The 72,089-nt window shown below is 36.1% G+C and overlaps 4 protein-coding genes and 3 long non-coding RNA genes across 16 annotated transcripts; 2 read left to right on the top strand and 5 right to left on the bottom strand.

Annotated features, from left to right (window-relative positions):
* Positions 1-2,389: 2,389 nt before the first annotated feature.
* On the bottom strand, positions 2,390-8,846 carry LOC142608297 (exosome complex component RRP41-like). The gene is made up of 7 exons (XM_075780044.1): positions 8,627-8,846; positions 6,293-6,371; positions 5,928-6,030; positions 5,721-5,841; positions 4,785-4,873; positions 3,127-3,276; positions 2,390-2,755 (listed from the first exon to the last, which is right to left on the bottom strand). Exons 1-7 carry the CDS (start codon positions 8,766-8,768, stop codon positions 2,666-2,668), a joined length of 774 nt encoding a protein of 257 aa, XP_075636159.1. The 5' UTR covers positions 8,769-8,846; the 3' UTR covers positions 2,390-2,665.
* A 539-nt stretch (positions 8,847-9,385) lies between these two features.
* On the top strand, positions 9,386-11,496 carry LOC142607015 (uncharacterized). The gene is made up of 2 exons (XR_012839217.1): positions 9,386-9,619; positions 11,041-11,496. It is a non-coding gene; the product is annotated as an uncharacterized LOC142607015 (long non-coding RNA).
* A 495-nt stretch (positions 11,497-11,991) lies between these two features.
* Positions 11,992-14,250, bottom strand: LOC142607044 (uncharacterized). Its single transcript, XR_012839220.1, has 2 exons — positions 13,844-14,250; positions 11,992-12,372 (listed from the first exon to the last, which is right to left on the bottom strand). It is a non-coding gene; the product is annotated as an uncharacterized LOC142607044 (long non-coding RNA).
* A 19,434-nt stretch (positions 14,251-33,684) lies between these two features.
* Positions 33,685-34,405, bottom strand: LOC142608043 (uncharacterized). Its single transcript, XR_012839413.1, has 2 exons — positions 34,101-34,405; positions 33,685-33,975 (listed from the first exon to the last, which is right to left on the bottom strand). It is a non-coding gene; the product is annotated as an uncharacterized LOC142608043 (long non-coding RNA).
* Positions 34,406-35,058: 653 nt separating this feature from the next.
* LOC142605571 (receptor-like serine/threonine-protein kinase NCRK) lies at positions 35,059-44,329 on the bottom strand. Of its 10 annotated transcripts, none has more exons than XM_075776975.1 (12): positions 44,238-44,329; positions 42,412-42,483; positions 41,626-41,683; positions 41,134-41,214; positions 40,668-40,787; positions 39,689-39,802; positions 38,984-39,256; positions 38,539-38,780; positions 38,105-38,401; positions 37,592-37,828; positions 36,734-36,961; positions 35,059-35,746 (listed from the first exon to the last, which is right to left on the bottom strand). In XM_075776975.1, exons 4-12 carry the CDS (start codon positions 41,201-41,203, stop codon positions 35,366-35,368), a joined length of 1,962 nt encoding a protein of 653 aa, XP_075633090.1. In that variant the 5' UTR covers positions 41,204-41,214; positions 41,626-41,683; positions 42,412-42,483; positions 44,238-44,329; the 3' UTR covers positions 35,059-35,365. The 10 variants fall into 10 exon arrangements, with proteins under 10 accessions (XP_075633090.1, XP_075633094.1, XP_075633092.1 ...); XM_075776979.1 differs by having other exon boundaries at positions 41,626-41,692; XM_075776977.1 differs by lacking the exon at positions 44,238-44,329 and adding an exon at positions 42,951-42,967.
* Positions 44,330-47,450: 3,121 nt separating this feature from the next.
* LOC142607324 (E3 ubiquitin-protein ligase WAV3) lies at positions 47,451-52,923 on the bottom strand. Its single transcript, XM_075778770.1, has 2 exons — positions 52,344-52,923; positions 47,451-49,844 (listed from the first exon to the last, which is right to left on the bottom strand). Exons 1-2 carry the CDS (start codon positions 52,557-52,559, stop codon positions 47,904-47,906), a joined length of 2,157 nt encoding a protein of 718 aa, XP_075634885.1. The 5' UTR covers positions 52,560-52,923; the 3' UTR covers positions 47,451-47,903.
* A 5,243-nt stretch (positions 52,924-58,166) lies between these two features.
* On the top strand, positions 58,167-58,589 carry LOC142606255 (uncharacterized). Its single transcript, XM_075777639.1, has one exon. It carries the CDS (start codon positions 58,167-58,169, stop codon positions 58,587-58,589), a length of 423 nt encoding a protein of 140 aa, XP_075633754.1.
* The last annotated feature ends 13,500 nt before the right edge of the window (positions 58,590-72,089 follow it).

A 72,089-nucleotide genomic window follows, 5' to 3' on the forward strand; every position in this document is an offset into this window, starting at 1 on the left:
GGTAAAGTCTCTAATGGTTAAATAAGAGATCTAAGATTCAATTTTCGCCTATACCAAAAACTGATCGGTGTCTTGGTCTGATGATAAAATAATAATCATAAAAAACGAACGTCATAGATTGAAACTTCCTAAAAAAAAAGACCTCTTATTTATATATATATATATATATATATATATATATATATAATATAATAAAAAAAACCGACACTTTCTAATATAAACAAATGATTTTAGAATACAAAATGAAATATTCAAGTAATCCCCCAAGCTGGAGAGATATATTAAAAAAAAAAAAAAAGCAAAAGCAAGGTTTCTAAGGTCTTTGGTTGAATGGGTCTTCTTTTCTTTAGTAGTTTTTTAAGGGCTAAATTAGATTATCTTACAAACTTCAAAAGATTTATGATTGATAGTTTTCAAACTCTAAGGAGTGAATTGACAAATACGCTAAACGCTAAGAAGTAAAATAATTGTTTGCCCAATAAATTAATCTATAAATATTACTCAAATGAATTATAAGAATTTATTGGCAAAGAACCAGTGAAGGTAAGTTAGATATAGTCCAACTGTAGGAGCATCGTAGATTCTTAATTGTATTGAATGACACTTTATGATCTTATGGAATCATTTGGGGCAGGTAAGCTTTGCTTGAATTCTTGAATTCATTCATGATGCTACATATGTTACAAATTTTATGATATAATTTTCAGAAATTAATGTATTATCAATGATATAAACCAAATTGACGTAGTAAAATTTGTAATATATTTAGTATTTTTTTTCTTTGAAACATATCGCACTTTTTAAATCATTTGACATTGTCATAGATTAAAGTTTTTTTTTCCCAGAGAATCGTAGATTAAAGCCATTGATTGTGCTGAGTCCCGGCATCAATGCTAAGCTGTCATAAACTGGCTACCACATTACTATTGTTTATGAATGTATTCCTTGCAAAACCTAGGAATAGGATTGAGTCATTGACAGGACTTCCTTTTATCATATTGTGGAAGAGTTCATGTATGACCTGGATTGAATTCTTATCCTTTTTTCTTTCTTTCTCCGACCCAATGCAAACTGTACCTGAAATTTCTCTTTAGAACATTGAATCTTTACTATAATTTTATTGGTCAAAAAGGGGAAAAAAAATCATAAAATGCACCACATGCAAAAGCACATTGTGAACCTCGGATTGAGCCTTAAGGACAAATGATTAAAGAAATCCCCTTGGATTTAGTGGTTCCTTGATTTTTAAAAGCATCTTAATCCTTCTTCAACCAAAGGCAAATTGCACCTGAAATTTCTCTTAAGAAATCAAAATCTGTATATTTTATTGGTCAGAGGGAAAAGAATACATACATACATACATACATACATATATATATATATATATATATATATATATATATATATATATATAACATGCAAAATAAATTAATGGGGTGTGACAATACAGTACTGAAAGTTTAAGTTCTGTTCGTGCTACAAATGATTGGGAGCCACTTATGGAGAAAAAGAAAAAGGAAAAAAAAAAAAAAAAAAAAAAAGAGCAAAGGTTAGGCCATAAGACCATTAATTAATTAATCAGTGTCTCCTTAGTGATAAACAGTAAGGTCGTGCTTTTGACCTCTTCTTCTTCAAATGCCCAAAAGTCACACTTATTATGAAATCCTCGTAATACAAAGGGTATGTACCTCTTTACCTCAGCCACTTTGCTATAATCATAATTCATGGCCTCCTTATAGTAAATGTGACCATCATATCTGAGAGTGCTTTATATTCTTGAGTTTTTTTTTTGGTGTAATCAAAAATTGATCTCTAAATCTCTTATTCAACTATTAAAAACTTTTTCAATTGAACTAACTAAAACCCACGTTACTTCCCTAAGTTTCAACCCTTCATCTTTAAGACCTTTTTTTTTTTTGGATGAGCTTCATCTTCTGTACTTTTTTTGGATGAGCTTCATCTTCTAGACTTTTCTGCAGTCAGGCCCAATTATTATTATTATTTTTTTTTTCAATTCCTGCCATTGGATGGATAATTTTTGCACCTAAATATATTGAATTTTTCAATGTTTTGCTAGGTATGGAACGGAAGCGGGTCAGAAAATGTGATAAGTTTAATGATTTAATCGGCCCAAAGATACAAATTAGTTGTGATATTCGTCAGGCCCAACTCCAGCTGGTTTGACGCTCACCCCAATTGTCAAGTTTTTTTTTTTTTTTGCATGTGAAAAAAATATGGGTTGTTAACCTAACTCTGAAAAAGATTGGGAAAGAGGCATATGTTTTGAAAACCGTTTAAGAAGATATGTTTCTGACTTGAACCCAATCCATTTGTCACCACATACACTAAATCCCATAAACACATTGAGAAATATTTCTACAACTTGGGATGGCCTACTTAAAATTCCTCTTCAAAGTTCAAATGCACACTGCATTGTGAACTGAAAATTTAAATAGAATAAATATGCTGCAGATTCAAAGAAATCAGGTTTAAGTAATGTGCAACCACCAAAAATAGGCCAAACTAAACCAGTAATCAATCTATAAAGTTTATTTTCTTTTTACTTCCTCTTTTTTTTTGGGTGGGGAGGGGGGAGCAAAGGGAAAAAGAAAAAGAAGAAGCTGAATCTGCAACCTGTATATAAAAATTAGGAGAAAAAATTTCCCTATTCTTGTGAAGTGGAAGTGGCTTCTTTCAAACATGACCTCATGATCTTTGCAAGCTTTGAGCAAGCGTCTAAGCATAGCTGCATCCCCTGCTTACAAAAAGCAATATTAGTACACTCAGCCCCTATCCAAACTATTGATGCTATCATATAAAACAAATGAGAAATTTTTGGATTGGCCCATTAAAGAACTACCCTATAGATCCATGAATAAATGTACAGTTACAAGTACAAGCACTGATCAAAACTGCTTGGTGGTACAGGTTCAATTTCACTTTGCCTAGGTGACTTTAATGAAAGGATTTTATTGATCCAGAGAGCATGCAAGTTCCACCACACAATCCTCGATGTATAGGACCTTGCATTTAGACAAAATCATGGAGCTCATTCCATTCTCTTATACAGCACAACTGTTCTAGATGAGGATAAAAATAAGAGAGTATTCCAGTTGAAAGATTTACCTCATTAATTTTTGGGGTTGACCATTCCCCTGTGACAGTAAGCTGAGTGACCTCATAACGAGAAGGCATACATGTAATCAACAAGCCTCCATCTTGGTAGCTTTCCTCTTCCAAAATAGGATCAATGACAAGGTTCTTACCAAGACAAGACTAGGCACCAAAGAATTAAACACAAGACGTGATTATTTGATAAGCAAAAGAGATCTATAAAAACATACTTTTTTTTGCTTTTTTTTTTTTTAATAGGCTGCTTCATGCATAAAGATCACAAAGAAGCATAAAGAATTACAAGTAAAGATTATTTACAAAATGACAAATATATCTATAAAAGATGGTATGGAATCACTATTGGTAAAGCTCCATACACAACCACTCATGTAAGGAACTAGTAAAGGTTGCTAGCAGTTGAGAACTTGTACCATCCACATCTTCAAAAGAGCATTGATTACATTCCCTCCATATAGTCCACATCAAACATGATGAAACCACATTCCATATATCCAACGAATGCCTACCAACCCAGTTCCTCCATTCACACAAAAGGACAATAACTGTTTCAATAAAACCCAATGAATCACAAGGGTTCTAAATACAAAGCTCCACAAATCAGACACAACACTGCAATGAAGCAATAGTTGGTCAACCATCTCCCATTATATTGGCATAAGAAACACCAACTTACTAGAGTATATCCCCTCTTGATAAGGTTCTCACAATTATCTTTCCCCATGCCTCTGTCCAAACAAAAAAGGCCACCAAATAACTTTCCAAGGGAAGAGATCATTTGATTCCTTCGAATAAAATAGTAAGAACAAACAGTGAATTCCCCAGATAATTTTAGAGCCAATAAGAGGATTTTTCCCCAAATATTGTGATTAGCAATAATTATTTTATTTTATTGTTTTTGATGTGTGTGTTTAGCAATAAAATAAAGGTGGATACATATTCAGAGTTGAGATGAGAATTTTAGAGAAGTGATAAAATGGATATACCAATACACCAAATGCCTCACTACTCACTACAAACCAAATACGTAAATTAAAAAAGAAAATAAGAAAACAAAATTATAGGTATAATAAAATTTAAATTGGAAAAAAAATTTATTAGATTCTATGGAATGATGTTATGATCCTAATGTCTCATATAGATTAAGTATAAGCTTAACCATGTGTTTATAAGTTCTTGGGCACTCTCCCCTTGCAAACCGGTTTTTAATGGTGAGTTCTACTCATGGGTTTGTAACATTTGGTATTAGAGCTAACTACCACCCTAAGTAATCGGATGTAACTCATTGAGTATGAGATCAAATGAATTGTGGCTTTGTGGTCGGATCCCAGAGGCGGTGACCTAGAGGATAGATTAAAATAACTGATAAGCGAGTGGAGCCACCAAAAGAGAAAGGGCTACCATCGGGTCAATGTTGCTAGAGTAAGCTGTCGTGGACGTCGGCTGCATAGCATGGTGGTATGTTATGATTCTAGTGTTCCACATAGATTAAATATAAGTTTAACTATGTGTTGTTAAGTTCTTGGGCACCCTTCTCTTGCAAACCGGTTTTTAAGGGTGAGTTCTACCCATGGGTTTGTAAAAAATGATTTTTACATCATGCTTAACTATCCACTGAAAAATGTACGGAAGTGTCTGGATGAGATGCATACCAAAGAAACTGAGGCTACAAGGTCGTGCATCAAAATCCCAGCATCTGCTAGGGCAAGACTTGCACATGATATCACGACAGGAAGATCACCTGCAGTGAACATGTATAAAGCTCATCAACAAACTCAAAAGCGATATCATTGCCTACAACTCAAATATATTGTCAGAAACTGTCACCCAAACAAAAACAGGTCTCTAACATAAAAAAAAACTATTGTTGTCTCATTTCTATATATGTACACACACACACACACAAACATGTGCTAGAAACCGTTGTTATATATTTCTAAAAGTTACTTCGTTGTTCTTCATAGTTGAAGTTAAACCACTACAGCTTTTTTCTCAATAATTACACCCTATTAAAGAAATTTCTATCTAATATGTCCATCATAAGTCCAAAATATGTTGGCCAAGTGCGTCCAAAATATGTTGGCCAAGTGCAACCAAATTATCTAAAAATAATAATTTTATCCCAATAACATGGCCATAACGTAGCAAACATGCTTCAAAGGAGTATCAAAAAAGAGTCATAACAATGGAGCTACCATATATATCCTGCAGCTAATCTGGGACACCCAATACACTTTTTTGAAGTTTGTTACACCAGAAGTGAGAATTTTCCACTCTAAATTGGTGAGATATGATGAGTGGAAGCTTTGGTTGACAATTACAGATGCTTGCATTATATATATTCACTATTAAGAAACAATATCATTTTAGACACAATTGACCACAATTATTTTCTGTTGAAATTAAATTTCTACTTGTTGAAAATCACAATTACTATTATTATTATCATTAGAAATTGGATCTAAGACCTCCCCAACCCCAACCTTCAGTCATTCACTGCCTGAAGCTAAGTCATTCATGAATAGACTTCTCTATTAATTCTTTTTATAAGACTACTATATTAATTCTAATTGAAACTTCATACTTACTGCCACCAGATTCCAGCACCAATGCGAAAACATCTACAGTTGTCTTGGGGAAAGTTTCCAAGATTATTGCACCCTCCAAAGATTTATGAAGCATTGAGGAAAAATCTTTGTGCTCTGATCCCTAATGGAAGGGAATTCGAAAATTACTGCAATTGTTAAAGATGGCAAATAGCAGACATTAAGTTCACAGTGAAAGATCCTTCATACCTGTCCTCGGACGGGGGTAGCAAAAGTTGTATAGCTGACACTACAATTTAGCCGCCCAATATCGCTGTACATCATTGCCTTCTTACTTTCTCTTGGCCCAAATCTAAACCAACCAAAACTCAGATCAAACATTAAATAAGTTTCCTTGAATCTAAATATGAATCGAACTGCCTATTGTATATCTTGCTAGAATATTTGTTACAGAAAATTAAAAAATTAATAATAATCTTGCAGAAAATTTTTTGTTCTTTTTTTTTTGGAAAGGCAGCAGGGGATAACTAAAGTATGGATGTATTTAATAATTCCATTCTAAAGAAAGCAGGGTATCAAGGAACCACAATATGTGGGGTAAAAGATATACTCACACAGACACAATAACCTTGGTATTTCCAAACTCTGCATAAGCAGATCCTGAAGCAGCATTCACGGCACCAGTCCTAAAAACTGCAAGCCACCAACAACTTGTTATTCCTTCTATACCAGTCATAAAATGAAGCATGTACTTTAGCAAAAGTTTACAATGAAAATAAGAGTCCAAAACACAAGCTTCAATATTTTCTACAATCTTCAATCTTCTAAACTTTTATGTGGTTAAAAGCTCCAAAACAATTTATGTCAGAGGTGATAAAGTTGGCTTCCGCTTAATAGAAGAACAGCATTTGAATGATGTAGCAACATTCCTTATCTATGGTTCAACACCCATGACAACTTAACAAGTAGCAAAGCCTGAGACTCACATCTATCCTCAACATACTCACTCCAAGCGGTTTAGACTAACTTGCCAACAGAAAGTAGTTGCAAAGACTAAATGTATATTGCTGCATTATGAAAAGCTTGTGTAATTTGACCACCTCCATGTAGTCATGCACAAGAGACTTTTAGGCACTTCAACTCTTCAATAATGATGCCATCTAAGCAATGGAATTTGGCATATCCATGAAGCAAACAATAGGAATAGCAATAGGGACCTATTTAATCACTTTACAGGACAAAAAACCACCAGTGCCAAGCCAGATTGGAAACAAGAGCCTTAAAAAAAATTTGAAAGTGATAGTAGGTCTAGATTATATTCATCCCCAAAAGAAAAGTAGAACCAGGGAAGAGAAGATAGCACAACCAAAGCCATTGGTGGAAATGACATCTAGACTAAATATAAACCTTCTTTTAATATGAATATCATTGCTCAAAGAAAATGTACTTGAACAGTTTCAAGTGATGCGATGCTGAGCTGCCTAATTTTTTGCTTCATATGCTGTAGCCACCTCAACGTGCATGTGTCTGATACATAAGCCTTATGGTTAATAGTAAAGTGTTAATAGAACATATCAGTTGTTTCAAGGCTGTGATTATAGCATTGGGATCATGTCTATTTCCCAGCATGAGCAAACACCAAATTAAGGGGAAAAAAATCAAGACAGAGAAAGATTTGAAGCAATGATAAATATTGGGATTTCCATAAAGAGGTAATCCACAGAGTCCTGCAAAGGAGTTTTCATCTAATGATATCAAATGCTTTAATTTCTTTAAGCAGGTCATTACACAAACTGTCATGCTAAGGTGAAAAAGATCCATCTTCCACATTGGATGCCACCCAAGTGCATATTATCACTACATCTTATTTTGATGTGAATCAAAATGGTAAATTTGTAATAGAGAGATCCTTAAAAATGTAATTTAGACTTATAATGTACAGTATAAAGATATCATAAGATATGCTCCATGACCTGAGATATAGACTAAGGTAGGGTGTGAAGAAGATCAACCAAAGTATATAGACAAAACTTTTTTTTTAAGTATACAGTTAAAACTTCTGGATGAAAACAATAACCAAGAATAAATAAAATTTATAATATAGATAATCACCAAATGGATGAAGACAAAGCATGCTTCACAAAGCCACAATTGTAATGTTAAACATGCAGAGTCCTCCAAATTCATGCATTAACAGACAACAGATCGTTGAACCCCAACAAACAATGACATCATACTCTTATTAACAAAGCAAGGAATCAAATGATACCAAGTACACAATAGACTCAGACAACAACATCAAACTCCTAACTCCCATATCATCAGAAACAACAGGAAACTCACAATGTGGTTATGCAATTATTTCAACCAAACACAATAATGCACAATCCATGCAATGGAAACAACGAGGCAATAAGATACTCATAACCCAGTTAATGAAAAGCATAGCAGGATAGAAGAATGGAATAAACAAAACAAAACATATAAGAACAGAAAAAGAAAGACAGACAATTTGAAACTAGAATTCAAACCAAAGAAAGAGCTTTGACAACGTTAAAACCAGAGTGAATCAAACCAAAACAATCCAATGCATGTGACTATCACTCCCATTAACCTCATAAGACACCTACAACCAGCACAAGAGCACAGTCCTTTTCATACACAACCATGAAAATCTTCAAAACCCAGATGCTAATTTTGTTTCTTTCGAAAAACCCACATGAAATAAACTGATAAACCAAATCAAGTCTCATCAAAATTAACTTTTTTTGAAAAAAAAAAACAAAAACAAAAAATCAACCACACTGATCATATTGAAAAGCACCCACAAGCAATACCAACCCAAAGTTCCAGAAACTATCATTGGTAAACGCAAAAGAAAAGTTTGAAGAAACAAAGACAAAAAGAAATATGAATCCAAAATATGAAAGGAAAGAAAAAGAAAGTACATGCGGGTCGGCACTGGTGGAAGCCACGGCCATCGGGTCGGACCCAATCGACGTCGTCTTTATTGAAAATGGGTTTTCGGGTTTTCTGGGTGGTTGGAGACGGTGAGTAAGTCGTCGGAGTCGTTCCAGGTTGACCGGCCATTCTCGGCGGCTCGTTCTTCTTCTTCTTCTTTGATTCCCAAAGCTGTGTTTTAGTACAGAGTGAGCTGTGTGTTTTTTTTCTTCGCTACTTGAAACGTTGCGTTTTGATTTGTTAATTTTTTGTGGGACCAGTTAAAAAAGATGGGTCAACCTAAACCCGATCCGATGGATCTGATCTAATGGGTCGAACCTTTCACTAGTCCAAAGAGGTCTTAAAAGGCTGTGCATGCTTGGAATTAAAGTTGGTTAATTTTGAAAGACTAATTAAAGTAAACTAAAACCTTTTTTAAAAAAAAAAAACTTAAATCCTATTAGTCACAAACTCTCAATGAAATAAATAAAAATTGGTGGATATACAAGTCTAAGATAATCCGAGAGGATAGTTTGGAATTTTTAATATTTAAAAATCAATTGTTTGTGTTCTCATGAATTTAAAAAAAAAAAAATGAGAAAATGTTAGGTCCGGAGCTGGCGTAAAACCAGTGTTTTACGCCAGCCAATGAAACCACGCCACGTCAGAGTTCACTTAAGTCATAAATATAACCTCAGAAAAAAAAAAAAAAAAACATTTCACGCTCACAGCTTTCTTTGCTTCCTTCACGCCATTCCTCTCTTCTCATCTGTTCCTTCATGCCAAACCTCCACCACCGCCACACAGATCGCCGGAGCAGAACGATTTCGAAGAAGAAAGAGTTCTCGCCGTGCCCTCTGCTTCGTCCTCTGGGGTTGCACCGTCCTTGCTTGCCCGAACCTCCACCACACCACACAACGAATCACACCGCCACATAGGTCGCCGGAGTTGTGCGTGGAGCTTGTAAACATACCGGAGCGGCCGTGAGCTACGATCCAACGGTTTGTTTTTCATGATTTGTCATTTTTACCAATTTGGATTTTGAATTATTTTGATGGGTTTTTCTGGGTTTATGGGTTTTGATTAGATTCCTAAGTGTTAGGGCTAAATGAATCTGATTGTTTTTTGAAACTTACTTTTTTTTATGCAAATCATTATATCTTGATGGTTTTTTATTAGATTCCTAAGTATGAAGGTTGTCTTTTGCTTTTTTTTTTGTTATTTTCGTTTGTGTGTGTGTGTGTGTTTTTTTTTTTTTTTCCTGTATAGGTTACTTTTGTATGCTTTTGAAATTGTAAAAATTAGTGATTTTTCACAAAGCTCAATGATAAAAATTAAAGCTAGATGTGAAAAACTAGAAGCCTAAAAGAGGTCTTTCTTCCTCTTTCCACGGTCATGTTACATTTGTGTGAACAGATCTTCAATGATCAAGATGATTTCAATTCATTGTCAATTTTATTTTCAACTAGATAGACTTTGTCTTAAATTGCGGTAATCCTACATTTGCACACAGATCCTCAGATTCAGCATGTTTGAGTGATTGATGTAGCTTAAAAGAGAAAAAAAAAAAAAAATTCTAGTAAAAAGTTGGTGGACATTCATCAAAATCACATTGCAATAGTCAGATGTTCTTGTCTTGAAATTGATCAACCTTGCATCATTTTAACCTTTTTATTTTTTACATTGGGCAGTATCTTGAATACCTTTCCCTGCCCCATCATATATTATCTTCATTGTGCAGGATGATACTTTCTGCAATGTCATCATCTTCTATTTTGTTAAAAGTGGGGGTTGTATATGTATTGCATTTGTACGCGATTCTATCATATAAGAAGTGAAAATTTGTTTGTTCGTTGCCATTTATGAGTTATGGATTTCTGCTGTGAACATCCTGGTTGGTTTTATTTTGATATTTATCCTAGCATTACCAAGTAGCTCTAGCTCATGAACTTCTAGTTCCTCTATATTCTCTTTCCTTTTCAACTTTATCCTCTTTTACAATCTTTTTTTGCAGGTTTTGTTCTCAAATGTAAAAACTAGTTTATGAGATTGGAAAATAGGGATATATGGCATAATTATGTTTTTTCTTTTACCAATAGAGAAAAAAGCTACCAGTAATCTGCTTTTGTTAGAAATTCCCACAAGATAATATGTCTTGTATCTCTTGTCCTGCACTTTATTATTCATTAAAACCTATATATTACTCAGTTCTTAAATTGAATTCTAATTATTTTGCTTCATCCTCTTCGATTAGATTGTATATAGATAGTTAGTCTTTGTAATCTGTACTCACAACTTGTAATCTCTCTTTCATTCAATAAAATCTGAGTTTTATTTAGAGAGTCTTCAAGTTTTTACAATTATGCTTCCATGACTTTACAGTTTAATATTTCTTATGTGTATTTCCTTATAATGGTGTTAGGGAGCAGAGCAACAAACATTTGTAAGTTCTGAAGGCATAAACCAAGCATTGTGAAGTTCTGAAGACATAAACCAAGCATGGTTCAGAGATGTCGGCTGTGGTTGTCTATAAAAGAATAAGGTGAAAAATGATTATTCTGGAGCAGATTACAAGGCTTGAAGAGATGGATTTTTAAATTTGTTCTTTTGGAAGGAATTTTACAAGCAAGAAGTTGTAATTATAATGTCTTCTAAATAAATCTTCACACATTTATTTGGTGCATCTCAAAAGCAATTATGTACTGTTTACTTGAATTTTTTTTTTCAAGGATCGTTTTGGTTCTTCTCTAACTCCAGAGTTCAATAAATAAAGCAATAGCAAAATAGTTTTGTTATACTATGTAAAAAGATTCTTACTGTTGATGGAAAAGTGTGAGGTGACAAACTGAAACACATAAATTATATAATGTTCTTGATATGGAGTAACTTCAATGGCTGTTTTGACTGCATTCTTGTCACTAGAGTTCAAGCTTATCAGACATTTCTCAGCATCTTGAATTTACTCCAGCTTCAATTTGTTATCATAAGCATACATGTACCATCAATACGTATGCCATTTGGCATTAGCAGTTCACGGAATGAGAAAATTATTGAAGCTTAATTTAATAGAGAAGCCATCATGATTAGTTAGTCACCAACACAGACAATATGGAAACAAATAAAAATCTCACTAAAAGTCATGTATACGGACTTATAGTCACTCTGAAAGTCATGTATACGTATTGTGACATCAGCTTTTAGAAGGTTTTGATGAAGCCACTACATATTTGATGGACACCAGTTCACATTTCATGTTAATTACATTCCCACTGATAAAATTATATAAGCATTATTGAGTAGTAAATATCTAGCTGAAGGTTAACAGACAAGTTTTCAAGACCAAGAAATCATGGTGAACAAGATACTAGCCAACTGCATAAAGGTTTCCAATAAACATCATATTATATTCCACCTTTCAACATGTTTAAATTTCCTTGAACTGTTTCAAACAATAACAAAAAATATCTAAGCATTCAATCCATTTCAAATACACAATTATCTCCACAAGTGCCTTCACTTCTGCACATTTATCTACAAAAAATTTCGTTCACTTCTGCACTTGTGCATTCTTATAGAACTTTGTAATTCTTCTGGATGTCTCACTTGCAGCAGCCATATCTCAACAAGTGACATTTCATCATAATTATTATCTTCATATATCTTTAACTCCCCTCCTCTCCTTCATTGTTGTATGGATTATTCCTAATCTTCCCCCGATAGTAAAGGGCAATTGTGAATGCAAAGCTGTCCATCCCTACAACAAGAGCAAGGAATTCACCATTAAAAATAGACATAGCAAAGGGCTGAATTATTCTTAAAAAGTTATTCTACTATTTCAATACATATTTAAAAGTGATGGAAGTAGTATAATAAGACAATTAGTGTCTAAGTGTGAAGATTAGAGACAATGCCTTTGATCCATGAATTTATCGTGATCCATGAATCTCTTTTACCCAACTACCAATAAGGTGAGTATATGAATAATAAGCAGAAAAAAAAAATCAGTAAGTGCTTAAAAATTTGGAATGCAACTTATAACTGTCATTCAGGCATAGTATTAAGTATCAAAGTACCCTTCACGTCAATACAAAAAAATGGTTTTCTTATTCCTGTAAACACCTAAAGGTATGCCAAAAAGAAAAAACTCATTTCATTAAATCACTTGATATATTCATGTTAAAAATCATTCCATCCCCTGCAATTTGCTTAATTAACATGTTCATATGGAGGTCTCCTAGGAAGTTAGATAACTTTTGTACCAAATTGAACTTGCCAATGCCTCTGCTGAAATCATGAATAGATTCTTTATTGGTGATTAAATGACTTCTATTATTGCATTGCCTGAATTGTTTGATCAATAATTTCAGGAATTGTGTTTTTGAGATTTTAATAAATTGAAAATTTTGGCATTGCTCTAGGAAGTGTATTAAGTGGTGGAGGGAGTGTCCCTGCTCCTTAGGCTACTGCACAGCAATGGATTGATGTAGTATTCACATAATTAAGAAGAGTAATAATCATCTTACCATTGTTCACTTCTAATGCATATATCCCTCCTGACATCTTAATCCTTATTACTATGACAGTGTTATGAATTATAAGCTGACTTAGCCAACCAAAGATTATTACACCATGTTGCTCATCATAATCTCTAGAGATGGCAATAATCTCTTAAGTTTTAAGAATTTCAATATCATTTGTACAAGCTCTTGTTTGATACTGTATAGAATTTTGCAAATACATGTCAAAATGGAATACTTTTATCACAGAAAAAAAAAAAGTATACAGATCATAAACAGTATACAATCTTTATAGAGAACTTGAAAATTTAAACAATACATTTTTCGACCATGGAAAGAGGAAGAAAGACCTCTTTTAGGCTTCTAGTTTTTCACATCTAGCTTTAATTTTTATCATTGAGCTTTGTGAAAAATCACTAATTTTTACAATTTCAAAAGCATACAAAAGTAACCTATACAGGAAAAAAAAAAAAAACACACAAACGAAAATAACAAAAAAAAAAGCAAAAAACAACCTTCATACTTAGGAATCTAATCAAAAACCATCAAGATATAATGATTTGCATAAAAAAAGTAAGTTTCAAAAAACAATCAGATTCATTTAGCCCTAACACTTAGGAATCTAATCAAAACCCATAAACCCAGAAAAACCCATCAAAATAATTCAAAATCCAAATTGGTAAAAATGACAAATCATGAAAAACAAACCGTTGGATCGTAGCTCAAGGCCACTCCGGTATGTTTACAAGCTCCACGCACAGCTCCGGCGACCTATGTGGCGGTGTGATTCGTTGTGTGGTGTGGTGTGGTGTGGTGGAGGTTCGGGCAAGCAAGGACGGCACAACCCCAGAGGACGAAGCAGAGGGCACGGCGAGAACTCTTTCTTCTTCGAAATCGTTCTGCTCCGGCGATCTGTGTGGCGGTGGTGGAGGTTTGGCATGAAGGAACAGATGAGAAGATAGGAATGGCGTGAAGGAAGCAGAGAAAGCTGTGAGCCTGAAATTTTTTTTTTTTTTTTTCTGAGGTTATATTGATGACTTAAGTGAACTCTGACGTGGCGTGGTTTCATTGGCTGGCGTAAAACACTGGTTTTACGCCAGCTCCGGACCTAACGTTTTCTCAAAAAAAATTATTTGATAATTTAGAGAAACTAATCAAGATTAGTGTTACCCAGTCAAAAAAAGAGTCAATCAAAATTGAAAATCTTGAATTTATTTCTTAAAATAGTAAAAATTATAATAAAATTGGAGGAAAAAAACCATGATTTAAAAAAAAAAAACCATTTTCTCACTCAAGAACGCCCTTTTCATCAACAAAAACTCATCACACCATACCCACACAATAGCCCTAAGCAATGTAGGCACGTTCTTCTCATAAAACCAAACATTTCAACATCATATGCCACAACAACATAGGTACGGCTAGTATCTAGGCAGTCAATTTAATCCCTTTTATATTACTTTGCATTACTTTTATTAAATTATAATTTTTAATCATAGTTTATGTAGGGAGGATTGGCCCAGTTGTATATATTGGGCCGGTGGCCTAATTCGAGGACGCCTAATTGTTCGAGAACGGGTAAACATTGTTATGGAGGTCGGCATTGATGAATAAAGAAATGGGTCTAGTTATGATAATCCGAGAAGGGGGTCTAAGGAGAGATGCCTCCTTGGAAGAGTGATGCAGAGGTCAAAAGGTACGGACTGCTATCTAGAAGCAACATCTCAAGAGATTTATTGATAAGGATATACATCACGAGAGCACTGGACAAAAGAAAGCTATGAAATATTTAAGAGAAAGCTGCTACCACTGCATTGAATGCTCTGTAGCTAACTCTTTGGGCGCATTAATGAGGAAGTGATACCTGAACATTGGTTTTCAGCCTTACAGCTACTCCTAAAGACTTCAGGAATGTGCTAATGGAATAAGAATCAACACTAGCAATCTGATCTACACATGAATGGTAAAGATAAAAGGGGGAACGTAGTATAAAGTAGAAAGAGGACCTTGAGGGAAGGGGATCGGAGGGAGAAAGAAGAGAAAAACACTGTAGAGTCAAAAACAACACTTGTAATTAATCCTAAAAGAAATAGATATAAGAATCAACATCCTCGGATTGTGTCTGAGGACAATTTTCTTTAGATAAAATCAATTTATCTTTATTCTATTGTCATCTTTACTCACTATGATCATTGTCTAAGCTCATTAGAACCTAGTTTTCTAGTCCACTCTCTACAAATTCATTGTATTGAACTCTTTAGGCCTACTCCCTTTTCTTACTTTGGGCTTAAGTACAAAAATTGTGGTCTTACAGTTTATATTTATTAAAAAATATATAAAAATGTGTTGTTTTAATTTTAATTACATTTTGGATTATGAATTTGATCAATAGGTATTTAGTGATATTTGTAACTTAATCTCTTGAACATAATCACACATTCTTTTGCACACTAATGATGTCTATGCATTCATAAGCATTAGGACTATCTGTATTCTTTATGGCCTGTTTGGATGTTTAAAAAATGAGGGGGAGTAGAGTAGAAGGAGGGAGAATAATTTAAATCTCTTGTTTGGAAGTTTTTTAAGGAAGAAGGGGGAGGGATTTGGAGGGGTTTCAACTACCTCTAACTCCTCATTTTTAATTCCCCCAAATTGGAGAGATTTGGAAGGAGAGTAGATAAATTATTGACCAAATAAATTCTCCAATTTACCCTTTTTAAATTATCAAAATTACAAACCAATTTAATATACTTTGTTTGTTTCCTAAGAAAATTAAAAATAAACAAACAAAATGTTGATTGAAAATTTTTCTCTGGAAGTGAAGAATATGCTCCGATCTTCAACATTGGTCGATGATAATCCCACATTGATTAAGGCGTTGCCAGCGGAGACCATCTTTCCCATTACCTCTGCCTACTTCTTCTTCTTCAACGACGTCGTCCACGTCGCTCGCGGCAATCGATCTCGAGTCGGTGGCTATGCACGAGATTGGGCATTTGCTTAGGCTCGAACATTCATCAGTGGTGGTGGCTTTGGATCAGTAAGCGTTGGGAGCGATCGTAGTCTCAGTTTTCGCGCTCGTCGTTGCGATTTATAACTTCGTCGCCGCGAAGAAAAAGGCCGCTGGAGAGGCGCGAACTGAGGCAGTGAACTGCAACGACGGCGGCCCAGATAATGTAGATCCACTAACGCCGCCGACGCCGACGTTATCATCGTCGGTGCTGCGTCGTCGGCTCTGCTCTCTATCATATCTTTTTCTCTTTTTTCTTTCTCGACAACCAAATAGTGCCGAGAAAGAAAACTTCAGCATTTCGTTTTCTTTCTTTTTTCTTTTTTTGAATTACAAAAAAAAATCTGCTAAAGTTTATGGATTTACATATGTGCGTTTTGTCCCTCTTCTCCCTTTAATTTTAGCTATTTTTTTGACAAATTCTCAACAAAAAAAAAATACAGTAGGCTAATTTGGTTGATGATTTTTGGTAATATGTTAGTAATTTAAAAAAAAATCATAATTTACAAAACTGATAAATTAATCATAGACCAATGTTACAATTCATTTTTAAATATGGGTAAATTTGTCTATTTAATCATTTCCTCTCCTCTCCATCCCAATTTTAAAAACATCCAAACAAGGGGAAGTGCTAATTACTCCCTTCCCCTTTACTAATTTTAAAAACATCCAAACAAGGTGGAGGGTAATCATTTCACTCTACTCTCCTCCCTCTCCAAACTTCCAAACAGGCCATTATGGATAAAATTGTGATTAATTTAAATTCATGCTATTAATTTATTTTGTGTCATTTTGCAGTTAAATTCTTAATTTTTTTTTTTTATCATAGTCAATTTCAATTTTCGTGGAGAATGATATATGTGGACTACATTAATTTTTCTTTTATTTATTTTTACAATATGTGTTAATTGATTGAATGATGAATGGATAAGCTGCGTAAGCATGTCTATGCTTGTTATGTAACCCATGAGACTAATTATACTACCAAACGGGATGGGTGACAAACACATTTCCACTCCACAACTTAGTCTCCAAACAATCTTATCAATGTAAATTTTCTTTTTATAATCTTATTTTTCATTAAATTGTAATTAAGAATTAAGTCTTACTCCTATAGTTTATCTTTTAGCTCGTATCTTGAACATAAAGCCATAAAATGCTTGTTTACTTTGTAAAGTCTTTTATTAAAATGTTAACAAATTAATAAAATTTTGAAGGTCTTTTTTTTTCCTCTTAATTTTTTTCATTGTAAATTAAATAAAGTGGCAAATCCGATATTAGTAGCTTGGGTTAGGAAAGAAATATTTATAATTTAATCTCCACCTTACAAATCATACCTTCAGTCATGCTTTTCACAATGAGAACTCAATTGGAGATATTAAGGGCTCGTTTAGATTAGTCATCACTCAATTTTCAAATCTCAATTCTCAAAACTCATCACTCAAACTCAAAACTCATATCTCATAACCCAAACTCCACTGTCACTCAAAAACTTTTATTTGATTACCAAACTCAGTCACATAACTCAGCTTTGAACTCCACTTTTTGCCAAAATGGTAGAGCCCACGAAACTGACTATACACAGGAGATTTCTGGTAATTCCCGCATCCCTTTTCTTTTCTACTCTTCCTCCTCTTTCATATTTCCCCATCAGTAGACCCAGAAAATGCTTTGTTTCCCCTAAAGTCAAAAGCAAAGTCACCCAATACCCATTTAATGCCTTCTTCTTCTTCTTTTTAATTTTCTTTCATTCTCTATTTCATTTTCCCTTCCACAATACCCATTTAACGCCTCTCCATTTCACCGTATGCTTATGTCTACTATTTGGGATATATTAATTCGGATGGGTATGTATGGTGTTTGTTGTAAATTGTTTGCAAAGTTGTAAAAAATGTGCACATATGGTCTATTCTGCACACAAATTTTGTCATTTACAAGCTTCTCCATCAGTCATTAACCCTGTAAGGTAAGTGGTAGAGAAGAGTTAAGGCCTTCTAGAAAGACGAAGTTAGGGACAGCATCGGTGAAGATGCTCTGAAAATCCTCTGTCAATGGTGGGCAGTCACGGATTGTAATGCAGAGAAGAAATGGTTGTGCTAAAGCTAAAATGGAGAAGACGTAATGGAGAAGACGAAATGTGATGAGATGATTTTGGGGAAGAGCTGAAGAGGGAAAGAGGGAAGTGGGAGAGAGGGAAACTTTGCTGGTGAAAATATTTGGGGAAGAGCTGAAGTGAAAATATGGAGAGCAAGTGAGCAACGATAATATCAATTTTTCTTCAAATTGATGTGACTATACACTGTCAATGGGTCCCACAAAGTCACTCTATTTACTATCATGCCCCTGAAAACTAGGTTTCAGCTTTTGAAAACTCCTTATTCCTGTTTTCAGTTTCCATCATCCGAACTCAAATTTTTGAGTTTTGAGGAATGGAAACATTACTCAAAAAACAAGCCAAACAATTTGTTTCTGTGGGTCTCATGAATTTTGGATTATGAATCATGGAAATTGAGTGATATGACTCAGTTTTGTGCCAATCCAAACAGTCTCTAAGTGATGGACTCAAAAAATTGTAACAGAATGGCCAAAAAGTTTACACTAGTTGTACTTTGTTGTTTTATGCTTTGATAACTATCATTTTTTGTGTGCTTAATGCATTCACTCCATGTTGTGTGCTTGCATTATGTGATGTGTGATTGCATTGCATGCCTTAGTCCACCAATCTCGGTATTTGTAACATTGGATCATCCTCTCCCTTGGACACTAGTACCCTCAAGAAACTACCGACCCCACGACCAATGTGACACTCCTCGTGTCATATGTTGGGAGGTACATAATGTCCTTGCCTATGGGAGAACCATAAAACCTACCTTACCTTGTACCCATGTAAAACCTATATCTAGGATCTCCCATCTTTAATCCATGTCATTTTTCTCGTGTTGTTTTCTTTTGTTTATTGGAGGTTGAAGCTCAACACTTGAAAAAATTATTAAGTCCATCATTGTTGAAGTAGTCTTTCCCAATTAATAAAATGTTGTCACTTATACAAATGTGACATGAATGGATGATTTTTTTTTTTTCTTGTGGTGATTAGGAAGTTAACTTACACACCTGCATAGGTGACATTATTTCATTGGATAGGAGGATCACTTCAGCAGTTCGATAAACCTAATAATTTCTCCTACACTTAGGGCAAACACTTTAAGGGAGCGTTTGGTTCGGCATGATGTTACATTATATTGTAATATTACGTTATAGTTGTAAGTGCACAATTGCACCTGGCCCGAAGAACAGTTACGGGCTCAGGCCCAACGAGCCTTAAACAATATGAATTTGTAGAGTGTGGGCTTGAAACCCAGGTTAGAAGTGTCTAAGGATTAAATGACAAGCCAAAGATTGCAAACACTTGAAAAACAACAAGGAATATTGTAAATCAACCTGCTCGGACGTAAGCCGAGAGCTGTTCTTATATTATCTCTTTCTCTTTTTTCTTTTTCTTTTAGATTACAAAGAAGGGGCCCCCTCATTCCTGTTCTAGGTTGCTCCTTAAATACTCCTCTTTTTGATACTTTGTACACGTGTTGCCCCAACTCCCCCTTAGCCTAGATATTTCTTTTCTCAGTGCCTTTGAATAGTAACCGGAAGTTTCCCTTCCACTGTTCAGGTGTCACTTCCCCATTAATACGGCCAGGGTGGTAGGTGCAGGGTCTTTAATGTGGAGGTGGCAGCCTTTATCCTTGGTATTTCTCTAACATCGGTGCTTCTAGGACATTCTAGGGTTCGCCCCTTTAACCATTGGTCTTGACCGTGTCATTCCCTAACCTTTACCATGAAGTCCCGGGTTCTCCGGTGCCCGTCCGAAGGGAAATTCACCCTCGGCTGGATCCTCGGATCCTCGGCGTATGGGCCGACCCGTAGTACTAACAAGTTCTAAACCCAAGAGCAGGTCGGTCTTCCTTAGCATGGCCTAAAGGCCCACATCCCCATCAGGGTCTTTTTACTCCCCACAATAGCCCCTCAAAACTCTAATTTTCAACGTCCGAGGAGAAAAATAGGGTTTTGATCTGACGAGAACCTACTCCACACACTTTGTGAGTGACTGCGCGTGTGGAAATCGTTTCGCGTCCCAGAAGATGCCACGGGGCGGTTTTATTTTCAAAAACGCGCGCATTTATTGCTGTAAGCTACACTTTGTCCCCCACGTTCAACGGCAAGATGGGTATCCAATGGTCCTCGTTACTCCACGAAAATTTGGGCGGGACGAATGTAATTTCGAGGCCGCTTTTCCGCACATTGTGACGCTTCGGGAACCTGCGCCTTCATTTAATTCCCCAGGGGCTAATCCCATCAAAACATCAGCAATCATACTTTGCCTGCAGAAAACCGTGGAAATTTGCACACCTTCAACTTTGTAAGTTCTTGCTCTCTCTATTCTTAACCTTTTCTCCTCGGATAGAGTCCTCGGCTGTCCTCGTAGATATTCTCCCCTTTAGAGTTTAGCCTTTCGTTCTTTTCTGATGGGTAGGTTTAAGTGTCTAGTTGATACCACCGCTGGAATGCAAGGCTTCAGAGCCAAGTATAATATTCCCAGCGATGTAGGTTTAAAATATTGCCCGGCAGAAGCCGTGGCCGGTTCTAGAAAAGAGGGAGAGGTTATCATCCTAATGATAGCCTTTATAGAGGGTGGGATGACCCTCCCAATGAAACTTGTAACTAGGGAGTACCTTCGCAACCACCGGTTGTGTCCCGATCAGTGCCTCCCAAACGTTTTTAGAGTTTTGGGTAGCGTCGATGCTTTAAACGAGCAAATGGGTCTAAACCTCACCTGGCACGATGTCGTCTTTCTGTACGAATCCCATAAACTCTCCAACGTAGGTTACTACATTAAATCCCACTCCAGCGTCGTTAGGCTAATCTCCTGTCTGCCCAAATCCAACAAAGGCATGAAGGATGACTACCTGATCGTCTCTGGGAACTGGCACGACGGCCTCCACTGCCCAGTTGAGTGGGGAAATCCAGGTGCGAAACCTTAGGATTAACCTCCCCATATCACAACTTCCCTTAATACTCACAAACATGCACACTTAACATGTATCTACATTTGTTTAACTTTATCACTTGCTGTGTGAATCTGACCATGTTGTTCACTTTCACGTCTTTCTTTGCAGATAAGTAACTCGTGCGTCCACGCTTGAGCCACTGCAGCGTTGCCGATCTAAACCGAGTGCTTCGCTCCGAGGTGTTTGTCAGCAAGGACTTACAACTTAGAGCTGCTCATCTGATTCTGGGGTACACTCCCATCTCTTCAGGAGATAGAAAACGCCATAGTCGCGGGTGACCAAAGACGAAGGAGAATAAACGTAGCCCGGCCCCACTTTTTGGATGACCACGATCTCCCTGACGCCCCTCACACCGTTTTGTACAACCAGCCCATAGCGGCAATTCCCCTCGCTGTGCACTCTCAGGCAACTGTTGTTCCAGAAGAGCAGGTGTCTTCTTCACACACACTAGACGAAGAGATAGATCAATTCCAACTTGAAGACACCGAAAGGCCTCGAGGGAGCCAGTTCGTCGTACTCTCTAACGAGGAAGAAGAAGCCACTGAGGCCTCTGGAATTGCAGGATTAATCGTTGCCCAACCAGAGGACGAATCCGAGGAGGAAATGGACAGGATGAAGGGTCTCCTGACCAATAGAGCTGCAAAGGTTGTTGAGAAAAAGACGGGGACAACCCAAGCTCTTCCATCTTTGCCACCTCCCCTTTCTCCAGCCGAGCCGAAACTTCCAGCCGAGGATCCCAAAAAGAAGAGAAAGGAGGAGGCCGAGGGGACGATCAGCAAGGACCCCAAGAAACCACGACAACAACTTCCACCGGTTCAGCAGCAGAAGCTGGACAAAGGCAAGGGTAGGGCCCGCTCAGTTGAAAGCGGGGAGATCAGGGACGAGGCCAAAGTGCGCCGAGCACCGACCACCTGGTCCCCTGACTTAAGGCTGGACGGTGCACCCATCTCCTGCCAATCCAGTATAAGGGCGGTTCAACAAGGTCATGCCCACCACTTGGCCGAAGTGTTGGAGTGCCCCCTTCTGCTGCCCAAGGACATGGAAACCTTGGAGAAAATGAGCCAGCCACAACTATTCCTCTCTTTAAAAAGGGACTTAGCGCTGGTAAGTTCAACCCCTTTAGGAAGATTCCAATTTTTAACAATATCAAATTATTCATAAGTGCTTTGCTATATCTGACTTCCTCGCACTTTACTGCAGGCCATTCAAGAAGTCTTCGTAGCCGAGAAATTCATAGAGGACACTCGGAAGAAGGCCAGAACTGAGCAGGAGATTAGGATGGAGACTGAGAAGTCCTTGGGCACAGCCCTTGCTAAGAACGAGAAGCTTACCTCGGAGGTGGCTGATCTAAAGAGAGAGAAGAATGGGGCCGAGGCGAATCTGAAGACCATGAAGACCCAGATAGAAGGGCAGCGCAAGCTCCTTCGTGAAAAAGATGATGAGCTCTCCCAAGCCCAAAAGGAACGCTCGGATTTGGAAAAGGAACTTGCGCTGATGAAGGAAGAAGCCAGCTCATTCCAACGCTCTCTACAGGCTGCCAAGCAGATGAGCTACGAGGAAGGGGTAGCAACCACCGAGGAGCAGCTGACAGAGGCCTTCGCGGCTTTGTGCCGGGAGTACTGTCAGAAAGTCTGGGGGGAAGCCCTAAACGTAGCTGGAGTTCCTCTATCCTCGGATCTGAGGAAGTCTGAGAACGTTTGGTTTCCCCTGGAGATACAGGAGATTGAAGAGGCTCCTGCTGCTACTCCTACCCCTGAGTCAACTCTCCCCCGCTCTGCCTCCGATGGTCCCACAGCTAATTCCAGATCCTACAGAACCTTCAGGTTCCAACAAAGAGAAGGAAGGAGGCGGGGATGCAGAGAAGGACTTGAGCCAGAAAGTGGAACCCAACGTCCTTCCAACGAAGACAGCAGGCAAAGGAAAGCAAGTCCTGACTCCCTTTGAGCTGGAGTTGAGAAAGACTGAGGCCACCAGTACCTCTCAGCAAGACCCCCCTCCAAAAGCTTAGGACCTAGCTTAGGACTTCTCTTTTTCCATATTTGAATTAAATATGTAATGTATATTCGAATGATTAATGAAGAACAATTTCATTTAATTCTTACTTATGTTGCATCCATCTTACTTTATTCTTTTTGTATTTGTCATAAAGATTGCCAACAGTATATAGTCAAAAAGGGACAGGACAAACAAGTCTAACTCCAAGTATTACACAATCATAACCTCCACGCAGTCATTCGCATGTTTTAGTATTAAAAACTTAACAGCAGATGATATGGTTGAGATATTTTAAACAATGCCTTGGTAAAAAAGAAAGACCTCATATAATGGTTAAACCCTTATAATGTGTGGTTTTGTTTTTAGTAGGATGTAAGATCCAAGGACCATTCCTTACATAAATTTGCTTAACACTTAAAGATATGGAACTTTAAGATCCGATCTAACAAACAGTAAGGCACTAATTTCCAGACGCAATAAGAAATTAACTTTAATCAAGTTTACAGTCCGAGAACAAGACTTAACCAAGTTGATGTTTGATTATTTAGATCAGTAACTTCAAATGTTAATTTCCCCAAAGTAGGAGGTCCAAGGACCCGGCATAACTAAGGTTCTGTTTAATAAATGACAAGACATCAATTTCCACAAGGTTTGTGGTTCGAGGACTACACTTAACCAAGTTTCTGTTTGATTCTTAAGAACAATAACTTCAAATGTTAATTTTCCCAAAGTAGGAGGTCCGAGGACCCGGCATAACTAAGGTTCTGTTTAACAAATGACAAGACATCAATTTCCACAAGGTTTGTGGTCCGAGGACTGCACTTAACCAAGTTTCTGTTTGATTCTTAAGAACAGTAGCTTCTAATGTTAATTTTCCCAAAGTAGGAGGTCTGAGGACCCGGCATAACTAAGGTTCTGTTTAACAAATGACAAGACATCAATTTCCACAAAGTTTGTGGTCCGAGGACTGCACTTAACCAAGTTTCTGTTTGATTCTTAAGAACAGTAGCTTCTAATGTTAATTTTCCCAAAGTAGGAGGTCTGAGGACCCGGCATAACTAAGGTTCTGTTTAACAAATGACAAGACATCAATTTCCACAAGGTTTGTGGTCCGAGGACTGCACTTAACCAAGTTTCTGTTTGATTCTTAAGAACAATAACTTCAAATGTTAATTTTCCCAAAGTAGGAGGTCCGAGGACCCGGCATAACTAAGGTTCTGTTTAACAAATGACAAGACATCAATTTCCACAAGGTTTGTGGTCCGAGGACTGCACTTAACCAAGTTTCTATTTGATTCTTAAGAACAATAACTTCAAATGTTAATTTTCCCAAAGTAGGAGGTCCGAGAACCCGGCATAACTAAGGTTCTGTTTAACAAATGACAAGACATCAATTTCCACCAAGTTTGTGGTCCGAGGACTACACTTAACCAAGTTTCTGTTTGATTCTTAAGAACAGTAGCTTCAAATGTCAGAGATACTCATAACTTTAAAATGTTCACTGACAAAAGCACATTTTATTAATAATAATACCTTCTAAGATTGTTTACATTCCATGGGCGTGGTACAATTTTTTCATCTAGGTCAGCTAGCCGATATGACCCTATGCCGGCTACTGAAACAATGCGATAGGGGCCTTCCTAGTTGGGTCCTAGCTTACCCCAAGCTGGGTTCTTAGAAGTCCCTACGACTTTTCTGAGTACAAGATCACCAGGTGCAAGCGGCCTTAGCTTCACATGGGCATCATATCCCCGTTTTAGCTTCTGTTGATAATAAGCCATTTGGACCATAGCCGCCTCGCGCCGTTCCTCAAGTAAATCAAGACCTTTCTCCAGGAGTCCCTTGTTATTCTCCGGGCTAAAAGAACTTGTCTTTAGGGTGGGGAAACCATATTCCAAAGGTATCACCGCCTCGGCCCCATAAGTCATAGAGAATGGCGTTTCTCCAGTGGACCTGCGCGGTGTGGTCCGATATGTCCACAGAACATGAGGGAGCTCTTCTACCCATTTGCCTTTCGCATCGTCCAACCTTTTCTTAAGCCCACTGACTATGACCTTGTTAACGGCCTCGGCTTGCCCATTTCCCTGAGGATAATATGGGGTGGAGTACCTATTTACGATACCCATGTCACTGCAATACTTCCTGAAAGCTTTGCTGTCAAATTGAACTCCATTATCTGATATAAGTGTATGTGGTATTCCAAATCTGGTGACGATGTTCTTCCACACAAACTTCTTGGAATCAACATCTCTAATGTTTGCCAAGGGCTCCGCCTCGACCCATTTAGTAAAGTAATCCGTTCCTACAAGCAGCCATCTTTTGTTACCTGCTGCCCTCGGAAACGGCCCCACTATGTCCAATCCCCACTTTGCGAAGGGCCAAGGACTGAAGAGGGGGTTAAGAACTCCTCCAGGTTGATGGATGTTAGGGGCGAACCTCTGGCATTGATCACATTTCCTAGCGAAGTCTTGAGCCTCCCTTTGCATATTGGGCCACCAATAACCCTGAGTCAGAGCTCTGTGGGCCAAGGACCTTCCCCCAGTGAGGCTGCCACAAATTCCTTCATGCAGTTCTTCCAGAAGTGCTTTCATTGAGTCAGGGTGCACACACAGCAAATACGGTCCTGAAAAGGATCGTTTATACAGTTTCTAATCCTCGGACAACCAGAAGCGTGGCGCCTTTCGATGTATCTTATCTGCTTCCGATTTGTCCTCGGGAAGGATGTCATTCTTAAGAAAAGACACGACGGGGTCAATCCAACAAGGTCCAGGCCTTACTAGATGGATGCGAGCCACATTGATGGGGGTAAGAGTTGGCTTTAGCAAATCCTCCACAAGGATAATCCTGGGCAAACCCTGAGCCGAAGATGTTGCCAATGTGGCCAAAGAATCTGCATGGGTGTTTCCACTCCTAGGAATGTGAGCTAAGGAAAAGGAGTCAAATTCAGCTTGTTGACGTTTGACCTGGGCCAAATATTCCTGCATTCTGGGGTCTCTAGCCTCCATGGTCTCCATGACTTGGCCGACCACTAACTGAGAGTCCGAGAACACATGGACTTCCCTTCCACCCATTCTACGTACCATCTGCATGCCTACCAAGACTGCTTCATACTCGGCCTCATTGTTAGTAGCCGAGAATGCCAATCTTAAAGATTTTTCGAAGACAATTCCTTCAGGGGACATTAGAACAAGTCCAACACCAGACCCTCTCTGATTAGCAGCCCCATCCACATACACTTTCCAAGCCGAGGGCACGACGGCCGTGATCACTCCAACTGATTTTGCATCCAAGTGTGCTTCTTTTAGAGCTTCTTCTAGCAATGGTTCAGCAACCTCTGCCACCAAGTCAGCGAGGACCTGGCCCTTCACCGAGGTGCGAGGCTTGTATTTAACATCAAAAGCCCCCAGGATGGTTCCCCACTTTGCTACCCTTCCTGAGTAGTCGGCGCTACGCAGCACTGCCTTAAGGGGTAATTGGGTTAGAACAACCACTGTGTGAGACTGAAAATAATGGGGAAGCTTTCGCGTGGCATGAACCACTGCCAAAAGTGCTTTCTCCAAGGGTAGATAACGCCCCTCGGCTTCGTTTAAAGATTTGCTAACGTAGTATACCGGCCTTTGCACCCCGTCATCGTTCCTTATAAGGACCAGGCTGACCGCATGGACAGCCACTGCCAAATAAGCAAATAAGACCTCGTCTGCCTCGGGACGAGACAAAATGGGCGGCCGAGAAAGATATTGCTTGAGTTGTTGGAAAGCTAACGAGCAGTCCTCGGTCCATTGGAACCCTTTCCATTTGTTCAACAACTGAAAGAAATGACGACATCGGTCAGCCGACCGAGATATAAATCTGTTCAAGGCGGCAATCATTCCGGTTAATTTCTGGACTTCTTTTGGGTTCCGAGGAGGCTGCAAGTTCTGAATAGCCTTAACCTGTGTTGGGTTTACCTCTATGCCTCTATGAGTGATCATGTACCCCAAGCATTTTCCAGACCCAACGCCGAAAGAGCATTTTGAGGCGTTAAGGCGCAGCTTATACTTTCTTAACACCTGAAAGGTGTCAGCCAGGTCTCTCACGTGTGAAGGTATCGTTTTGCTCTTCACCACCATATCGTCTACATACACCTCAATAGTCTTCCCCAACTGCTGTTCGAACATCCTGGTCATCATTCTTTGGTAAGTAGCCCCAGCATTTTTCAAACCAAATGGCATGACCTTATAATGATAATTCCTGGTCGAGGTAATGAAGGCAGTCTTCTCTTGGTCCTCCAATGGCAAGGGAATCTGGTGGTAACCTTGGAAAGCGTCCAGAAAACTCATTCTGGGATGTCCGACGGTGGCGTCCACCAGTTGATCAATACGCGGCATTGGGAACGAATCTTTGGGACAGGCCTTGTTTAGATCGGTAAAGTCTACACATACCCTCCACGTTCCATTCTTCTTTTTAACAACAACCGTATGGGCCAACCACTCGGGGTAGAAAACCTCTTTGATAGCCCCAGCCCTCTTAAGTTTAAGAACCTCTTCCTTCACAGCCTCGGAATGTTCTCTGGAAGATCGCCGAGGTGGCTGCCTTCTCGGAACAATAGCTGGGTTGACATTTAAATGATGACAAATGAAGCTCGGATCAACGCCTGGAGCTTCATAAGGATCCCACGCAAAAACATCAATATTGTCCTTCAAGAATTCTAACAATTCCATCTTCTCTTGGTGTGGCAAAAGTACACCGACTTGGAAAAATCTCTCTGGGTCATCAGCTACTGGAAACTTCTCCAACTCCTCACAATGTGTCTCCTCTCCTGTCACCATCCCAGATAAACCAGGAGCAGTTAATTGCTATAAGCCTTTGGTGATCAGAGCCGAAGATTCGGCTTCCGTCTGATGCAGGACAGCAGCCGATATGCATTGCCTGGCCACCGATTGGCTGCCGAGGACCTCTTCAACACATTCCCCCGAGGGAAATTTAACCTTAACATGCAAGGTAGAGGAGACAGCGCCAAGAGCGTGCAGCCATGGCCTGACAAGGATGGCTGTATATGGAGAGTACGCGTCAACCACAATAAAGTCCACCTCAACCGTTTCTGAGCCGGATTGAACGGGCAAACGAATCTGTCCCTTCGGCACAACGGCTCTCCCTTCAAAACTTATAAGCGGCGAATCATAAGGAGTAAGATCTTCCAACTTCAACCTTAACCCCTTGAATAGATCAGGGTACATGATATCTGCACCGCTGCCCTGGTCTATCATCACCCTTCTCACATCATAGTTCCCTATCCTGAGGGTGACCACAAGAGCATCGTCATGGGGCTGGATAATCCCTACCTTATCCTCCTCGGAGAAACCTAAGATGGGCAAAGTGCCCTTCAACCTCTTCAGCCTGCTACCCACATCCTCGGCCTGAGGATGGGAAACCGCCATCACCCTAGTGGGACCTGAGCCGATCCTACCAGGTGCAGCGAAGATAACATTAATTGTTCCCAATGCTGGCCGAGATGAATTGTTCCTCTGGTTGTTTGAGCCAACTTGACTGACCTGCCCAGCGGGTTGACACAAGTGCTGCTTTAACTTTCCCTTACTGACGAGCTGCTCCAGATGGTCCCACAGGGTCCGACAGTTCTCGGTAGTGTGGCCCACATCCTGATGGTACTGACAAAAGAGGTTTTGATTTCTTTTCGCAGGGTCCCCTGCCATCTTGTTGGGCCATCTGAAAAAGGGCTCTTTACGAACTTTCTCTAGTAATTGATGCACTGGTTCTCGGAACACAGTATTTACAGCCTGAGGTGCTGCCGAGCCGGATTGCCCGAAGTAATCCCTCCTCGGCTTATTGTTGTGATATCTATCTGACCTGAAATCCCTTCTCTCCTGCGGGATAACCTTCTCCTTTCCCTAGCCCTGCTGCTGGTCTTCCTCTACCCTTTTGTACTCATCAATACGATCCATAAGGCGGTGTACGCTGCGGACGAGCTTTTTCGTCAAAGACTTTCTTAGGTCGTGGTCAGTAGGAAGACCTACCTTAAAGGTATTAAGCGCCACCTCATCAAAATCACCATCTATTTCATTAAACATTTCCCAGTATCGGTCGGAGTATGCTTTCAGCGTCTCCCCTTCCTTCATGGCCATGGATAGCAGCGAATCCAATGGCCGAGGGACTCTGCTACACGTAATGAACCGCGAAGCAAATGCCCTAGTTAGCTCCCCAAATGATCCCACAGACCCCGATTTGAGACCATTAAACCATCTCATAGCCACAGGTCCCAAGCTGGAGGGGAAAACTTTACACATCAGAGTCTCGTTGTGAGAGTGCACCGCCATCCTCTGGTTGAAGTGACTCACGTGCTCCACCGGATCAGTCCGGCCATTGTAGATGGTAAAGGTGGGCTGGGTGAACCTCCTGGGAAGCCTCCCCCTCTCAATCCTCCGTGAAAACGGAGATTTGGAGAGTTGGTGTAACGCCCTACTCATAGCGTCGTTGCCCAAGCCCCTAGAAGGAAGATTCTTGCGTCTGCGAGCTGGCCGGTCGTCCTCCTCACCGGAGGACACTGAGCTGGCAAATGAGCACGATCTCGAAGTGTAGCCAGCTCGCCTATCCTCTTCCGAGGAAGGATTAGGTGAGGATGATGAAGGCCTACGTCTGGCGCGGCGTAGCTTTCTCTTTAAACGGTTGATCTCCTTCTGCATGGTTTTAGAATCGTCCTCCTAGGGGGCGCTACCCCCACCATGAGTATGGCTGGCGCCTGGGTACTCTGTATGGACACTTCCCTCACGATCCCTTCGATGTTCAAGACGCTCGAAATGGTCCTCCGGTTATGATTCCTGTGACTCTGCATGGTGAGAGCCTAAGCCTGCCATAATATCCCTACCTCTTCTAGACTAGATTTCCCACAGACGGCGCCAATTGTAAGTGCACAATTGCACCTGGCCCGAAGAACAGTTACGGGCTCAGGCCCAATGAGCCTTAAACAATATGAATTTGTAGAGTGTGGGCTTGAAACCCAGGTTAGAAGTGTCTGAGGATTAAATGACAAGCCAAAGATTACAAACACTTGAAAAACAACAAGGAATATTGTAAATCAACCTGCTCGGACGTAAGCCGAGAGCTGTTCTTATATTATCTCTTTCTCTTTTTTCTTTTTCTTTTAGATTACAAAGAAGGGGCCCCCTCATTCCTGTTCTAGGTTGCTCCTTAAATACTCCTCTTTTTGATACTTTATACACGTGTTGCCCCAACTCCCCCTTAGCCTAGATATTTCTTTTCTCAGTGCCTTTGAATAGTAACCGGAAGTTTTCCTTCCACTGTTCAGGTGTCACTTCCCCATTAATGCGGCCAGGGTGGTAGGTGCAGGGTCTTTAATGTGGAGGTGACAGCCTTTATCCTTGGTATTTCTCTAACATCGGTGCTTCTAGGACATTCTAGGGTTCACCCCCTTTAACCATTGGTCTTGACCGTGTCATTCCCTAACCTTTACCATGAAGTCCCGGGTTCTCCGGTGCCCGTCCGAAGGGAAATTCACCCTCGGCTGGATCCTCGGCGTATGGGCCGACCCGTAGTACTAACAAGTTCTAAACCCAAGAGCAGGTCGGCCTTCCTTAGCATGGCCTAAAGGCCCACATCCCCATCAGGGTCTTTTTACTCCCCACAATAGTAATCTTAAATTAATATAATTTTAATACAAGAATACAACATTACATTGTTTAGGAAGGTGATGAGATTAAGATGATGTGATATATTTTGTAATTTTAAATTATAGTAATGTTAGAAAAAATAAAATAAATTAAAAACTTTAATGTCATATCATCATAATGTGCATCACATTAGGAGCACATCACAGCTAACCAAAAGACCATAACAGGAATCTAAGGCTGCGTTTGTTTCGGCTGAAAATGGATTTGGGAAAATATTTTACATCCTACCGTGTGTTTGGTTGCGCATGGAAAATTTGGTCAAACAGAAAATCTTAAACTTTGACCGTAAAATAAGCCCTTTGACCATCATCTACACTTCTCTTTTACCTTCAAATGATTTCTGAACTCAGACACCCGAAGAGAGAGAGAGAGAAAGAGCAAGAAGAGAGAGTAGAGAGAGAGTGAGCTAGAAGCACACACAAACCCCAGATCGCACCACCACCCCAACCTCAGCTCCACCCCACACACCAATGAGAGAGAGACGTCGCTCCACCCGCATGCAAACGCCGATCCAAGGTCCACCCACACTCTAACGAGCAACGCTGCCATTTTCCCCTCCGCGCCGGTGATTTTTCTCCCTTTTCTTCTCTTCTCTCACTCAACCTCACCTCCGCCCACTTCAAGCTCCAAATGTACTCGATCCACCAAGGCAAAACTCTCCCTCATGTAAGCGAAGCCCATCTTACCTCCAACATCTCCGATTTGTCGCTCCCACATCTCCGATTTGTCGCTCCCACATCGTCGACGAAACACTTCTCTTAAACCCACCCTCTACAATACCCGATCCACATCCTTCAAACCCATCTCCCTTTTCTTCTCTTCTCTCACTCAACCTCACCCCCGAGATCACGCCACCGAGATCACACCGCAGCATCGTCGAGATCGCACCGCCGAGATCGTCTCCCATGACCCACCCATGACCAATCTCTCTCTCTCTTTCTTGATCTACCTGTCCCTTCCCCTCAATTTTTGATCACTCTCTCTTCCTCCCTTTCTTAGTTTGACCGAATTGTTTGAGTTTAACGAATGGTTTTGTTTTGATTTTTTTTTTTTGAGTTTATATATTGAAATTTTCTATTATAAAATTTTTTTAGAAGCTGAGAAAATGTGAGAAATTAGTAAAAAAATGGCATTTTCAGAATGCAACCAAACACATGAAAACATTTTCTAAAACAATTTTCATAACGCAGCCAAACACTTGAAAATATTTTTCCTTCTCGAAAATATTTTACACTCGAACAATATTTTACATTCAACCAAACTCAACCTAAGTACAAATGATGCGGTGTAAAACTAGGGACCATAATTTCTGAAAAAAGTTGACAAGTGTGTCCGCTTCAAAAGAGTAGTCAGAGAGTTGGGATCCAAGATTACCATGTTGTGGCCTACAAGATTCAAGCCCAACCATCGAATGATCTCTCTAGAGCTCAAGCCTAATAGTCCAAACACTTCAAGCCTAAATAACTTACCCAACATAGTTAATCATCTTCTAGCCCACAAACACTTGAGTTCTTGTCCAATATTCTAACATTTTTTATTTACCCAAAGACAACTTCTATTTTACCATTCAAAAGTCACTACAAGCCCGTCATCAAGCCTACCATTCAGCCCAACACAAAGCTTATTTCTCAATCCACCAACAAGCAATTGGTTCCTTAAGCCACTCAGCCCCAATGGCCCAAGGATTCTTTGCCAGAGTTTAGGGACCTCCTAACCATAATGGTAGGGAAGATATGCATGCTGTCCTCCAAAGTTTCAAGAACAAAGAACTCAGACCTAAGCTATTGTTTTTCATAATGTGTTTGACAATCAAGAGGAAAAGACCACCCTAGCCCAAAGCTAACCCCCTTTCGAGACTTAGAAGAAATTGATAGAACAATTGGTAAGATGGAACATATGGTAATGGTAAGGAAGGCCTAAAGGTTTGATGAGGCCCGATACTTGCAAAGCTTGTCCCTTTTTCCAAAAGCTTAAGTACCACCCAATTCACTGTTGTATTATTGCCCACTAATGTACATGCGGGCCTTCAACTACTAGAGACTGATGAATATCTGTTGGCCCAAATGTTTTAGAACTCTTTAATCGGAGGAGCCCTCCATTTGTTTATGACTTTGGAAGACTCGAGGACAAGAAATTAGCAATACACACATCATGGAGTTACTAAGCACTACCAAGAAAACATTAAGGTTGATATTTAACCGAATAGATTTTGATACTACTAAATAAAATCCAAAGGAAACCTTTTATTTTTATTTCACTACTAGTTGGAGGGCAATTATGCTCAAATGATTATCAAACCAAGTGAAGAACAAATACAAAAGGTTGAATGAATCTTTTGCCAAGCTATCATAAACTTTTATTTGCTCATTTTTAACAATGGTATGTTAAAGATGAACTCCTTGTTGGATCAGGAGATCCTTCATTCACCTTTGACAAAGAAAATTTTTTCCTTGCCACAAAACTTCTCCGCCTTATACTTGGTGCTTATTTACTAACAAATTAATTTCTAACTTAGCTTTGATATGAAATAGCACTCATAGGATTCAAATCAATAATAATGAAAACAAAATTAAATCACCAAACACACACACACACACACACACACAAAGAATACAGCCTCTCTCACAAAGCCACACTATAAGAAAGACCTTGGTTGTGAGCCTGTGACCACTCCAAACCCTCGCATAAAAAAATTGTGAGAACTCAAATGTAGAGAACACAAATGTGAGGAGTTTACACCACTGGAACATCTGCAACCAGGACTTAAGACTTCCACATAGAGAACATTCATGAAACAAGATGAACAAGAGGATAAAAAGGTATCATTGCCACAAAATTTAAGGTTAGACTAGTACAAATGAAACTTAATAATCAAGAAAAAAACGTTAAGTCTAAATGTGTTAATGTAAATTTAATGACCAAAATCAGAAGCCAACTAGACATTGGTTACTATTTCCCTCAAAATACACAAACGATACATCTCTTCGAAAATTAGGAACAAAAGTAATGCACCACTAGGGAGGGGGAGGCCCAGGCTCAAAGAGTGGAGGAAAGCAGCTTCTAAATAAACCACAGCAGCACAGAAACCATAAACTGCAGAATGAAGACCAAAATCATAAATTTAAAGGAAAAAAAAGTAGATCTAACATTATGTCAAAATACCAGCTTCATTGACTTTTCATGCAGATCAGACAGAAGTTAAGGGCAGAACATCTCACCAGCAGTCTAAGAATCCTCCACCAGGTGGAGCTGGGCCAAGCAGTGGTGTCGACTGCGGTGGAGGTGGATCCATTTCTGAAAATACAACTATTTGGCAGGAGATAGGACTCTCTTTCCGGTGAAGGTAGATGCTATGTATGTCAAAATATATGGCACCGTCCTTGCCTCAAGTCATACCCTCTATCTACCATTCAAACGTGAACTTCAAATTTGAATTAGACTCCAACTACCATATGAACTAAGTCAGGTGTGTACCATAATGTGTATATTGACGACAAGTTTAACCACTTAGACTCACCCCAAACATACACAGCGAAACATATGGCATTTGCTAAGACCTCTAAGATAAGAGTACATGACTGAATCTTGTTGCACCATTGGATCTCATTGGTGAGCTTGATTTAAAATTCCCCAACACATGGTGATCGGTCGGTCCAAGCTATAAACTCGTACATAGGTTGAAGAGAATTGGTGCAACTGATGGCACATAACATTTACTTTAGTCTTTATTTTCATTTTGACGAATGGTACCAACTTATTTAGTTATATCTTCTCAAAAAAAAAATAACTTATTTAGTTATACCAAGAACGAGGCTAACAACTCACAATTTGGCATTGTTCTATTCCCCTGCTGTACATTACTACATGTATCCCTTTGACACAAAAGTTAGATGATAAATAGCAGTACAATACTATATCCCCCGACTTTTTTTACCCTCAAAAATCAAAATTAGTTAGGCAGAAGCTGAAATCATCTAAAGAAAACCTCCTACTACTTGGGTCCTTCAGGGAACATGACTTGGTTACAATTACAAAACTAATTTATGTCGGTGCTCAGCATGTCTTATATCTGATGTATGATTATCTGATCCTTGCCTCTCTAACACGACCTTTGGCCAAACCTGCCAAACACAATATACAACATGCATGTCTCAAGCACATATCACATCTGATCCATCTCCAAACATACCATTTGAATTTTCTATATTCCATCTGTACATAAACAATTAAAATACATAAAATACAACTGAGAAACTTATATGATCATCTAACAAGATAGCCTATAATTTGCTCTTCTTCTTTAAAGGGGGAAAAAACTAACTAAAAATCTGCTTGCTTCCTCTATGAAATCCTCTTTGAGCAATCTTCAACCAAGAAAATACTTTAACAAACTTGTACCACCACAAACCATATGTTACCAGGAATTTTTTTTTTTTTCTTCCCTCTTTTCCTTAAGCCCTCTGCACATGTCAGGTAGTTTTTGTCAAAGGCTCTTATTGGCCACGCGGAATGATTCAAACCGTGGCTCAGTTAAGTCCACTGGCTCATCATCTGAGGCATGCCAACTCCTACTATTGGAAGTCAAGAGGATCAACCTCTCTATAAACTCGGTGGAAACAGTATCTGCTTCTCTGTTGATTCCAACATGCAGCATTCTGTCAATATCTACTGGCAGTGAACTCTCAGTTGATTCTTTACTCGATGAGGCTGGCCTTATCTCCTCTGTATCAATAGGGCCTGACAGTTGTAGTGAACAGTGATTTGACCGTTTACTGGCTGGGGCAGGCCTCTGAGACTCTGCATCACTACCCTCTACTTGGTTGTTAGGTCTCTGAATGTACAATTCACTTTTCATCCCATGAGTCTACATGGCAAATTAAAAAAATGATCAGGTGAAAAAACTAGCTCAAGTTAAATGCAAGGTAATTTGAATAACTTTTACCATACTAGATTTATTCTTGACTTCCCCTCAAAAAAAAAAAAGATTTATTCTTGACTATGATAAAAATAAACAATTACTTATTTCTCCTAAATTTTTACAGATAACCTCTTTGTTTTATTAGCACAAATATATTGCATGTGCACCATGGCTAGTTGCCTAGAAGGCAAGAAGAAAAGACTTTATCTGATAATAATTTTTAGATGATGTGGAACCTCACTAAGGCAAGGCCCTTTGGAACCATCCCTGGGGAGTAAACCCCGGATACACAACCCCACCCACTAGAACAATATTTCAAGTATAGTGGGGATCAAAACCTAGGATGTCTAGGTCTATAGCTCATCCCAAGTTTCCCACCACTAAGCTGCACCCTGACAGGTACTTGTAATAATTAGATTGAAATATTAATTTTTATTTTTTCTATCACTTGCGTATCCAATTTTAATTGACTTAATAGTTTGCCATTGTATGGTTATTTACAAAAATATTCCTCGACTGTCTACTGAGATTAAGGAAAAAACAACTTGGGAGAGAAACAAAATGCTAAACTATGTTCAATTAACTAGTCAGAAATAGTTTGGACAAAGAAAAGGCAGGCTGAAATAAGAATTCTCAGTACATATCAATTATACTTGGTTGATCCTCCTTGAAACAATTCAGTAAAAATGCATTACTAATGTCACTGCTATATAGAAGATTTAAAATCACTTATAAAGGGTATTCTTTATCAGCTAGGCCTCTTCCAAGGAGAGCTGAAAAGTTTAAGCAATGAAGATTTATGAGGGCTTTCCTGTGGTGGTCCAGTAATCACTAATCATTAGTAAAAGAGTGTAAAATACCGACCAGAGAAACAAGAAAACCTGTGATAAGAAAGTCAAAAGTACCTAGAAAATAATGACACAAATTGATTACCTGATAAAAATTTACAGGGAGATTTCTCCTTCTAGATTTCTCAGGTGCAATAGTTGATAGGATTTGAACAACCTCACTCATGGTTGGTCGATCATCAGGATCCAGTAACAGGCACTCCTTTGCTAGGTAAGCCATTATCTGCATCTCTTCTTCTGGGAAATTCCCGTTTAAACGTGGATCAGGCAACTCTGTAATTACTCGCCTACTGTCTTGTAAATGAGGGGTAGCCTACATGAAAACAAATAAACATGGATTAATTTTTCCTGATTTTGTCAAACACAATATAAATATAAAAGTTTTTTTAAAAATGGCTGCCTGTTGAAAAATGCCTAATGTGCAAATTGAGGTTAGTTGAAGATCAGCATATACTCCAAGATGTTATAAAACACTGATGAAAATATCAGTTGGGTGTCAATTAGCTCAGCTGCATGATGGCAGAAGGTTCAAATAGCAACAATGTATTCTCAACAAAATTGCATAATACACTCAAAATGCTTACAAAATGTTTTTAGTAAATGAAGGTGGACACTTTCATAAGTCTGCAAACAATACTAAAAACAGGGTTGAGATAAGTATTAAAGTCCACATGTGTCAAACAAACCAATTCTCTCATGGTAGTGTCCCACAATACATAGAAGCATTTCAACTTTACCTAGGGTAAATTCTCTTGCATTGCTTTAAAAGCTGAAAGCGTAAAACAAAGTGTTTTAACCATGGTGGGCAGGACACAAGCCATTTGATATTTTGATTATTTCATTCTTAAAAATAAAAGAAGAAAAGTTCAAGATATTAGACGAGATAGAACATGCATTTAGAAACATTGGTTTAATGCAAAAACACAATGAGGATACACTATACCCATATGACAAGGCTTTCTTCTGCTTTGCTTGCTAATTTATAGATGGGCTGCCGGCCACTAATAAGCTCAAGAAGAACTACCCCAAAGCTGAAAACATCTGATTTGAGAGAGGCCTTTCCAACAATTGCATACTCAGGTGCAAAATAACCAAAAGTCCCCTGCATTTTTGCTGGAGAACTGGAACAGCTGGGTGGACCATCCACTCTTAAGCTTTTAGCCATGCCAAGATCAGTTATCTGTACATACATGAAGTAAATAGGAAAAACAATCACTATAGGTATGTCCACTGGGAGAATAGATGATTACTTATTTTCAAAGTTCTCTCATTTTATTTCATAAGGAGACAAGAACTTCACACTTCCAAGACAATCAGTCAACCATCTGAAATAACCAATTTCTCTAAGGGTAAGAAAAGGTTACTGGTAAAATTTGATTAGATTCTCTATGAAATGGGAGTTTAATTACTAACATTTTATAATCACATAATATGTCTAAAACAATCAAGTTCTTACTTTAGCCCTCCAATTATCATCCAGAAGAATGTTTGTTGATTTGACATCACTATGCAGAACCCTTGGAGCAGCTGCTTCATGAAGATATTCCAAGCCCTTCGCAGCACCAATTGCAATTGTAACTCGAGTAGCCCAATCAATGTTTTTCCCTAAGTAACCATCCAAGCTCTCTCTTAAAGTACCATTAGGCATGTACTCAAACACCAGTAGCCTCTCAGCATCTTTTCCTAGAAATTCTGAGCAGTAGCCAAGCAAAGGCACCACATGACAATGGTGAAGTCTGGATAACAGTTCAATCTGAGCAAAGAGATGGTGCAAAATGCCCACAACAAATGGGAAGAAAAATCAGATAATTCCTTTTTTTTTTTTTTAACATATGTGGAAATGCTATGATTTTAACCAAGAAACAAAACTACGACAAATCAGGGTAGTACCTCTGTTAAAAATAGAGAGTCTGCATCTGGTCCACCCTGAGTTATTAGTCGCTTAATTGCAACAGTTATGCCGTTTTTGAGCTGACCACGATAAACAGAGCTGCTTCCTCCAACTCCTATAAGATTAGAGTTTGAGAACTTTTCGGTTGCACTTTCCAATTGAGAGTATGAAAACCGGACTATTGTTCCATGTATATTCCCCCTTTGGCTTCTAAATAAAGAAGAAGCTTTCTGAAAGCACCCTGTGAGGTAGAAAATGAGGATTTATGATGATTTAATTATGAACCCCAAAGTTGGACAAAAACAAGCACATTAGAAGATTGTAAAAGTAAAACATAAAAACCAGTTTGATACTTTAATCTGTGATGGAAATGAACATGCAAGAAAATGTTAAAGAAACAATTTTATCTCAACAACCTTATAACTAAGGTAAGTGATGATTTACCTGCGGAAGGATATATGCGGGAATCTATAGTAACATGGGTTTCTACAGCGGAAGAAGTTGTACGACCAATTAAGCTGGTAGCACTACTGTAACTTGTTTCTTTATCAAATAAGAGAGATGGTGGTTGAAGAGGGCACTTGTCCCTTCGATAGAAATAGCACATAGCAGAGGAAAGAAAAGCAAAAGTTGTGAGTATGACACATAGTAGTAGAACAATAACAACAACTTTGCTTGAAATGTGCTTTTTTGAGACGTGCGCCGTGCTGAGAGATCCTATTAAGAAGAAAACAGAAACCCAAGAAGCTTTTGAGCACCTTGATCTAAACACTGGAAAATGACTTACGTATAAAAAAAGTTCAATACAAAAACAGGTGATTCATGCATCATTATCCATACAATTCCAGAACATTTGAACAGAAGACAAAGGAAAAAATAATTTCACCATCAAAGAAAACTTAATTCGAATAGGATATCAGGTTTTAGATCCACTAGAATAGCACAATTATTTGATCATTATTCCCTATAAAGCTGAGAGTTAATGCATAATCTACACTCTGATTTTGAGCATGATGAGCACCCAGTTCCACAGAGAATTTATGGGAAGCGAACATCAATCATATTCATAGCAAAGCGACAATTTAACTATTGAGTTATTCAGGTTCTGTAAGGGTTTCAACAGAAAGAAAAATGGACAGATTAACATACCAGAAGTGCAGTTGCAGGCTGTAAAACAGTTAGTATCAACATTGTTAGAAGCTACTTTAGGGAAACCGTCAGCAGCACAGGTACACGTCCATGTGCCCCCACTTCCTCCAGCATCTACATTGGAGGATAATCTAATGAAGTTAGCATTACATATGACTCAATGATCACAGCTGCCCAGAGATACATGATATAATTAGATGGACGTTATATATAAATGCAAAGACACCGTTATAAAAAATGCATAGTATAGTAAAACAATTGTTGGTACTCAAAACACACAATGCTCCTAATGGGTATAATAAACTTACAACACACAAGGATTCAACAAACAGTGCAACCAGGACATTCAGATCTCTCCTAAGAGCTTCCATAAAACATATGAGAAACACACGCATACATGCATCTTACAGAGACTTTCTCCATTCAATTGTAGAAACATCATATTGAAAACACCCAATATAGCAGCAAAGGCTCGCACTTTATCCAAGACTATAATAATGACAATGTGAGAAATTATTACCTTACTTTATGTTCTAGCATCAATTGATAGGAGGTTCAAGTGAAAACAAATTAAATGAGAAGAGATAAGAAACATGTTCAATATCATTTGATTGAATATTTAATTCAACTACAAAAGACCCTATGAAGTTTCATTGTTCCCTCGTATCAATAATAAGTCTGAAAAGGTATCTGAATATATTACTCAAAAACATTGAATTGTCTATAGAACTACTCTGTAATGCTCTTTTTTTTTTTTTTTTTTTTTTCTCATCTTCTCTTACTTCTAAGGGAACTTTTCTTTTAACCAATTTGAATGAGAACACATATAATTGAATTCAAATACATTAATTGACTAAAAATTAGAGATTTAGAGAGAGGATGTTATGCAAAATGTTTATCAGCAGCATACTTGAATCAGCAGTAGTTTAACATGCAAACCAAATCTTCTGGGTTCATATACCATAAAAATGCAGCATACCTGGAAGGCAATCACAGGAAGTGGAACAGTTGGATTTAAGAGCATAGCTCTGGTTTCCTTGATATGTTGAAGAACATTTACATGTCCATTTGTTTAATCCAGAAGTATCAGAAAGTTCATCTGCCACCAAATATTGAACTTGAGAAACAAGCTTCATAACTTTTTATTTGTAGATGTTATTGCTAAGAAGCAATGCCATGACTAGGTCTCTTCAAATACATAATTGCTTAAAATATTGAAATAAAAGCAACACTATTTGCCGATTCTATACAACAACTTGTTGAACATAAGAGAAATCAAGTGTATTCTTTGGTTGGCCCATAAATCCCCAACTTTGTTCAGGATTTGGGCCATTTTAAGTTTCAGAAGCTTGCAATCCAGGTAAAGATTTTCCTTGTTTTTCCCATTATTAAGCTAAAAATAATCAGAGACAAATTCCTGAAATAATATAAGTTCTAATACTAACCACAATGGCTTTGCTGAATCCAGATCAAACTGAGGAGACAAGCAATAACAACTTTGGTTTGGAGCTTCATTTGTTACCAACCTAACAGTAGAATGGAAAAAGAATGAATCCGTTCAACACACTTACAAATCATCAAAATTTTGTACTTCATAATTTGCCAAAGAGAAAAACGATAATTTCAACATCAACATCTTACAAACTGACAGCAGGTATTTCTGATTATGTTTAACATTATAGTGTTCCCAAATCATTTTAAACTTACTAGTCAAGTCTGCTGATAGCAAGCTTCAAAAAATATAAATTAATAAAAACCTGGATTTAATCTTCAATTAGTTATAAAAGACCTAGCAATTTCAGTAATGTTCCCAAGAAACTGGTTAAAATAACATTACATTTTTTTTAGCAACGAAAAGAACAAAGTAAACTGAGTCAAAATTATACTGTTGTAGAAATCATAAAAAACATTATGGAAAAGGAGTGTTCTGAATCAACCTTCATTAGGGACAAGAGCTTTCCTCTTTAAATTTCACTGATCTCGAATTCCTCCAAACTGCATAAGCTGATAAAAGTTAACATTTTAATTCAAGCAAGAAACCAAGTATCTATGCAGGAAGAAAAAGGAAATGGAAATGTTAATGAAATGAATCAAAAAACTTATATGAATGGAGGAAAAAAAATCTCTCATAACCCATCAAGTTACATATATTAAGATGATGTGAACATCAAAACAGAGCTGAAAACAACGAACCATTTTCAATTTTCACTTTCAAATCATCTAAAAAGGATGAAATTGCAGGAGGAGAGCAAGGTGTGGGGGGCCTGGGAGAGTGAACACTGGTGAAACCTAGAGTTGGTATTGATATTCTCAGAAAATCTGAGACACATATAGACACCCTGAAGTCAAGAATAGAGATATTTGGAATGTCCAATTTCATGGTTGGCCAACAAACATCTGAAACTTCCAATTCATGCCAACCTTAGTACTAAAAATTCCCACGCCATGTATGGACCAGTAAAAAGTTAAGACTATAGCAGGAGACTTTAAATTCAAGTTCTTGGTATAATTACTCTGTATAGTTATTGGTCATCTACATTTTGGAATAGCTAGCTGATTAACTATATATCCAGAGATAATGACACAAAACTTGAAAACTTAAAATGCATTAATGCATAAGAAACTAGCACATTTCCACCAGTCATTTAAAACTTATATGCATTACCGCAGCATAGTTACATCAAATAATAAAATTAATATATTCAGTTGGATATGAGCCCTACCTCAAGGTATAACTGCAGTCTCAGCTCACCAAAATGAAGACAAGGGCATTAATGGAGACAAAAATGGCCAACCTATAAACATAAATATGGTTAACTAAAGAGAGTAGAAAATGAATAAGCATTTTCAGAACAATTGCTACACTTAAGAGAGTAAGAAACAGCAAAGCCAAACCAAACAACCCACAAGCTTGTCTGAGAATCTGATAAAAACTAGTAAAGCAGTTCATAGGCAGCTGAAAAGTATTCCAAATTTCAGACAAATCAAAACCCACATGCCCCCACTAACTTGCTTTTCATATTCTAAACATGATTAGTCAAATGAAAGCACATCTTAGATACCCAGAAAATAAAAAAATTAGATTATTGGGCGTGCATGCCCATCACAAATAGTAGCTGGAAGTAAAAAAAAGGCAGTGCAGACAAGACTTACATATATGACATCAAATTATCTGGATAGAGAATAATGGGGTGCTTGATATTGAAATAATTCAAATAGGGAATGAATGATGATAAAAAATAAAAACAAACCCATCACCCACCTCTTCGAAAGCAACACTTTTTCAAATCCGAAAGAGACTTCTTAACCTTCACTTTAGCTAATCATCATCATTAGTGATTGGCTAAAATTTTGTTAAGAGTAGTTCTACTACTACAACAAAAATGTCCCAATTTTTGCCACATTTATTTTACTTGTCAAACTGAATGCCTATTACTCTCACATGGACAAACCACTTACATTTGTCACGTAGATAGTTGTAGAACAGATTGTGACATTTTATGTGTTTTTTTACCATTTTTGTTTTGGTAAGTATGATTTTAGGTCAAAATTTTGGATAAAAAACGTATCCAACGGTAAGAAACTTCCTTTATTTATAATTTTTTGAAAAATAACGGTTAGTACAAATGTCAAATGTGTGAAACAAACTTCAAACTTGGCTTCAAAGACAGACCAACAAATACACTGTTGGAGTGAGTTGATAAAGCGACATGAAAAGTATAATTTCAACGCATATTACGCATACACGACATGGGCCCCAGGTGTACTGTGTCAGCTGCTAAAGTAGGGTCCCACGGAATTGCATCACAGTAGGCCCAATGTGACGTGGACAACCATATCGAGTTAATAATATGCCTACTTAATCGTTTGAATCGTGACCGTCCAATTGATTAACGGCCAAAAATTGAGTGCGAGTTTGGATTAGGCTTTGGAAATGGAATCTCCTCAGACTCTATTGTCGTAGTGTTTGGTGGATGTAATAATCACAATATTAAAAAAAACAGCGAGTCCTCTCGTGCCACATCATGACGTTGTAAAACAATCCTCTACACTTTCTCTAAAAATAAAAATAACAAAAATAAATAAAAACACTTTCTAGTTTCTACTCTTAAAAATTTTGGTCAAATTTATATTTTATATACTAAATTTAAATATTCTACGATATAAAAGGATGAAAATCAAAGTACAGCTGTAAATTAAAAGAATGTCAATATGTCATCCTCCGATATAAATTTTAAACGATAACTTAAGCAAATAGCCATTAGCTCTCATATGGCACATTCTGCCATTTTCAACTAATACATTTCAGTTCAAATCCTGGGTCCCCAGTTATATAGAATTATAAAATTAAAAAAAATACTAATAATGTAACATTAATAAATAAAAAAATTGGACTTTAAACTTAAAATAAAAAATAATGCAAAGAAAGAAAAGTTTGAATTTTGAAATGGAAGGGAGAGAGTATCTAGCTCCTAGAGGAAAAAAAAAAAAAAAAAGAGCTCGTTTAGGAAAGAATATAGAAGAAGAAAGAAAGAATGGCATTGCCTACCTAGAAAAATGACTCCACTAGCCAATGGGGTTGGTGCTGCTTAGGTTTGAGTTCCGCTGCCAATAATCTTTTTTAGTGGATGGTTTATAAGTCCAATATATGTCCTCTTTGAAGCCTGCAGCTTGCCTTGGTCTTGGTACGAGATACGTATCCCTCACCTAAACTTCTTTTTCACCCCAAAAAAAAAAAAAGACTCCACTAAGTTTGAGAGATCTGCTACGTACAGAACTTGTGAATAGTAGTAGAGTAATTAAAGAATGTGGTTCGCAATGCTGAAGCTGAAGCAGCTGAGAGGTTCAAAGTTTCAGTGGAAAAGAGTGCTTCAAAGCATTAATAACGTTTCAGAGAATTCACGAAAGTGAAAGCGGGCGGGCAAAGACTTCGAGAATTTTGAGGATTTTGATGGGGGCACTGGTGCCGAGGCGAGGCTGGCGCTTGCTTTCTTTTTCCAGCTGGTCCCACTTCTTTTTTTTTTTTTTTTTTATATAGTAGTAATGAAGGTCACGAGGGAATCGGCATGTGCTGCGGAGGGGACCACCAGCTAGATCTGGAGCTGGTTTGGGATCTCATCGTACGGTCAGTGTTTATGCTAGAGGTATGGTCTTCCTTTTCAACGGGTTGGATGAAATTATCTGACTAATTTTCACCTTCACTAAATTTATGCTTTCAATCATCACTTCACAAATTTGCCTAACTTTAACTTTTACGATTAATTAAGAAATTTGCGTGTTTCTATAAATAAATATAAAATTGCGTAACTTTAACTTTTATATTATATATATCTCTAATTTTGAAATATAATAATTAATATGAAGTATTCATATGTTATTTACTATGCACTTCGAAAAAAAGAAAGTCTTTATATTTGGAATTAACTATTTTACTACTTAAAGAAAATATGATCTGACAAGATACTAATTGATAGTTTAAATATGTAATAAAATCTAAAAACATTTGAGAGTGTTTAAAAATGGAATATAAATTATTCTCAATTAAAGAATATCTATGAGAATTATGCCTTGTAAAATTGCGCCTCAAGAATGTTAATAAAAAGCCAAACATTTTTTTTATTTTATGAGTTTTACTAATGTATACATTTAAGGCATATATTACTAAATCATTTTAGGAAAATTTTTATGGAAAAAAGTAAAAGTCAACTAAAACTTATAATTTAATATTTAATAATTTTGAAATCATACCGTTATAATATAACTTAATGAGGTTAGCAAAACCCCCCATATATATATATATAATTGAAACCATTTAGCTTTTGATTAACCTCATATTATAGTGTTGTATACACTTTTGAGCTTTACAATCTTACACATCATTGTTATATTAAATTTGAATCTCAAGACAAATTACAATGATAAAGTATTTTGATGTTGTCACTCACTTGGATAACTAAATTGATAAGAAACTTTTTTTTTTGGTTGAGAAAGTGATGAGAAACTTTTAAACATATGATATAACCAAAGAATACATAATAATAGAACTTCATATTTTCATACTTTAAATACAATTGTCAAAGGCTTTGTAGTTGAATTAACACATCCTCATGTACAAAGTGCTTGGAAATCTTGAGAGGAAAAGGTTTGAGCTACGAAAATTAGCAGCATATTATAATTATTTCTAAAAAAAAATACAATCAATAGATTATATTATTACCAGTCGTGGAGCCACAATTTCTCTCCCATGGATGCAAAATTTAAAAAGAAAAAAAAATTAAAACATGAATTTTGTATTATTATATATAAAAAAAAGTTTTTATTTAAGATCAAATAAACGCATAACAATTTCCCTTAACAAGTTTTTATAGTCCAAACAATTTTTCAAGTCAGCTTCAACACGAATATTACTACGAATAATTTTGTGCAACACGATGACTACTACTTCCTTGGGCAAGTGGTATTCACTCTAATGTTGATTTTTCTATTGAGAATTTTATCCATGATTCAAAAATAATAATTTAATTAATTTCAACACTTTTACGAATACAATTTCATATTTGTTTATATAAACAACTTAACATGAAGTCTGTATTAATTAATAACAAATTTTATTAAACTTATCAATACGTAATCCAATATGATCTTTAAATTAAAAAATTCATTATTTTAAAAACTAAATGACACAATCTCTAAAGTCTAATTAAACAATCTAACAATCAAATTTGAAAAACTAGAGTTTAAAATTTAAATAATTTTTAAGTAACTCCACTGCTATAAAAGTTATGGACTGGTTGGTTATCTTGAACCACAACTTTTGCTCCCATGATGTAGCTTCTCAAATTTGTTTCATGATTCACCAATATTAGGATATGCTTGCTTGGCAATTCCTTGAGGGACAAGGAATATATATATTTTTTTTTTAAACAAGAAAGAGCAAATTGTTTTTTTAGTAAAGAATAGACTTTTCTTTTACTCCAAGAAATAAATTTTCCTTCCATACCAATTAAAACAAAAATAACCATGCTAATTTTCCTACTTCATAAAAATAAAAATAAATGAACCCTAATAATTACCAAATCTTTTCTGAAAAAACAGAAAAAAAAAAAAAAAAACCCTCATATTATATCTAAACAGAAGAAAAAAAAAACCATATATTAATAGAAATTTGAAGTAATTGGCTGTTGGCGTTTAAAATCTCTTGAAACTAACCTGAAAATTTTGCTGCATGCAACGTGCATTGCCCAAATATTCTTGGCATACTAAATGAACACAGAAGCTATTCTAAGATCGTGGGATGCATCTAATATATCTAAACTCCGGATCAAGCTCTTCATTTGACGTGGGCATCATTATGTTTGATCATAAACTTGTTTTTAGTTATGTTGTGAACACCCGAGATCCCAGGGTCCTTGACTGAAATTTTGAATTTGACCCGCCGTACTTTTTTTAAAAAATTCGATAATTGAGGGAGTAAAGATTTAAACCCTATACTTTCCGTTTAAAACACCAAAAGGTGCCGGTCTTGGCTTGACCGCCAAATCTGTTACCCGCTCTATTTCATTTTATTTATCCAATTAAAAAATCAAAGTTTTTAAGGAATCCTCATTTTGGTGAGATCTAATAATGGTGAAACTGAGGCTCTGAAACTGTACATTCAGAGCAAACAAGCCATAGGTTTCTGGATGAATGTCGACTACTTCAAGCTGACACCATTCAAAAGTAGGGAAAATGCTAGGAAATCTCAAATCTTTGCCAATTCTAATAATCAGAAGTTGTGAATAGAATTAGGAGCAGATATGTCATACATATATTTAAGTGAAAAATTTTCACCCCAAGTATCCCCACAATTACAAGGCTATACCCCCTCTCTTAAGACCAAATATAAAAACAAAAACAAAAACTAAAGGGAAAATTTTCTCTATGTACATCTTCTCAGAACCACACTTGATAAACCTTAAATCCCACTTTTCCCTTTTCACTATTTTTCTAAGCCCCAATTATCTTAACTTTCCCCCAATTCTTATTCATTTACATGGCAAAACAAGGAATATTTCCACCATGTTAACTAAAAACACCCAAAACTTCTCTCTCCAATTATACCCCACTTCCCAAAAACCACAATAAGGAAAATGATAATAATAATAACAAAGAAACAAAATGGTCTGGATATAGAAAATATGTAGGTGAGGATAATTTCCTAAGACAAATCCAACAATTACCGTGGCCGTGATCGGGCAGGAAATGACTGAGCAGGCCTGAGGGATCGTTGAGGCGCTGGGTTTCCAAATATCATGGTCTGAGACCGTGTCACCATGTCTACCATTGATGGGGTTTGGTAAGCTTGCACAAGGCTTGTACTATCCGTGGAATCACCTCGTGCAGTTGCCCTCTGCCATGAGTGCGAGCTCAGTCCTGATAGAACATAAGCCCTTCCAGATGCCTCATATACCTGACGGTTTGCCATCCTTTCTTGCATCTCTTTCAACTCAGCACAAAGTGCAACACATAACCGGTCACCAGCACGTGCAGAGGGAGTCTCAGATAATACCCTATGACAGCTCTCCAGGACGGAGACTGCACCAGCTAGATCACCACGTTCAGCTGAAACTCTAGCTTCAGCCATTGCCTCTGCAGCACGCAGCCTGTTTCGCTGCCTGTCCACTTCCATGGACACAATCAGTTCTCCTGTGACTTCAGGTCTCTGAATCTTTACTTCCCTGTCTTCTTCCATAGTCAACATTTCTTTTGTAATTGGGTCTTTATAAGCACATCTAAATTTTAGAAGTGCCATATCATCATTGGAACAACCAACTGGAATATTGATTGTCACCAAAAAGTTCCTCTCCTCTTCAGCATACATGTCTCCAACATCAATAAAGCCTATTCTTTTATCTGACAGTGTGCTGGTTCGGTAACTTCCTGCCTTTATTGAACTGAGTTCCAAACTTGGGTGAACACACTGTACTCTAACTTGTAGCTCTTGCACTACCACGCTCAGGAGGCCCCCAATGCATTGTGCAAATGCATCCTGAATTACACCCTCAGCTTCTATGAAAGAAAATGTCCCCCCAGAAATCTCAGAGATTGAATGCATTGATGCAGCATCATGGTCAGCACCAAATCCAAATGCATGCACCGGAATTTGCAAGCCTTCACCATTATTACGACGGGTTGAGATTGGTAAAAGTGATTGGTAGCGTGTTTGAGCATGGCTCCCAGCAGGACCACCGACAGTATATGTATCCTGCCCATCAGATAAAAGTATAATACTGCAAACAGGGTTCTTCCACTTGCGGTCTACCAACACCTTTGCACCTTTCTTTAGGCCTTCAGCGATGTTTGTCCCACCGTTTGAAATTAGAGAATTGACAGCCTGTAATGCCTGCTGCCGTCCAGAATCAGTCATTTGACGGAGAGGAAAGAGGCGACGGGCTGTTGACGAGAAAGCAATTACAGACAGCCGGTCAGAGGGGCCAAGGTTCTCTATTACAAAGCCCATGGCTCGTTTCAGCAAAGCAAGCTTGGTACCTGCCATGCTGCCACTGACATCAAGCACAGTGACAAGGTCAACTGGAGCACGAGAATTTTGAGGTACTGGTGGCAATTCAGTCAGGTTTCTGTTGCTATCTTGTCTTTCAATTGTAACCGGAGCCTTCAGATGGATTAGTACATTAAAATTATCATGAGACGATGACCTAGGAACAGCAGAAACTTCTGTATATGTTTCGATATCTATTGTTCCAGTAGAATTTTTATCAAAAGCTTCTTTAGCAGATGTGCTTTTCTCAGTAATCTCAGGTTGGTGATCCAAAACTTCATCATCATCAAAGACAACTGGCTCAGGGGCATGAAATACTGAAGAAATCTGCCGACTTGCATCTAACCGAGGAGAAGGGAGACGTCGTAGAACAGTCATCCAAGCATCATCTTGAGGCCAACCTACAGGGTTGATTCTTGACCTTCCGTGGGAAAGATCAGATGCCGGGCTTTGAAAGGGAATTTCTTTCCATTTTGCTCGGCAAATTGGGCAAACTTGGTTCCCGTGTTTTACATTTGAGGTAATACAGTGAAAGTGGAAAGAATGGGAGCATTCTGCAGTGAATATGGCATGACCCTGGCCTGGTTTCATGGTGGTCAGGCATATTGCACAAGTCTTCTGCAGTTTAGAAATGCAAGCTGGTGAGAACGAATGATCCCACTGACATATATAAGATTCTAAATAGCAAAAAATTAAAAACATACATGCAAAATAAAAAATGAGGCAACTGTGTCAACATGAATTGATGTGGAAGACACTTCATACAATCTCCCACCCCCGGCCCCCCCAAAAAAAAAACTCCCAAAACTCACATCAAAGAGATGGGACAAGGAGGAAGTCCTACTGCCGGAGAAAGGCAGGATCTCAGGCAAATTCATAAAATCCTAGAGGAAGTGCAAACCACTCTTTGTCATCAAAAGAAAAGTTTACTATGATGCCAACATAATAGACAGGAGTATTTAGACTATAGACAAATCTATGAAATTATTTACATTCTTTTTTTAAAAAAAAACCTCTACAATGATGGTTATAGGATATGAGTTGAATAAAATTATAATTATTTGCAAATGTCTGTACCTCTAAATGCTCTCTTAGTTGAGAATCCAAGTTTCTGTATTTGGTGTTGCAGTTCAAATAGCTTTTAAGTCATTGCATAACTATTTATCTCAGAGTTCATCAACAACAGTAAAGAAATTATATTTTACAATACTAAAGTGGAAAAAAAAGGAACCACTTGGTTTTGACAGGCATTATCAATTTTTTTGAGAAACCTAAAATTTCAGAGCTTAAATACTCATTATAACATCAGAGCATAACAATTAACATAAAAGATACCCCAGCGCCAGCTTCAAATGTCAAAAACCAATGGACAATTTTTTTTTTTTTTTTGGGGGGGGGGGGGGTGTTGTGTGCGTGAGTGGAGTTTTTATGGATTTTTTTTTTATTATTATTATTATCAGTGGACTAACTGAAAATTTTCAAGCATCATTTTTTAATGAAGATTGAAGGTTCAAGAGAACTATTCTGCATGTGAATTTGTTTTGTGTAAAATTTACAATGCATTTTTCATTAACTAGATCTTTTCTCGTATGTGAACTTCTGAAGATTAACAGTGTTTGGAGGACTAACTCCAATATCATATTTTACAAAATTAAGAGCCAGCATTATCAAAGTTAAGTTCAAATGGGAAAATGTAATGTGTTTTGGTTAAGGCCTCAGATCCAATCATCCAAATCAAACTATTTTAGATTCGTCACTCTGAAAACCATCAAATTTTAATGTTCACTATTTCTGGAAATATGTGAAATTGCCAAAGCTCTCTGTGACACTAATTTGTCTGATACTGACCCTTTCTGTCCCAATGCAGGTCCACTATTGAGACCAGTGCATAAAAAGATTAAATAGAAGACAACATATCTATACCATATGATATATGCCAATCTCGAGAATTTCTTTTTTTAAAAACAACTTATTCACAGACACTGTATGACCCTTTAGTAAATCAGCTAAACAACAAGGAAAGGAAGTCAATGTTAGGTAGTCAAAACATTGGGGATGACATAATGGGTTTTTAACAACAATCAAGGAGGTGACTTTTTAAAAAGTAAGAATAATCAACAATTCTCAACCCTTTAGTTTTTCCCCTGGTTGAAATGCTGAAACTAATGATGAAGCTTTCAAGGCAATATAGCAAAAGAAGTAAAAGGAAAAATAAAAATAAATAAATAAAGCCCATCAAAAGAAGAGTAAATGATGATTTTCTCTAGTATTACTATTTTTAATTTTTTTTTTTTTTTTAATTTTCTTCAACCACCCCTTTTTCCTTTGTTGAAGCTTATTTGCAGGAAAGCTCACAATCAACGGTCCACAGGCTTTTGTAGAATTGGCATCAAAAGGAGAGAGAGAGAGAGAGAGAGAGGTTTTTTGTGTGATTGTGGCATAGACACAGTGCAGTTGCTGACCAGACAAAGCACTTTCCTTTGAAGAGAGGATTGGAAAGGAAAGAAACATTGCATTGTATTAGTGTATTTCCTTTTCTAATAAGCCAAACAAACACGGTCCTCTCAAAGGGACTACTCCACTTTATCCAACCCCACAACCCTCAATACCGCTTGAAAACAACATGACAACCAACACCCACCTCCACAATACACACATACATCATCACATTATGACCCCCATCCCCCACCACCACTTGAATTCACTGACTGCGACACCAACAATTTCTTATCATTAAATATCTCACACAAACACACATATACTTAATACCAACAAATAAGACCCGTTATTAACTATGACCAATACTATTACATAAATCAAATCAACTATTTGCATCAAATAATAAAAAAAAAGTTATAACCAAAATAATCCAGAGGTTCAATCAGAATCTACAATGGATTTTTTTTTTTTTTAAAGCCAAGAAAACAGTAAACCACCCAACAAAACAACATTAAAATAAAAAAAGAAAAACACCTAAACTAAACTAATCTCATAAACAAATTTAAACATCCTTAATCCAATCAAAACCAACTTGCAAAGATTCATAATAAGAAACAACCCTTTAATGAAAGCCTCAAAACATGTTATATAGTATTGGGTCTAACGTAAAATGCAAACCTTTGAAGAAGATTTGGATCCGGTAAAAGACAAGCGGAGCCCCGAAGAGGACGGAGTAGGTGTGGTTGGGCGACGGTTGGAGCCATGGCCTGTGGAGAGAGAAACGGAGTCGGAGAGTCTAGCGGTGGATGAGGAGGAATCCTCTAGAGTTTGAGGAACGAAGAGGCAAGTGTTCATGCCAAGAGATAGCTTCACTTTCCTCCATTTGCTTCCCATTATTATTTGTTTCTCTTTCTATGAGATCTTATCTAATATTATAGTGGAGATTCAGTGCTAAAAATCAGATCTTTGAGCCGTGACCCATGATAAAGTTGCAAAATTCAAAGTGGGTTATGGCCTAAGATTTCAGAGATTCTAAACTCACCATTGAAGATGCTATAAAGGGTGTTTTGAGATTATAGGCTTTGGGAGAGAGAAGATGGGTTGTGGTGTTGTTTAGTTTGGTTTGGTTTTTGACTTTTTTTTTTTTTTTGTTAGGAGAAGGATGTGAGAGGCCTAAAGTAAGATAAGAGGATGAGAGAGTGGTCAGAGGAGAGAGCAAAGTTAAAGCTTTTTAATTTATGAGAGGGAGAGAATTGAGGAGGTGGTAGAAGTGGAATGGAACAAGTAATGTAGTTGTATTACATTACACGTCGCTGTTGAACGAGGAAAAGTTTTAGCTTGTGGTCCATTACTTATGCCCACTTTCTTTTTCCTGCTTTCTAATTGCCATTGGGATTTTTGTATTACATGACATCCGGTATACATTTTAGCTTGTGACTAGTCCCTAAATTCCCGATCCATCGTATATTCGTATTACGGATGCACCCAGAATTTTGTAAATGCTTTAGCCTGCTGCCCTTTTGTCCATTCACATCAGTTGGTGGATAGTCATGTATAATGTAAAAAAATTTCAATTTTATACATTTTGAGCAAAAAATTTCCTACATCAGTGGAGTTAAAACTGGGTAAAATCGTGCAAAACCATCCACGAGCTACAGTAACCGTGTAAATACACACGGCTACTGTAACTTGTTTATACAATATTTTATCATTTTCTCCTTCGCTCTTTTTTTTCTCTCTCTGATCCGTGCTCAATAGATTCCATTCTCTCATCTTTTTCTCAACACAGAATATACACAGAGATATACTTTGCTCAAAAATAAAAAACACAAACATACACAAACAAACACAGATCGGTGCTTGACTGGTCGAAGCTCGTGGGTCTTGCCGTGGATCGGAGCTCGTGGACGCAGATCGGAGCTTGCGGATGCTGGATCGAAGCTCGCGGATTGCGATCGGACTCGCGGATCGCCGATCAGAGCTCGTAGATCGTGATCGGAGCTCGTAGATCGTGATCGAAGCTCGCGGATCGTGATTGGACTTGCGGATCGTGGTCTGAGCTCATGATTGGAGAAGGAGTTAATCGAGAGGGAGATGGAGAGTTGATCGAGAGGCAAAGGCAGAGGGAGAGTTGATCGAATGGCAGAGGGAGAGGGAGAGTCTGAGAGATGGGTATAAAGAGAGAGAGCAAAAGTCAGAAATGAGTTGGGAGAGAGAGAGCACGGTAATTATATGAAGTAGTTGGGAAAATAATAAAATATTAAAGAAAATTGATTATTTAATTAAAAAGGGTGGTAGGATAGATGAACTGTGTGGGTGTTTTGTAAAATTGGATGTGTAAAATAGAAAAAGTGAGTTTTTAGTGTAAAAGTGAATGTGTAAAATGAAGGAACTGATGTGGATGCTCTTATATTTTCATGTAGTATAAATAATATATATATATATATATAAATGGTGGCATTCTTAAGGGTGTCCAAGTCACCCAATAAACCGACTTACCTACTGCACTTGATCGGATCCAAATTGCCTGTTGTCTGAATTGATAACTTTGGCGGTTAGCGGCAGGTCTCCACCCACAAAATCCAACACTGGCAGGTCGATTGGTGGGCTTGCTTCTCTAAAACCCAAGCCACCTGACTCAACTGTGGAAACCAACATATCCAGCGAATTTCAAGTGTTTTCTGACAATAAATTAGTGGAGATCCACCAGATCCAGCGAGATCTTCACTTGATCTGACAAGATCTCACTAGATCAAGCAAGAACTTCACTGGATCTGGCGAGATCTCATTAGATCTGAGCATATATTTTTCGTTGCTTCACCGTTGCCAATTTCAACTGAACAAATCACCACCTGACGTGTAATTCGACTAGCTCAATCCAACTCCCTCATTGGCCGGTGGCAAGTCTGAAATTTCTCCACTTGATTTGGTCAAGTTGGTTGCAATTTGGCACAAACTTGATTCGTATGATGCAGTATTACCACTGGTTTTTTGTGTTTTGTAGTTGAATCTACTCAAATTACTTTGCAAATATATATTAATTTGTATTACTTTTTCTCCTTTATTTGTTTTTTTCCCCAAATTAAATCATTAATCTTTGTATTTAGGGCTACAACACTAGGTTTTTTGGATAATGATTTTTTTTTTCATTTTCAAACATTGCAACATGTAAAATGAGTTGCACATGGGACTTGACAATGTCAATAATACCAAAAGGTCACGACACTATATGGGGTGTTAGAATCTGAAGATTGGAAGCTCACATACTTTAGTAAGTTACTATATATGTGGGGATATTCTTGACACCTACACTTTTATACATAGAATTTCATAGAATTTTTTAAAGTTGCTTATAAGTTTGTTATGGTTGAATCATAAAGGAGATGTTACATTTTATTATTGTTCTAAGTTCTTATTAATTAAATAAACACTTGGAAATTTTATCATTTATTTATTTTATCTTTTTGAAAATAGGTAGGCATTTAATTTTAAATAAGTATTTTTGTGGAGTTGAAGTTATCTTAGGCTTCACTTAGTAATGAACGCATTTATATATTTTATTTCATGAACTTCCACTTAGTTGAGGTCCTCTCTCTCTCTCTCTCTCTCTCTCTCTCTCTCTCTCTCTCCTTAAAACACCAATTATTATTCTTATTTTTCACATAAATGATATGTTACACATGAATTTACTTAAAGAAATCCACTAGTATATGATAAAAAGAAGTGAAAGATTTCCTTTAATTAAAGAAAATATTGGAAGATTTAATAGGACATGTCTGTTTGAGAATTACTTATTATTATTATTTTAGAAACAAACTCTCACACACACAAGAGAAAAAATTTCTTATATTCGATAGGTTATTTGCACAATATCCATCAAAATATATAATGTTTGGTAACTTTTTAAAAAAATTTTTAAAATGTGTTACAAAGAGCTAAAATCTATTTTTTTTAATTCAAATTATTTGTAAAAATTAAAAAATAATCTAACAAGATAACTAGAAATTCCAACTAGTAAAAACTTAAAGGCCTAACAAAAATTACTTATTTTTCGAAATCCTGTTATAAGTTCTATCTATATATATTATGATCAACAATTTATACTAGATCTAATTGTATATTATTGAAATTGAGAGAATATCTCATATAAATTCGAGTCTTTTGTGTGTTTGTGAAGTAACTCTTATCAACTAGCACTATTTTGATGTGAAACATTAGTTGATTGTGTGTTTTTATGTATAAAATGTAGAAAATTTTTAAGCAAATGGAGCTATCACAAAAGTAATTATGACTGATCATAAAAACCTAAAAAAAAGAGGATCTTTTGAAACGCTTTTCATTTATTTATTTATTTATTTCCTTTTGGGTAGATGACCATACGGGCAACTATTTCAATTAAATGACCACATCCACATGTACTCTCACAAATCACAATCACAATCACAATCACAATTACTATTACAAAAAAAAGTTGTTAAAGCTATTAAATTGACGTACCCAGATCCGATACAGAGCACGCCTTGTCCATGAATCTCTCTATAATGGATACTATTTGTGCTTGACTTGGATTTCAGTATCTCGTCTCTAGTTATTGGATCAAGTCATCAAGTTTTAGGTTGATAAAAAAAAAAAAAAGTTATCAAGTTTTTATTTTTTATTTTATACAAAATAAAAATTCTATTCTAACATAAGTTAAGTGTATATATGTATATGTGTGTGAAGTTTTCTCCAAGAGACTTGAATCTCAGTCTTTGTCTCCCATACCCCACAAAGTCATCAAGTTCTGGTATAAGAGATAGCGAATTAAGGGTGTTTCGCAAAATTTCTGTCTATTTTAATATAATAATCTATTTTTGCTATTTTTATATATTTGTTTTTCAAAACAACTCACATTAGATTATCTATTTTATATTACATTTAATTAAAATATAAATTTTTCTTAATTTTTTGTTGTTGTTTCTCTTGTTTCACATGTGACAACCATCACCAACTTTCTTTCTTTTATCTGGATACATAAATAAATAATAAGAAATTAAATGTAAAATGAATAGTATTTGTGTAAATTTGCATGACTATTGTAGCAAATTTATAAATTTACACAATTATATACTCACTGAAATGGGCTATTTTTAGGCCAAAATGTGTAAATTTTACATCTTTTCTATTATACACATACTATGTGAATAAAAATTTGTTATTTTAAAAAAATATTGTGTAAAATAAATAATTTGATGTGGAGTATTTTGAAAAGTGACTATGTAAAATAAAAAAAATAGATTATTATTTTAAAGTAGACATAAAATTTTGAACGGGCTTATACAAATACTCTAAGGGTGAGATTGAAAGTTAAAATTCACTTTAAATTTCAACCATAGATTATAAAATTTCTGAATTTTTTTTCCCTTTTTTTTTCACCATTCATGGGTGCAAATCCTAATATTCTTGCCCCTTATCAAACCATTGCATCCATCACACTCCAACTAAGGAAAGTGGAGGTAATTGTGAAAATGATGGTTGGACCTAAGCTTTATATAAGCACTAGGGCCAATTCTTACATACTCGTGATGCATAGCTCCGGGTTCTCACAAAGGGAATGGGCCCTATGGGGGGTCCCATGTATGGGGTCCACTCCCTTTGTGACGTTTTGTCATAATTAAGCACTAGACCACATCACTCTCAAGGAATGAAAGAAAAAATAGCTAATTAATTACTTTCATTATTTTGCATTTTATGAGTTATGATTTAAGCAAAAGTTTTGGCCAGCACCACATCAGTGCATCTCCAACACAATCCATGAAGCTAGTATTGTTGTTGGTTTGCCTTTGAGTATCAATCAGACCCCGGACAAACAAGTTTGGTTTCCTTCAAATCGGGGAATTTACTCTACTCGGAGTACATACCAGATGCTACCTAAGTCTGAAAGGGGCCTTGCTCCAAACTGCTCTAACATGGGTCGAAGTAAAAAAATGTGGACTAGAATTTGGAGCTTGTAGGTCCCCCCAAGGTAAAACACATGCTATGGAAAGCAACACATGAAGCTATCCCCACCCTGCTGAATTTGTGGAAATGCAAAGTGGTCTCTTCAGTCACCTGTCCTAGATGCCACTCGGATTGTGAGGATACTATCCATTCCTTGTGGAGTTGCCCTGCTTTGAGGGTCATTTAGGAAACTAATGCAGCTAGTTAGAAGCTTCTAAAGCATAGATTCATGAGGTTTGCTGACCTAATGGAGATGTTAATGGAGATGGGGGATAGCTTTGATATCAACCTAGTTACTGTGATCTTTTGGATGATTTGGGAAATGAGAAATTCTGACCGTGTGGGAGGCTGCTCTTCTGACCTTCAAACCATTCGAGTTAAGGCTTCGAACTTTCTACATGACTTTTCCTTGGCTCAGCTCCCTCGTCAAGTGCAGCCCTTAATTTCTGGCAGTAGTACTGGTCGATTCCCCCTAATCCTCTAGTGTATAAGGTGAACTTTGACAGGGCAATCTTCAAGGAGATGGGTGCTGCTGGCTTAGGAGTAGTTATCCGAGACTCTGCAGGAATGGTTATTGGCGCTTTGGCTAAAAGAATTCCTTTGCTATGCTTAGTAGCCACGGTGGAAGCATTGGCTTGCAAAAGAGCAGTTTTATTTGCGAAGGAGATAAGTATTTTTGAAGCCACAGTGGAGGGGGATGCTGAGATAGTCACCTTGGCACTCAAGGATGGGAGTACCAGCAACCCAAAATTTGGTCATATCATCCAGGATTCCCTTGTATTAGCAAATGATTTTCATTTATGTGTTTTCTCTCATGTAAGAAGATTAGGCAATACTGTTGCCCACTACCTTGCCAAAAAGGCTAAATCTAGTAATGAGCTCCAGGTGTGTATTGAATCCGTCCCTGATGATATAGCTCCTCTTGTGTATCGAGACTCTTTGTAGTTCCTTTCTTTCCTTTCATTGAAATTGGACTTCGGGTCTGGATTCTCAACAAAAAAAAAGAAAGTGTTCTTGCATATTGTATGAGTGGATGAGTGGCACATTGAGGTAATTTGCATCATCAATTTTAATATATGAGTAACCTCAAAAAAAAAAAAGAAAAAAAAAGAATGAAATAGGCCAAACCCATAACATTGGTTAGATAAAATCATAGTACATCCCCTTTTGAATAGACTAAAATAAAAATGCTAAAATGATCTTATGCGAAAATTGGATCATCGGATCAGCTACATGAAGTTTCAGTTTCAGCGGATAATGCACATTCTTAAAACTTAGGGTTAACCGCATGTGATTATGGGTGATTGCTAATGATTGGATTTTCAAATAAAGAGTTAATTATAATTAATTACATGTAAAAATGTCATTGGTTTGAGTCTAAGATAAAAAAAATAAAATAAAAATGCACCCTCGGCAATATAATAGATAATTTTAAGATGATTAATTGAAATTTACAAATTCTTAAATATCTCTTACACGTTGGAAACCGGATTTTTTTTAAGAGAAATTGGGCACCAGATTAAGTGCTGCCAATGGGTCTCGCCCACTTTAGTATAAAAAAGAAAATGAAAGCAAAAATGGAAATCCCCATCTTTTGCATTTTGGGATTCTCATTTTTGCTTTAGAAAATGCCTTCCTAGTAAAATGTATTTCAACGCCCTCAAAAAAAAAAAAAGAAAAAAAAAAGAAAAAGAAAAAGAAGTAAAATGTATATCAAGGATCCCGAAATTATATGCCAAACATGATTTATTTTATTTTTTTTCAAAATATACTGACTACCTTGTGAAATACATTCTCACTATTGACACCAAATTCAAGATTCCCCCAAACAAATTCTGCTGCTTATAAGCCAAGCGTAGCTTTCTAGGGATATTAGAATTATTGGGGGAGGGGACAAGTTCCGTCAAAATTCATTATGGGCTTCTTAGAAGATATTTAAAATTAAAAAAAATAAATAAACATTATGAGCTTAATCCAACATGTCCCGTGTAAAGTTACTTTATGAATATTAAAATAAAAATTATGTAAACTTTAGGGCTTCATTAGTCAAAGTTGTTCATTAATTGCTGTGCACTTGTGAGAGACTGTGAGACCATCCATCAGTCATTCTCCCTGTTTTTTCATACAACATACTTTGTGCCATTACAAATTTCACTCCATAGAAGACTGCCTTGTCTTTACCAATGAACCCGTATTGGATAAACAATGCTACTCAGCCTGAAAATTTCAGTAAAAATTGTGAAAACAAAGTTTTCGTTTGTGTCTATGTAAATTCATTTCCAAATGTAAAATAGATTCAAGAAAAATATATTTTTTGGTAAGGAAAATGCTTTGAATGTGTTTGGTTGTGCCATGGAAAACAGGGCTGAAAACGATTTCTCATGTTTGGTTTGTTCAAAATTTTTTTGAAAAATATGAAATGAACAGCAAATTAAAACTTGCATTCCTGTAACAATCTACAAAAATATTGTACTCATCCACTTCAACATGAACAAAGAACATCCGATAAATATTTTCATAATATTCATAACAGTAAGCACATAATGTAGCATTCACCATTGGAGGTGAGCCTCCATGGTTTACAAAAATAATAACTACACGTGGTATCTGAATAGTACACATGTGCCCTACATGCTTACACTGAACACACATAACTTGGGTAATTGTATCATCTCAAGTATACAAAATACTACATCCTACAATTAAGGTACGTAACTGTTAGTGTGCAAGTAGATTAAGCATGGTAGTGTACATTGGGGGTAACTACCTGAACTGCTTAGAGCCCACCTTCTTGTTCTCTTTCTTGTTCGACATTGGTACATATAAAAATTGTATAGTGAGAGTAACATTTAATAATTACTATTCATATTAATAACAAAAGAAACACACATACAATCATGCTTATTTGAGGAAAAAGCGCATTCATTTCAATGAACCTACAAATGTGCACAAAAAACGAAACAACTATTGGAAATAACAAAGTAATACTGATAATAATTATCCTTACACCACCACAAGTCTATAATAAATACATTGTCCTTACACAACAGATAGTTTTAATTCTCAGTGTCATCTATCATAGAAAAATACATTACATATTACAACTATAGAAATCAGAATCACACATATTTAAAGTACTACTCTTCATTCATGGTATAATCAGACCACATGGCTTAGCATATCTCATATCTCTTAACATTCCACACTCTGTGTTCTTCAAGGGAGTCATGATGTGAAAGTGTTTCTGGTTCTCTACCACTAGACTCTACTTAGTTCATTGCAGCTTTCATAATGTGATTATGAATCACATAATTAACATGATAATACTACTTCCACTTAGGTTTCAAAAGACCAAAATAGTTATGCATCCAAGGCTTGAAAACATTTCTTCAATACTCCAAACCCTCGTTCAATGGTAGTTCTCAAGGATGAGTGACAGAGGTTGAACAATTCGCGTTTATTCTTAGGAAGACAATCACTAAACTCTTTTAAGTTATATTGAACACTCTGATAAGGTGACAAAATTCCATTTTTATTACCATACCTAGCATCACCAAGATAATATATACCTACATATATTGAAAAATAAAACGAATTTACTACTATTCTTTAGTAAAACGAACAAAATTTATTAAAGCTAATAAACCCAAAAGGTGAAATAATCCTATAATACCTTTGGGAATTGAAAATCCCCCTGGCCTAGCGAATGCATCATTTAGCACATGTGAATCATGTGCACAACATTCCCATCCAGCCAATACATAAGTGAACTTCAAGTCAAAACTAATGGCAGCTTACACATTTTGAGTGGTTCCATCTTTGCGACCACGAAACCTTCCTTGTATTTCAGGTGGCAAAGATGCACGAACATGTGTACCATCTATTGCTTCAACACAATCCTAATTTTCGACAAATATAATGGTTTAAAAATACAAAAAATATTCACAATTTACAAAAATACACAAAATCCCAATATTTACCTTAAAATATGGGTAAAACCTTCTGCTATCCCTTATCTCTGGGGGTGTATCTTCGCTATGCAGTCTTATTAAACCTCTATATAATTTCAGAATCCCCCTAAGGACGACTCTGAGATATCTATGAATAGTCTAAGTCGATCTATGGAACCGACTACTAATTACAAGAAACCTCACATTATGACCAATTATGTGTAGGAAAATTAGCACTTGTTACCTAACGGACATGTGAACAATCGACTGTATGTACTCCCCTTCAATGAGGAAGTCACATAACTGGTAGAAAGTTATAGGCTTCATCCTAATTTGACTTACACAATATCTCTCACTTTCATGCAGAATACTATTGAAGTAATGCTCTCTTTCGGTTGCATGATTAACATAAGGTGCCCTATGCAATTGTCTACGCTGCAATTTCCTTAACAATGCAACCTCCACAAGGAGGACAGATGTAACTGAGGCAAGAATTGTTGCTTTGGTTTTTCTCTTCATCTAAAAATAAAAAATACTATGGTCTAAAAGGTACATAAACAAGCATGCTATTTTAGACATTATACGGTATATTGAACAACACAAAGACAAAATAGCACAACACACCTTGTCAACCAACACAACAACATAATCTTTAACACAATCAATATATACAACCATGCTTAAGTTTTGTTAAACCATCCAAATTCACATAAATATTATAACAAGTCCAATTCAAGATCAGTGCAAAAACACAACCAATATAGCAATGTGTCCACAGTATTCACAAGCTGCCATATACATTCACCAAAACATCCAAATCACATTGATAACTGATTACCATCATTTATGCTCATATATTTCTCTACATATAATTTCAACACCAAACTACAATTATCAACATCCGAATAAATCAATAATTAAATAAATAAATTTTATATATATATATATATATATATATATATATATATATATATATATATATATATATATATATATCGGATCGAAGAAGACAAGGGAAGAGGTGTGGAAAATATGGGTTTTTGATGGGTTTGAGGGTGGATTTGGCTAGATGGGTTTGAGGGATGTGGATCGGGTATTGTAGAGGGTGGGTTTAAGAGTAGAGCTTCACCTGCGACGGTAGAGCCACATATCATAGATGTTAGAGGAGGGTAGGGCTTCGCTGGCGTGAGGGAGAGTTATGGCTCTATGGATTGGGTACATGCAGAGCTCAAGGTGGGCTTTGAGTGGTTGGAGGTGAGGTTGAGCGAGATGGAGAAGAAAAGGGAGAAAACTCATTGATGCAGTGGGGAAAACAACGACACTACTTGTCAGAGTGTGGGGTGGAGCTTGGACTGGCGTCGGCAAGCAGCTAAAGCTCTCTCTCTCTCTCTCTCTCTCTCATCGGTGCACATGGGGTGGAGCTCGGACTGGTGGTGGCTTCATGTGAGGAGGGAGGGATGAGCTGAGGTGAGCTTTGAATGGATAGTTGAGTGGAGTATTTGGACCGTGTGGGGGGAGTGTGTGAGGAGTGACAAGTGAGGAAATACAGAAATGAATTAAAGGTAAAATGAGGGTTGAAATGATTTTACAGGTTGTGAGCCAATTTTACAGCCAAATTGAATTCTATTTTCAATTTGACTATATTTTCAAGTGGTGCCAAACATGGACCTAGGTGTAAATTGTTTTCAGATTTCAATTTGCCACTGAAACAAACGTAGCCAAAGAGTTTGTGAAAACATGATTTTATGGAGTGTGTAACAAAGAGTGTGTAAACAATGAGTTTGTTTGTTACGTGGACTTGTGTGCATGCAAATATATATGATCTACATCTCCCATAAACTCTGGCCCATTTAGAAGTTTCTTAGCCACATTTTGAACACAGTGGTCTTTAAATCTTTGCCGTTTTTCAAACTCCTTCTATATATTTTTATTATATATGGATTTTGAAAAATCAAACCGTTTGATTGCATGTTCTATATGTTCTTAGCACACAGGTCAAATTTCGTTCAAATTCGGTATAATTTACTATTCAACCAATAAATTTTTTTATGCATAATTTTTTACCACGAAAACTTAAAATTTAAACATGTCATTGATAACGTAGTTATTGATCTTTGCAATAGTTGATATTGTTCAATTTTCTATTAATCAAACATGATTCCAATTTTTGAGTATGTTGAGCCATACAATGAGTAAAGGCCAACCTATTCGTTTTGAAGTGAGTTTATTTATTTATTTTTAAGTGAAGTAAATATATATTATTTTTCTTAAATTATCCGTACATCGCATGGGTTAGAGACTAGAATACTATATAATAAAAGTTAGACTTAGAAGTTAGGGTTGCGTCAAGTGGCTTCACTAAATTATAGCAATTTTTTAAGGCATGGTTGCGCCAAGTGGCTTCCCCAAATTACAACATGCAGCATGTTTCCTTAGTAACCATACAGACGAAAATAGAGAAAAAAAAAAACACAAAATAGAGATCTAAAAGACAAAAAAAAAAAATGCAGCATGCATTTAAATGTCAATTGATAAAGACAACAACTTATTTTTTCTTATTAATTTATTTAGATAAAGTAACAATAAGTATTTCAACAAAACATGCAACATGCATTTTAAATAAAATAACAATAAGTGTTTTAACAAAACAAGCTACATGCATTTAAGTTTCAATTGATAGAGACAACAACTTATTTGTTCTTATAATTTTTTTAGATAAAGTACCAATAAGGGTTTTAACAAAACATGCAACATGCATTTATCTTTTATGATTCAAACCAAAATTCTATTATATATATATATATATATACACACACACACTTAACTTCATTCCCTTGAAAAAAGTTAGATAATAAATAAATTCTAAACTGAAATCCGAAATCCTACACAACACCCCACACTTTTTCCCCTCAAGTTGCACCGTATGTATTATTAATTATTGATTATTATTTTTATTAATTGTTAGAATATATTTCCTTAAATCAAGGGATAATATTTTATTATAATTTAATTTAGCTAAAACTTTATCATCTAAGTTTCAGAAATTTAAATCCTAGTTCAATTAAAAATCTATAATCAAAATTTCAAAAATTATATATGTGGGGGTAATGGTCAAAATATGCATTTGGGCCTTGAGCTTGATTTGGTGGTGTAAGCCTGTTTGAGAAGAGCCTTTGGGGGCCACAAGCTAGCTTTTGCTAGAAAAGTTGGTGGTGTTGTCAGAGGAGGGGCATCTCCTCGGCGGCGTCCAGTAAAAATTGTATGACACGTCATGGTGTTTGATGAGAGAATTCTGGAAGATTTAGTGGGTAAAGATATGTACCATATAGTTACAGGAAAGAAGAATATACGAGGCTGATAAAGGGAAAAGCTGCTACCACCGCATTAAAGACCTTGCACCTACCTCCCTGGTCGCATTAATGGAGAAATGACATCTGAACAGTAATATTCAGCCTTCCAGCTATTGTTTGAAGACTCCAAGAATGTGATAGATGGGACAAGTATCTATTTGGAAGATCTGTGCTACACGAGGATGAAAGAGAAAAGAAGAAGATGGATATAAGAGGGGAGGGAGAAAGAAAAAACTTGATTGGGAATCTCTTGCTTAAAGAAAGAAAAACAATACAAGTGGTCCTCGGCTTACGTCCGAGGAGAGTTTTTTGGTTATATTCATTCGTCGACTGCATAGATAGCGGCAATCTAGCCAGTTTACCATTTGTCCCATATCCATAAACCTAGGTTTCAAGCCCATACTCTATAAATTTCATTGTATAAGGCTTTTTGGGCCTGAATCCATCTAGTGATTGGATCGGGTACAAATTGTGCGCTTACAATATATATATATATATATATATATATTCACCACTGACCTTTCCATAGAATCATTCTTGCACTCTATGTTTTTGTTTTTTGTTTTTTGGTTTTTTTTTTCAAGTTGCAATTTATGCATATGTATTTGTATATGATAGTTTTGATTAAATAAATTCATCTCTTTTGTTGTTATTTGTTTCTAAATTTTCATGTATGGATATTATGTCAAATGAAGTCAACTATAAAGAAACAAAACAATGACACACATTTAAGTTCTTTGGTTTCTCTTAGGTAAGTTTTTTATTTTTTATTTTAAATTCTCAACTTTTGAACTATTTTGTGTATTTTAGGTTTTGGTTATTCTATGCATTTAGTTTGTAAGGTTATATTTAGTAACAATTTTTGTTTTCAATTTTCAAAAACTTATTTTTGGGAATATTAAAAAAAAAACAGTTTTCTTGTATTTTTGAAATCAAAAACATGTTTAGTTAGTTGAAATTAAAAAGATAATTTTTTGAAGAAAAAATAGAAAATACTAAAATATGTTGTTAGTAGGATTTGAACTCTAATGCTAACTCATTAAATGAGATAGATTCATTAAATTAAATGCATATTTTCATTAACTTTTGAAAATTAGAAACTGAAAATAACATTTTATATGTTTTCATTTTCCTTCACAAATTGAGTTTTGAGAACAATTTTTGTTTTCTATCCATTTTGAGTTACCAAACAAGTTTTTTAGTTTCAAAAATAGAAAATTATTTTTTGGAAATAGAAAATAAGGGGAAAAAATAGTTACCAAACATACCCTAAGTGTTTTGATTTTTTTTCAATGGACTATCACTATAAAAAATCTGGTTCAAAACATGTCTTTCATGTGCTGTAGTGCAATTTAATTCCAAGTTACGTTTACTTATTGATTGTTAAGACTTTATCAATGTTTATCTATTTTTATACTTTAAAATTCTATTTTTGCTTTGTGATAATTTTTTAGTATTCGGTATTCCTCCCATATTTTTTTAGATCATCTTTATCAATGTTTATCTATTTTTATACTTTAAAATTTAGTTTGTGCTTTGTGATAATTTCTTAGTATTCGGTATTCCTCCCATATTTTTTTTATACCATATAATTTGAGGATCTTGTAAACTTTTTCATGACTGTATTTCTTGAAAAGCCTAACTAAATTCAATTTATAATTCCTCGTATCTCCTTTTATATCATAGATAATATTTGGCTAAATTAGATTCATCACTTCAAATTCCTATGTAAGTCTATCTTTACTTAACTTATTTTTTTTTTCATTTTTTTAAAAAAAGTTTAGAAATTTGGATGTTTTTTTCAATAATGAATTGGGATTTTGGCTTAATTTTTTTTCAAATGTTTTAACTATTAAAAATTATTATTTTTTCATGTGTAATATTAATATATGTGTTCTTAAAAGCTAAAGCACAATATAATTAGGAACATTACTCAAGTTGTATGAGTTAGGGTGTTTACCATTTGAATAAAATCAACACTAAAATAGATGATTTAATTATCAAAATAAGACTTAAAAAATGAAATTTATTTTAGGTGTACAAATACAATTGATTTTTTAATCTTAAGTTTAGAATTAATAACTATTTTAGGATAACCTTATTTATGTAAGTATTAGAAAAAGACTTATCTGCTTGAATTTAAATCACCCTAGTTATAATAATAATAATAATAATAATAATAATAATAATAATAATAATAATAATAATATTATTATTATTATTATTATTATTATTATTATTATTCATTTAGTTAAAAATTAGTTCAAAAATTATGTAATAGTAATAATTTATTTAGTTATTATTTCTCAAAAAGAAATTCATAATTCAAGCCGTGTAACGCACGAGAGTTTCACTAGTTAACAAAGTAAAACAAAACACTTAATTACAAAGCTATGAACTAAATCCACCTTGCTCTTAGGACCCTAGGCATAATTAGGGATTGAAAGATGGGCCGTCATGGTTACACAAAAAAGTCCATCTAACAATATTATGAGCCACAAAATTAGGGTATGTTTGGTAATTGTGCTTTCCCCTTATTTTCTGTTTCTCCCTTATTTTTTGTTTTCAAAAATAATTTTCTATTTTTGAAACTACAACTCAAAATGAACAGAAAACTATTCTCAAAACTCAATTTGTGAAGGAAACTGAAAACATGTAAAAGACTGTTTCCAGTTTCTAGTCTTCAAAAGTTAAAGAAAACACGTATTTGATTTAATGAATCTGTCTTAAAAAATAACATATCTTACGCTCTGTTTGTTTTAACAATGATGTTTTTTAGAAAATGAGTTATTTTCTAAAAAGTATTTTCTATAAAACTATCTCATTTTCCAATATTTGGTAGCAACTTTAAATGAGTTGAAAAATAACCTCCTAACTTCCCTTATTTAGTTTGCTGTGAGATAGAGTTGTTTTACAAAAAAATTTAATGGAAAACAATCATAAAAAATAAACCATACTTTTTATGTTGACCAAAGATAGTTTTTCTTTTACTCATTTTTTTTATGCTACCAAACATTGGAAAATAAGGAAAACTATCTTTACATAAGGTTTTCTATTGAAACAAACGGAGCGTTAGTATTTTTTTTCTTCAAAAAACTGTTTTGTTAATTTCAACTAACCAAACATGTTTTTGATTTAAAAAATACAAATTGTTTTTTTCTTTATATTCCCCAAAACAAGTTTTTAAAAATAGAAAACAAAAACTGTTACCAAACATAACCTTAGCTTTTCTAAAAATATGATTAACTAACTGCTTAGCAAAATATTAAAAATCAATCTAGTTTTACAAGTAATATTTTCTAATTGCCCAATGAGGAGAAGTTGAGGAGTTTGGTAACGGAAGAATCACATTCAGAGTGTCTTCTTCACAAATCACATACTTGAAACCTGATTCTGTTTCTTTGGCAGCAGCTAGATGAGCTGCTTAAATTTATGCTTTTAGAGGAGCTTGTTATTCTATCATTTCCGTCCACACAAAGAGAGCTCATATATATATAGAGGGTAAATTTCACTAAACAACCCTGAATTTTGAGTTAATACCAATCAAGCCCACAACTTTTAAAAAGTGACCAACTTGGTCCTTGAACACCATTTAGTCCCTAGATGCCATTTAAACCTGTTGGTTGTTCTTAACCTCCCCTCTCTCTTTCCTCTTCTCTCTTCTCTCCCATGCTTTCTCTCTCCTTTATTGAATGCTTAGCTCATGCTAACGGGGCGGCGCCACCTTAAGGCCAGGGTGGTCCCAGGACCACCCTAACCTGAAATTTGTTTATATATAATAATAATAATAATAATAATAATAATAATAATAATAATAATAATAATAATAATAATTTAAAAATTTTATTTGTTTACCCTTCAAAAAAAATGGGAAGACCCTCATTTTTTTTTATGCCAATAAAATTAAATTTTGCTCCATAATTTGTTCTATATTCAGTGGATGAATGATTGCTTGGTTATGTATATTGAAAGAAATGTAGCTTGTAGCATTGATAATAAGACTATCATGCAACAATTTCAAAATATGAAAATTCATAAAAGACAATTGTACACTTTATGTGTTTGCATGTTTTTTTATTGTTGTTGTTAATATATGAATTTTTCGTTTTATTAGATTGTATAATTTATACTTTTTAAGGAACACTCTGAGAAAAATTTTTGGAGCTACCACTGCATGCTAAGATCTTTGAGTTTCTAAGAATCACACTACACGGCTGCACCATGTCATAGAACACAAACATACACACATAGCCATATAAAACTTGAAACCCCAAAAATATTTGATTACAAACACAAATTCATAATCATACATACATACAAAAAAAAAACACTATATTAGACGCATTGTTTGGATCCATTACTTCCTTTTTAGGTTGTCTTATAATACAATTTCTTGACATTAACGTGAATAATATGAAGTTTCTTGCTTCTTCTTTTGGAATCTTTAACCCATCTCCTAATTGCAACCAAATATTACCCGATCAATTATAAAATTAAGGGTCTTATTAACGAAAAATTATTAGGTACACCAGAAGGATTGCTGATGTGGTCTTCCCAACCAGTGAGATGATGTTATTTATGCAAATGTATGAGTGAACTTCCTAATTAGCACAAGGAATAAAAAATAAAAATTACCAGGTGATGTCACATTTGCATAAAATAACAACATTTTATTGGTTGGGAGGTTGGGGAGGACCACGTCAACAATCCTTCCAGTGGACTTAATAATTTTTCCTGATTAACGAGTGCCCTTAGAACCTTGTTAATAAATATTTGAGGAAAATTTTAATATAGTTTTTAGGGAAAATATAAAAAGATATTAAAAAAATCAATTACTTTTTTATTTTCTAATAAAAGGTTCCTAAAAATATTTCCAAAACAAATGCCCTTAGGTATTTGTTAACATTTTCCATAATATATTTCGAATAATCAGATAGGCCACGGGAGTGGGTCTACACGATTTTTGCTATTGGACATTCTATATAGAAAAGTGTTCCCAGGGTTTCTTCCTCATCATCCTCATAAAAAAATGCATTCCTTTTCCTCAATATTAATTATTTTCTTGATCACAGATCTTGTTGGAATAATCTATCAAACTAATTTCCACCGGAATACGAGTCTTTTTTGAATTTTAAGTTTCCACGGCTTCTTCCATTCCTTGTCTTCAAGTGTACAATTCTCATGTCCTCTCTTCTGTTGGGACATTGTTGACGAATTCGGAGCCTATAAAAGATAGTGTTTGTGGGGAATTGGGCAATCATATATATTTGGACATTAGTCTCTCTGCCTACTCTCTTCAAAATGTTTGCCAATAAAATGTTAACTTTAATTTAAAATATAACATATATTACCCGGCCAAGTGGGAGATTGTTACCCACTAGCGTGTGCAGCCCACATGTTGTGACAGGGGTATGGCTTTAGTCTAGTGTTTGTGATATTGGATATGGTGCACGGGTCTATTTTCAGACATGTGTCATGATCGCAGTAGGTCAAATGCACTAGGCAGAAGTCACGACCTTGTGAGAGTAGCTACGGTATCCAGCAAGTACAAGATGGATTCAAGGGGCTACAAGCGTGGTATGTTAGACATTAATTGCCTGTTTTATCTCTAAGAAATTGTAGGACACTTGTCTTGAAATCTTAAGATTGGTACAACTACCATACAACGCACAATTCAACGCAAGAACTTCATTCACCGCCAAGAACAAATGTTTAATATCAACAATATGATCACCACTGATCCTAATACAACAATAAATAACATATTTGAGTCTTGCCTTTTGTTCTATTGCAACAAAAAGGAAATCCAATTAAGTCCACAAAGTTTTTGGATTTCTTAATCAAAATATTTTCACTGAACAATATTACTCCAGTAAAAGTTTTTTTTTTTTTTTTTTTAAATTTCTATCCAAGAAGGCATGGATGATAAGTAAAGAGAATGGATGATTTTAATCTTTGATAGACAAAAACTCTACGAAGCCTCAAAATAACATAGACCCATTGACTAAAATTGAAAACGCAAGTCAGAATTAGCCAAAGGAACAACACATGTACATAGGCGTACCATTATGATTGGTCTCGAGCGAACTAAAGCATGTGGAATCACAAACCCTGTTATTCTCACGTACTGGTAGTCTGGTACAAATATGAGAGTTCTGGGGTTTTCTTGCGTGTCAAAGTTAAACAAAAAGAAATATTTTTTGCTTAATAAGCCAAAGACTAATTTAAATTGAAAGTATTACTCTTGCCAGTTCATGCACAGCGTAGGATTTAAAAAGGATCAATTTGAAAGACTGTCCAAAGCGTAGATAATAATGATTTACATTTTCAGTACAAAAATTATATGCATCTAAAAACTGAAGCATATCGTTTATTGTTGCTAATTTGCTATATATACACTCTTGTTGAGTTATATCAGCAACTACATCATTCACTCATTTCTAACATTTTCTCTCTTATCTTTAACTTTTTTTTAATAATTAATTTATGAACTTATACATTCTCTAACTTTTTCCCTCTCTTATACCTTTCTATCTCCCCCTAATATTTACCTTAATATTATTTTTCTTCTAACCTTTTATTTTATTTTATTTTTAGCTTCTCTTATTCCCCTCCCTTTACTATAAAATTACAATTCTCTCTTTCATTTTATACATAGTTTTCACACACACAAAATGTTATTTCTCTCTTTCTCTTTCTCTTTGTCATTTATTTTTTCATTTTCTGATTGATTTTTTTTAAAATTTTATTTTTCTTGCATCTTTACTCTAGGTTGATGGATTTTTGTATTATTTGAAACTCTACTTTGGGTTGATGATTAAGTTGTGTTTTATAGTTGTTATATTTTTCTTCTCTTTGATTTCATAAATGTTATACTATTACATTACAAAGATAGTATATAAGAATATAATGTTATTTTATTACATAACATAACATGACTTGGATAATATGGTGTTTATTACTATATATATATTTACTTTTTTTTTCTCATATTATTTTCTATAAATTTCTTATTATTCTCTCTTGAAAAAGTGGTTACTCTCTCTCTCTCTCTCTCTCTCTCTCTCTCTCAATTTTTCATTCTTTCTTACAACTCTACTTTATATTGATGAATAATTGTGACTTTATTTTGAGTTCATACATTT

This window comes from Castanea sativa, chromosome 8 (assembly GCF_040712315.1).
Source record: "Castanea sativa cultivar Marrone di Chiusa Pesio chromosome 8, ASM4071231v1".
Lineage (NCBI taxonomy): Eukaryota > Viridiplantae > Streptophyta > Magnoliopsida > Fagales > Fagaceae > Castanea > Castanea sativa.

What these genes read in the sequence shown, in the direction of transcription:
- LOC142608297 (XM_075780044.1), bottom strand. Translation starts at nt 8,768, where the DNA reads ATGGCCGGTCAACCTGGAACGACTCCGACGACTTACTCACCGTCTCCA. An exon ending in ACCAAGGTTATTGTGTCTGT is followed by an intron (nt 6,031 to 6,292) that starts GTGAGTATATCT and finishes TGGTTGGTTTAG; the next exon opens with ATTTGGGCCAAGAGAAAGTA. An exon ending in TTGTAGCCTCAGTTTCTTTG is followed by an intron (nt 3,277 to 4,784) that starts GTATGCATCTCA and finishes TTTGGTGCCTAG; the next exon opens with TCTTGTCTTGGTAAGAACCT.
- LOC142605571 (XM_075776975.1), bottom strand. Translation starts at nt 41,203, where the DNA reads ATGAAGCTCCAAACCAAAGTTGTTATTGCTTGTCTCCTCAGTTTGATC. An exon ending in TTCCTGTGATTGCCTTCCAG is followed by an intron (nt 39,803 to 40,667) that starts GTATGCTGCATT and finishes CCTCCAATGTAG; the next exon opens with ATGCTGGAGGAAGTGGGGGC. An exon ending in CCGCATATATCCTTCCGCAG is followed by an intron (nt 38,781 to 38,983) that starts GTAAATCATCAC and finishes TCTACCTCACAG; the next exon opens with GGTGCTTTCAGAAAGCTTCT.
- LOC142607324 (XM_075778770.1), bottom strand. Translation starts at nt 52,559, where the DNA reads ATGGGAAGCAAATGGAGGAAAGTGAAGCTATCTCTTGGCATGAACACT. An exon ending in GATCCAAATCTTCTTCAAAG is followed by an intron (nt 49,845 to 52,343) that starts GTTTGCATTTTA and finishes TCTAAACTGCAG; the next exon opens with AAGACTTGTGCAATATGCCT.
- LOC142606255 (XM_075777639.1), top strand. Translation starts at nt 58,167, where the DNA reads ATGGGTGCTGCTGGCTTAGGAGTAGTTATCCGAGACTCTGCAGGAATG.